At 45.2% G+C, this 71,879-nt stretch overlaps 2 protein-coding genes across 2 annotated transcripts in view; one reads left to right on the forward strand and one right to left on the reverse strand.

The window, feature by feature from the left end:
* The first annotated feature begins 16,575 nt into the window (after window positions 1-16,575).
* LOC136648504 (cytochrome P450 4A4-like) lies at window positions 16,576-40,345 on the forward strand. The gene is made up of 13 exons (XM_066624620.1): window positions 16,576-16,658; window positions 17,286-17,520; window positions 20,303-20,444; window positions 21,872-21,916; window positions 23,473-23,600; window positions 24,396-24,526; window positions 25,884-26,038; window positions 28,533-28,639; window positions 30,576-30,766; window positions 31,310-31,443; window positions 36,692-36,756; window positions 38,157-38,239; window positions 40,177-40,345. The coding sequence occupies exons 1-13, from the start codon at window positions 16,576-16,578 to the stop codon at window positions 40,343-40,345; spliced, it is 1,668 nt and encodes a 555-aa protein (XP_066480717.1).
* A 9,967-nt stretch (window positions 40,346-50,312) lies between these two features.
* The window catches only part of LOC136649664 (cytochrome P450 4B1-like), a 28,347-nt gene continuing 6,780 nt past the window's right edge, over window positions 50,313-71,879 (reverse strand). The window contains exons 2-11 of the mRNA XM_066626450.1: window positions 69,989-70,033; window positions 68,113-68,240; window positions 64,472-64,602; window positions 62,174-62,325; window positions 60,146-60,252; window positions 56,543-56,733; window positions 55,403-55,536; window positions 52,048-52,112; window positions 51,102-51,184; window positions 50,313-50,664 (exon numbers count right to left, since the gene is read on the reverse strand). Coding sequence (XP_066482547.1) covers window positions 50,496-50,664; window positions 51,102-51,184; window positions 52,048-52,112; window positions 55,403-55,536; window positions 56,543-56,733; window positions 60,146-60,252; window positions 62,174-62,325; window positions 64,472-64,602; window positions 68,113-68,240; window positions 69,989-70,033 — 1,205 coding nt within the window. The 3' untranslated portion in view covers window positions 50,313-50,495. The remainder of the gene's footprint in view (window positions 50,665-51,101; window positions 51,185-52,047; window positions 52,113-55,402; window positions 55,537-56,542; window positions 56,734-60,145; window positions 60,253-62,173; window positions 62,326-64,471; window positions 64,603-68,112; window positions 68,241-69,988; window positions 70,034-71,879) is intronic.

Consider the following 71,879-nt stretch of genomic DNA (forward strand, 5'->3'; position numbering starts at 1 on the left):
CAACATATTGTACTTCCCTTCTTGGGCCTGATTTCCCAGCATGGGGCTGCTTGGATTTGTGCCAGCTATTTTGCTAGCGCAAGCCTGAGTAGTCCCACTGCAGGTGTTGCGGCTTACCCTGGGGGAAGGGAACAATGTCCCTTTCCCTTGGAGAGACCTCCAGCAGCCTCCTTTCCCTCATAGGTTGTAGTAGAGGATGATTTGGCATTGCTGCAGTGCTCTGCAAAGTGCTCTGCAAAGATAGGATTGGGCTGTTAGGATCGGGCTATTAGTCTACTATCTCCCACCACCATACAGCATGCAGCCACACCAATTGAGTGCGTGCTGCATGCTACATGGGGGGGGGGGGGGAACCAGAATACCAAGGGGTAAATGAAAAACTTTTTTACTTACCCCTTGGTACAGCTTTTGGTAGCCTATGATTCTCCTCAGAATGATGCCAGCTACGTAGCTGGTGAAAGTCCAAAGAGAGGAAAGGGGAAAAGGGGGCTAAAAAAGCAGGGATAAGATGCTGCTGCTGGGATTCTCCCTCTCCAGCCGCTGAACCACTCTCAGCAGGTCACAAGGCCTTAGTAAGTAAAATATTTTTACTTGCCTCCTGCTGGCTGACTTACTGTACCCCCCACCATTGGGTGCAGCACGTGCTCCATCAGCCCAGCTGCGTTGGCACCAATTGTGAAGGACATGATTGGACAGTCAGCCTTCTTACTCTGTTGTGCTTAAGTCTAAGAAAATATAAATGAAATGATCACATGCACTTTCCCAGTTTACTGTTGCCGTGGCTCGCCTCCCTTGTGTTGATTTCAGATTGTGAGTGTTAGGTATGCAAGTTATACAGGATCGAAATCCTGCATAACTGATTGGCCCAGACTTCTGGCTGGCCAATCGGGTGATGGATTGAAATCCTACCATCTGATTGGCCCTCTAGTTAATGTTTCAACTGCACCAATCATGGGGAGTCTGGGCGGAGCTAAAGGGTATAAAAGCCAGGGGTGTTTGCCTTGTGTTAGATTCATTCAGATTCATTGCCAGGTCCTGTTCTGAAGATGGAATAAACGTACTGAGCTGTTATCTCTATGTCTTCCTTTATTCACATGGACCCACTATATAACAGTGAGTGCTACATGTTTTCAGATTGTGAGCATCTTGAGATATTATTTTTCATTCTATGTAAAGAGTACAACATGCATACAGATGGCACTATATTGTATTAATAGCTACTACTACTACCACAATTTGGCACACCATTGTAAATCAGGTACTTGTCATTTCAGATAAATCAGGTACTTGTCATCACTTGTCATCAGCCTCTCACCTCATCTGTCCTTTTTACAAGGGTTGATGGAGAGCCACCCATAGCATAGGAGGACAGTGAGACCCCTGCTCTGCTTTTGGATTCCAGAAACCGAGGAAACACAAGAGAAAAAACACCCAAATTATTATTTTCAAGTAAGGGGGGCTACACAAACTGCAAAACACACACGACCAGGAGATTAAACACAGCATAGGGAAATTCACCCGCCCGATGCACCACAGACACTCGCCTATAAGTCGACCTCACAGATAAGTCAAGGTCAGGTTTTGAGCCCAAAATCATGGAATTTTCTATGACCCTCGGATAAGTGGGGGGTTAAACTTAGGGAGGTGTCAGACTATGGTTTTGTCTGATTTTTACCTGAGGCCAGATCCTGAAAAATAACGTACCAGTAATTGTTACCTAAGAACTATACAGTCTCCAATTTATTAAAAACACAGTAAGTATTAAAAACACAGTATACATACATAGTATATATAGTATGTATACCTAGTATAGCAAAAAACTGTTTTAATATAGTCTCTAATTTATTAAACTATGATCTATCTCACTCCCATGTGTTTTTATCACAGAAGAATATCTGTAATGATGTGGCCTTTCTGTCAAAAAGTTTGGAGACACCTGATCTATGACTTAGATCATAGTTTTTACTTTAGATGGCCCCCTTGCCCCCTCAGTCTGCCTGCATGACTGCGCAGATAAGACGAGGGGGGGGGCGATTCTCCCATCATTTCCGGGCGCAAATTTATCGCCTTATAGGTGAGTATCTACGGTGGTTCATGAAAGCCCATGCTACATTTCTTGGCCTTAAATGTATCACAAGTGGCTGTGTTTTTACTGCTGTATACAAATACTTCCCTAGTTACAGGAGGTAGAAACAGCTAACAATGTCCCTAAGCCCAGAAAGTGGCAGCAGCTCCCAACCTCTTCTCTCACTGAATAAGTATGAGTTCTTATTTAAGAATAGTGAGTTCTTTATATATCCAATAAACACTTTGAACATAAGAACAGCCCCACTGGATCAGGCCATAGGCCCATCTAGTCCAGCTTCCTGTATCTCACAGCGGCCCACCAAATGCCCCAGGGAGCACACCAGATAACAAGAGACCTGCATCCTGGTGCCCTCCCTTGCATCTGGCATTCTGACATAGCCCATTTCTAAAATCAGGAGGTTGTGCATGCACATCATGGCTTGTACCCCGTAATGGATTTTTCCTCCAGAAACTTGTCCAATCCCCCTTTAAAGGCGTCCAGGCCAGTCGCCATCACCACATCCTGTGGCAAGGAGTTCCACAGACCAACCACATGCTGAGTAAAGAAATATTTTCTTTTGTCTGTTCTAACTGTCCCAACACTCAATTTTAGCGGATGCCCCCTGGTTCTGTTGTTATGTGAGAGTGTAAAGAGCATCTCCCTATCCACTCTGTCCATCCCCTGCATAATTTTGTATGTCTCAATCATGTCCCCCCTCAGGCGCCTCTTTTCTAGGCTGAAGAGGCCCAAACGCTGTAGCCTTTCCTCGTAAGGAAGGTGCCCCAGTCACCTTTGATAAAGCCACCTTTGATAAACACCTTTGATAAACACCTTTGATTTTGTTTATTGATTAATAACTTTGATTAAGCTTGCAACAAAACACCGTACAAGATAACAATATTAAGACAAGCAGTAAAGCTTAAAGCATGTGGTGGACAAATGGATTCTCAGTTGATTGATCTATCACAAGCAAAAATGACCCCTCAGTATGATGCTTGGATTTTTTTTTTGTTCTATACTTCTTCTAGCAATTAGAAGGATATCTAAGATTAAATTGACACAAATTAATAGATATAAAACAGTAAAATAATCTCTGTTAATAGTGTCTGACAAAATGAGCATGTTCCACAGCACCATCCTGTACATGTTGACTCAGAAGTAATTTTACTGTGTTTAGTCAGATGTACTCCCAAGAAAGCATGCCAGGAGTTGCAGCCTCAGAGAGCTAGTGTAAGACAGTGGCTAAGAGATGGGCAGCTCAAGCCTATTCAGCGCTGGCACAGCAGGGCCGCATAGTCCACACTGCATCCAGTGCTGAAATTTAGCATTCTGGAAGCCTCCTCAGGGTAAGGCCTTGGTTCTCAAACTCCTGGGGAGTTTGAGACCTGAGGTAAGTGTGTGCAGGGGAGGGGCTAAGGCAGTGACACTACCACTAAGATTGTGCAGCTGCCAGGAATGGGGGGGGGGGGTTTGGACTTACCTGTAGTCAGTGCTGGAGTCCTGGGGGTCAGGTAGCCCTGAGGATGAACACTAGAAGTGCTCTTTTTTATTTTTAGATGTTTGGAGGCATGGGGCACCCTGCAGAGGGTTCATCTGATCCCCCCCCCCAACCCTCCAGGACTCTGGCACTGGTTGCAGGTAAATCCAAAAACCCCCACCCATCCTGGGGATTGCGTTGCTGTCTTAGCCCTCCCCTTAAGGGCACAGACGCAGGGCTTCTCGAGCTGGGGCTTTGTGATGCCCCAGTTTAAGAACCTCTGGGGTAAAGGAACATTTTTTTCCTTTACCCCTTGTTGAGTCCCAGCCTGCCCAAGGGGGATCTGTGCCAGCAAAATCGCTGGAGCAAGTCTGAAAAGCCCTGTGTAGGGCTTTAAGACCCAGGCTGGGTGTTAGGATATGTGGAGGCCTCCTGTGCCAACCCTCCTTGACCTGAACCACCCCTCCCTGCCTCTCCCCGTCCCTGTACCGCTTGGTGCTGAACAAGCGCTGGCAGCCATTGATGTGGATTTGGTGCTGGCAGGATGGCACAGGCCTTCTTGCTGAAACAGCCAACTTGCATGTTATTGCAAATGTGCTTCATGGCATCCAGGGCACTGTTGTCTTTGATGGCTCCACATCAGACCCCTTTGACATCCGAAGCGGCGTGAAGCAGGGCTGTGTTCTTGCACCAACCTTGTTTGGAATTTTCTTCGCTGTTCTGCTGAAGTATGCCTTTGGAACTGCAACAGAAGGCATCTATCTCTGGACCAAATCAGATGGAAAGCTCTTCAACCTCTCCAGACTGAGAGCAAAGTCCAAAGTCCAGCTGAAATGTCTACGTGACTTCCTCTTTGCCGACGATGCAGCTGTCACTACCCACTCTGCCAAAGATCTCCAGCAGCTCATGGATTGTTTTAGCAAGGCCTGCCAAGATTTTGGACTGACGATCAGCCTGAAGAAAACACAGGTCATAGTTCAGGATGTGGACTCACCTCCCTGCATTACAATCTCTGCGCATGAACTGGAGGTTGTCCATGACTTTGTGTACCTTGGCTCAACGATCGCCGACACTCTTTCTCTCGATACCGAGCTAAACAAACGCATCGGTAAAGCAGCTACCATGTTTTCCAGACTCACAAAGAGAGTCTGGTCCAACAAGAAGCTGACGGAACATACCAAGATCTAGGTCTACAGAGCTTGCGTCCTGAGTACACTTCTGTACTGCAGCGAGTCATGGACTCTTCGCTCACAACAGGAGAGGAAACTGAACGCTTTCCACATGCGCTGCCTCCGACGCATCCTCGGCATCACCTGGCAGGACAAAGTTCCAAACAACACAGTCCTGGAATGTGCTGGAATCCCTAGCATGTATGCACTGCTGAAACAGAGACGCCTGCGTTGGCTCAGTCATGTTGTGAGAATGGATGATGGCCGGATCACAAAGGATCTCCTCTATGGAGAACTCGTGCAAGGAAAGCGCCCTACAGGTAGACCACAGCTGCGATACAAGGACATCTGCAAGAGGGATCTGAAGGCCTTAGGAGTGGACCTCAACAAGTGGGAAACCTCTGGCCTCTGGCATAGCGGTGCCAATGGGCCGTGTGGTGCATCCTGCAGTTGGGGGTCACTCATAGAGGCCTCCTTAAAGTAAGGGAATGTTTGTTCCTTTACCTCAGAGCTGCATTGCCCTTATGTCAGTACTGGAAAGCACTGACATAAGGGGTTAGGATTGCACCCTAAATCTCATGAATGTAAGCACTGTAGTAAAGCCATTGGGACATGACTTAAACCCCTGGGAGAGCAAGGAGAATCAGATGGGAGAAGGCATTCCTTGAAATATTCAGGGTGCAGACCATGCAGGAGAGGGGCAGGAAGAAGGCAGTGGATCTACAGGAGGTTTGCAATAGATTCAGACTCAGGACAGTTTAACACTGGCAATCAAAAAAATTATTTGGGAGATTTGCTTATCTTTCCTGTTGATAACTAATTTATTTCTTGTGCTTTATTGCACTGGCACAACTTCAGTCAAAAAAGTAAGCAGTAATTGCTCAAGTGTATCTGTGAGCAATGACTCCTGAACAGCACAAAGCAATTATTCTTGTTTACACTGGCGCTTGGTTATTCAAATTGCAGAATGGTTTGTTCTCAGAAGCTAAGCAGGGTCAGGCCTGGTTAGTACTTGGATGGGAGACTGCCTGGGAATACTGGGTGCAGTGAGCTTCTACCATAGTCTTTCAAGACTGAAGGTTGCCAACCAGTCTTTAAATACAGACACTGACTAAACTTTCAGCAGTATGTAACTCTAGGTTGTGAAATGAAGTGCAAGCATTCTAGGAAAGAAAGAGTGGTGTTCGCAGAAGTATGCTGATCATGGACTTTGGGTAGAATAAATGCACGTGGTTAATCCCTTAGATCACATGTCCCAGGCAGTGCCTTGCATTTAACAGGCAGGCAGGGCAGGCTTTAAGCCAATTGGACCAATTGCTCCCAATATGGCCTCGCACTGAAGGGGGCCCCACAAATTTGAGCCAACTGGAGGTCTCCTTGGATTAAGAAGACCTTTGTCCTCTTACCCCGAGTAAAGCCCCAGCCTGTTCAATGGGCTTCTCAGAGTTGTGCAAGCTACTTAAGAACATAAGAACATAAGAACAGCCCCACTGGATCAGGCCATAGGCCCATCTAGTCCAGCTTCCTGTATCTCACAGCGGCCCACCAAATGCCCCGGGGAGCACACCAGATAACAAGAGACCTCATCCTGGTGCCCTCCCTTGCATCTGGCATTCTGACATAACCCATTTCTAAAATCAGGAGGTTGCGCATACACATCATGGCTTGTACCCCGTAATGGATTTTTCCTCCAGAAACTTGTCCAATCCCCTTTTAAAGGCGTCTAGGCTAGACGCTATCACCACATCCTGTGGCAAGGAGTTCCACAGACCGACCACACGCTGAGTAAAGAAATATTTTCTTTTGTCTGTCCTAACCCGCCCAACACTCAATTTTAGTGGATGTCCCCTGGTTCTGGTATTATGTGAGAGTGTAAAGAGCATCTCCCTATCCACTCTGTCCATTCCCTGCATAATTTTGTATGTCTCAATCATGTCCCCCCTCAGGCGTCTCTTTTCTAGGCTGAAGAGTCCCAAACGCCTTAGCCTTTCCTCATAAGGAAGGTGCCCCAGCCCCGTAATCATCTTAGTCGCTCTCTTTTGCACCTTTTCCATTTCCACTATGTCTTTTTTGAGATGCGGCGACCAGAACTTGAGATGCTCGGGGGTGGGATAGTATTCCTCTGCCAGTCCCACCTCCTCCTGGGCCTGTTCCACCTGCTGTTTCACCTTCCCCTGGTCTCCCTCACCCCAAAACAGCCTCCACACCCTCCCCATGCACCTGTGCAACTTGGTGCTTACCGACTGTGGTGTTGACAGGGTGGCACAAGCCTCCCCCATCAGCGCCGCTTACTCCCTGTACTTTACTCAGCACCAGCACTGCAGGCAACGTTGGATTGAGCTGTTAGCTATAGCACACTAACACATTGCAGTTTAATAATGTTAAGTGATTTTTAGAAATCCAAAAAGATAATTTTTTCCCAACAATGCTGTTCACTTACATTTTGTATGTTTTTCTAAACAAAAGGTAAAATTAATGTTTTCACAAAATATGGTCATCAAAACAAATGGCTTTGTAATTATTTCCTTTTCAGAGGTAAACTACACATTTCGTTTGTTCACTTGTAAGCTTACATCATCCATTCTCATGACACTGAGAATGGATGATGGCCGGATCACAAAGGATCTCCTCTATGGAGAACTCGTGCAAGGAAAGCGCCCTACAGGTAGACCACAGCTGCAATACAAGGACATCTGCAAGAGGGATCTGAAGGCCTTACGGATGGACCTCAACAAGTGGGAAACCCTGGCCTCTGAGCGGCCTGCTTGGAGGCAGGCTGTGCAGCATGGCCTTTCCCAGTTTGAAGAGACACTTGGCCAACAGTCTGAGGGTAAGAGGCAAAGAAGGAAGGCCCATAGCCAAGGAGACAGACCAGGGACAGACTGCACTTGCTCCCAGTGTGGAAGGGATTGTCACTCCCGAATTGGCCTTTTCAGCCACAGTAGACACTATGCCAGAACCACCATTCAGAACGCGATACCAGAGTCTTTCGAGACTGAAGGTTGCCAACATGAAGCTTACATGTATGCAATTTTATAACAAAATGTTCTTAGATTCATTTGGTCCATTAACACTTTTTAAGCACAAATTTTGATTGCTTTCCATTCTAACATAGAGCGATAAGGTTTATAATAGCTTTTGTGTATACCTCTAAGATTCTACAGACCTTGGCTGTGAACTTGAGTCTCTGCAAAAATGTTTCTTAATGGGCCCCGCAGCTACTAAGGCCAGCCCTGAAGTTAGGGCCAAATTATTCCTGCTAGTGGTGTTTTTATGTCTGTTTTGGTCTTTGACAACATGTGTACAGATTTTCAAACGGATTTGCGCGTGTGTTACTATTATAGCTGCTCGCATATTCTAATCTTTTAAACTGTTGATCCCTTAATTATTTTGAGTCTTATTGGCAAGTTCTCATGTTTATCTATATCGTATCTATATCGTATCGTATATCTATATCGTATGACTGAGCTGCCCATTAAGTAACAAACATTCTTCAACAACTCCTACTGTGGAAAGCTATGTAAATATCTTTCCCACGCTGCTTTAGCAACGCTCCAGGCTTCTCAAAATTCACCGCAGGAAAAAAAGGGGAATGGCCAAGTTAAGTCACTATTCCCAACCTGCTATGCTTCTCTTGTTCCTACTCACCTCTAGAACCTCACCCCTTTCTCTCCTGTTGTTATTAGCTCTGCTGTTCTTTCCTTATAGGTGATGGCTTATGCCTAGTCTAATCAATCCCCCCCATGTTTGAAGTCAGGTGTCAGAGTATGTGATGTAGACAAGTTACGTCAGTCTGGGCCACCATTAGAAGAGGCAGCTCCAAGCCTACAGTGGGACAAGAGATCAATGTTTTCACCTAGAACTCAACAGGCCAAGGGCTTTGGGACATGAGCACAAGAGAACTGGTTGTGCTTGTTATTATTTTTGTTGGAAGCTTCTGTATGGCCTCATCCATTTCAGACTTTGGGCTGAGACTTGCAAGCCAACACTTCTAGCACCGTGTTGCAAACATGAAGTGGTCCCAGCTCCATTACTAAAAGGCACTTGTCCTGTCCAGTCCTGATCTAGATGCTAGCAGTCTAAATCTGGTGCAGTTTGTCAGCAAAATTAATCTGGACACCTTTGAGAAGATCTCTAGTGCTGTTCCTGCAAGAAACCAGTAAGTCAAGATCCACCAACCTCCATCATCACTGAACCTAGAATAAGCTCTATATAAAGCTATTTAGCAAGTTATTGTTACTAGAAAGCAGTGCCCTGAATGGAATGCTGGGAGGTGAGAGTTTTAAATTAGATACAGCAAGACTTGGTCAGAAACCTTTCCCTCCACCTCCATTCTTTTTCAGGGCAGAAGGGGTTGGAGTGCTATGGATGTGGAAGATTAGGAGCCCAATCTTATGCATGTCTACTCAGAAGTAACTCCCATTATAGTCAATGGGGCTTGCTCCCAGGTAAGTGTGGATAGGATTGCAGCGTACATCATCATCCTTATTTTATTTTGCAGTGTGGTAATATTGTGGTAAAATTATTAGGTGGTTCATTAGGGACTGGGCTGGCAGTATTGACAAACAGACTTTGGCGATGAAATAATTAGACAGACAGGATTAAGGGACTTGATTGGGGAATGTAGAAACTTGGACTGCCTGCAAAAGAAAAGAAAGAGAGAAGGGTGGATCAAAATCTGTCTGATTTAACCCTGCAGGTTCAATAACTTGTTCTCTAGCATTGGAACAGGAAAAGGAATAGCCCTGGTTAGCTACAGATACACACACATTCCCTGAGGTTTAGCTTCTTTCATCTTTGATATTTTAATAGTGGAGGAGTAAAATAGTAATCAAAGTAAATTTTATAATGCAGCTTTACTTAACAGAAAACAGTGTGGATTTTCTTCAGCAGAGGGATTGAGCTAATACTTGTTGGGCAAGAAAAAGCGGCAACTCTGCTGTTCACTGTATTTAATAGTGACCTGTAACATATGGATTGCAAAATAGGTGCAGTTGTAATCTGCTTCAGTTATGGTATCATCTGTCAGCTTCCATTTTGCAATAAATAGAAGGTGATTTTCTTAAAAGTTAGCTGGTAGCAACAACAACAAACAATACAATCCTACCCTGGGCTGGCCCAGAGTGTGCAATGTGGCTGACCCACCCTCGGCAGCATGCTAGGGGCCAGCTGGGGACCAGGCAGTGGGCAGATAGGCAAGTAAAGAACTATTATTTACGGTACCTACTCTTCTGCTCCCTGGTCCTCAATGTACCTGTTTGGATCTATGTCAGACCTTTAGCTGATGTAAATCTGAGTAGGTCTAAGGGGATGTGTTGAGTGTGGGCTGGGGGCATAGGATGTCACCACCACTGCCACTGAGATCCACCCTGTCCTGCCCTAACATGCTCTCAGCCTGGTCCAATCCATGCCCCCTTTGCCACCTTGCTACACCAATGTAGCAATGCCACCTTGCTACACCAATCTGGGTGGTTCTGGCATATATCCTCGGCTCTTCCTGCGCAATGAGGGGAGAATGGGCCAAATAATCTATGGATTTGATGAGTAGATAGGGGATTTAACTTTTATGTTTTTCTCATTTTTCTTTTTGTGTTAAAAATGTACTTTTTAATAAGTGTAGATTGTTAAAGATTTAATAACTAACTTTTTGTATGATTTTGTAGCAGAACAAAGAAATGTAGTTTGAGATCTCTGCACTTGCCACACAACTTGTAATATCTTTACTTCTTAATTTTTTGTATTTGTTTTTAATAAAACAAAAAAAGTAAAAAGAAACACAAAAACAAACTGGAATTTTGAGCTGAAATTCTTTGCTTGATGTTGTTTGTTTAAATAAAATCAGGCAATATTTTCTGGCGTGGGGATTGCATAATGAATCCACCTAAAATCATAATCATAAAAACAAATGAAGACACCACAATGTAAAAATTATATTCTTGTGAAAAATATTGAAGCTTTAAACTCATCCATATTTCTTGCTTTAATTTTTATTAATCAGTGTTGTTTGAACACATATACCCAACCTTTCTAAAGGAGACAGACTTTTGGCTATGTATTCAGATTGAGAACTTTACATTCTTATATTTATGAACCTTACAGATTAGTGATATTTTCAATTATGGTTCACAGTTGTGTACTACTTGAGACCTAAAGCCCACCACTATAGCCTATCTGTGATCCTGATGGAGGGAGGTGAGATCTGGGCCAGATCTATGTTTCTCTTATAGTTCATATGTAGTATGCCATGCTTTGTGACGGGGCATCCTACAGACTTGAATACTCTTTCCCATTCCCCATCCTTCCCCCCACTAGTTAAAACTGATTACAGTACAACTGCCCTTTCACAAAGCATGCTGTCCCTAGTTAATATTTAAAACAGAAGTTGAAATTTGGCCTAGAGATTGATGATTTCAATTCTGATTTAAAGGCCAACTCGGGTCAAAGGTAATGGCAGCTAAGATAGTGCAGGTGTAATGCTGCACCATAGTGAATGTTGAGGAAGTGACAGGGGAAGCTGCATGAGCTTAAAGAGAAGCCCACAACACTTCATAAGTCATACCATGAACTGGCAATGGAGCAAAGCTGCATCTGGACTGTGGGGTGTGTTGGGTTGGCTGAGAGTGTGCTTGAGCCTGCTAGGTTAGAGAAGTGTTGTGCAAGACATTTGTGTGCCAACTGTGGAATGGGGAAGGGGAGTGGTTGGTTATGCCACATTGCCTAGGTGGTGTTACCATGATGATGAGGGGGGTGAGCGAACTCATTCTGTGGTGCAATTTATGTGCCTCTGTACAAGAGAAGATCAAACTCAGGGTTGTTTTCCTTTGCAATACTGGGGGTCAGACTGACTTCTGTTGGGAGTCTCCTTCCCTAACAGAGATAAATTTGGTGAATCTTCACCAATGGCCCTCTGCTTCAGTGTCCTCTGTCCTACAAATCTTTATCATATCCCAGATATCCCATATCCCAGATATCATATCACAGATATCCCATATCCCAGATATGGGAGAACTGGATGGAGTTAATCGCTAGTAAAGCTGAATAGTGGAGGTGTGTATGCAGACATTTTCATGCTGAAGTCCTGTTCATTCTGGGGTTTCTATTGTGGCCCCCCTGCAATTGGTATGCAGAGGCATTCTGCCATTTAATTTGGAGGTAGCATATACAAGGGTCGCCCAGAAAGTAATGCACCACATTTTTTTTCTTCAACAATTATTTGCTGAACACAATGAAACTTACACACAAGAAAGAATGATGTTTCTTCTACACTCCCTATTTTTCCATGTAATCTCCATCCAGTTCTATGGCCTTCCTCCAGCGAGACACAAGGGCATGTATGCCCTGTCGGTAACACTCCTTGTTCTGGTCACGAAGCCATTTCTGCACTGTGCGAATCACCTCTTCGTCATCCTCAAAATGTCTTCCGCGAATGGCATCCTTTAATGGCCCAAACAAGTGGAAGTCTGAGGGAGCTAGGTCAGGGCTGTAGGGTGGATGGGGTAACACAGTCTAACCCTGTTTAGTGATGTGTTCCGAAGTCCTCAAACTTGTGTGAGGCCGAGCGTTATCATGTTGAATCAAACATTCACCTGGGTTGTTATGGCACTAAAGTTGCTGGAAGCGCTTCTTGAGTTTGGTTAATGTCTTCACATAAGCTTCAGAATTAATGGTGCTGCCTCTTGGCATCACGTCAATGAGTATGACGCCCTCACAGTCCCAAAACACAGTGATCATGACCTTACTGGCAGAAGCAGTTGCTTTGAATTTTTCCTTCTGTGGAGATTGAGGATGACGCCATTCCATCGACTGTCGTTTTGTTTCGGGCTCAAAATGGTGAACCCAGGTTTCATCACCTGTCACAATCCTGGACAAGAACGCTTCCCCCTCATCTTCAAAACATTTCAGCAACTCAGAAGAAATGTTTTTTCTGAGAGATTTGTGGTCCACCGTAAGACAGTGCGGAACCCATAGTGCACACACTTTTAAGTAATCAAGAGCACGGATGATTGCATCCACACTTCCTTTGCTGATTGACAGCTTCAGCGCCAACTGCCTAATCGTTATGCGTCGGTCCTCGTGAATGAGCACATCAGCAAGCTGCATCTTGTCAGGTGTGACAGCCGTGGATGGCCGCCCCGAACGCTGCAAATCTTGGATCTCTGCCGAACCGCCTTCTAATGGCCTCACCCTCTGTGCCCAGCGACTAACTGTACTTCTGTCGACTGCAGATTCTCCATAAACTGTACACAAACGTTTGTGAATGTTCCCAACAGTTTCTTTCCCTGCAGTGAGAAATTCAATGACGACACGCTGCTTGTAACGTACATCACTTACAGACACCATTTCAAAACACTGCTGCAGCTACACTATCTGTCTGAAGAAACCAAAAATTTGTGTGCGCACTCCTGAAAATTCAAATAATGTATATCTAAAGTTTCGCATTCGTACCATTACTGTAGGCTGAGAAAAAAAAATGTGGTGCATTACTTTCTGGGCGACCCTCGTAGCCAGTGTGACTAGTGCCAAGAGCCCATTGAATAGAATTGTTCAACTGTCAATTGGATAGCCGTATCCACATGTCTCTGCACACACTCAATGAACTCCAGAACAGCAGTTCTCAAATGTTTAGCACCGGGGCCCACTTTTTAGATTGAGAATCTTTTGGGACCCACTGGAAGTGATTCATGATGGGAAGTTACATCATCAAGCAGGAAAATTTTTAACAATCCTAGGCTGCAATCCTACCCACACTTACCTAGGAATAAGTCCCATTTACTATAATTGTTAAAAGCATATACATAGTAGCCTGTTAAAAGTATAGATCTGTAACATTTTCCCACGTATACCACGGTAGCTTTAAGTCTAATATATTAAAAATAAAATATTGATATGAATGGGGACCCAACTGAAATTGGCTCACAACCCACCTACTGGGTTCCTACCCACAGTTTGAGAAACACTGCTCTAGAAAGTTGGTGATGCAGGATGTACCTTTTCAGAAGCTATGCCAATTCCCTTTCAGCAGGGCTTGTTCTAACATAAGAACATAAGAACAGTCCCGCTGGATCAGGGCATAGGCCCATCTAGTCCAGCTTCCTGTATCTCACATTGGCCCACCAAATGCCCCAGGGAGCACACAAGACAACAAGAGACCTGCATCCTGGTGCCCTCCCTTGCATCTGACATAGCCCATTTCTAAAGTCAGGAGGCTGCACATACGCATCATGTCTTGTAACCCGTAATGAATTTTTCCTCCAGAAATTTGTCCAATCCGCTTTTAAAGGCAACTAGGCCAGATGCCATCACCACATCCTGTGGCAAAGAGTTCCACAGACCAACCACACGCTGAGTAAAGAGATATTTTCTTTTGCCTGTCCTAAGTCTCCCAACACTCAGTTTTAGTGGATGTCCCCTGGTTCTGTTGTTATGTGAGAGTGCAAAGAACGTCTCTGTCCATTCTATCCCTCCCATGCAGCAGTGATCCTTCTAGATCAGTGGTTCCCAATTTTAGGAGCCTGTAAACCACTAAGGCAAAAATTGGGATTGACATGGACCACATGCAATCCCACCCCCCTGAACACACACACAAAATTAACTTTGGTAGTCCATGGGGGAGCGTTCGCTTAGTGAGATGCTGGAAGTGCCATCTGTGACTGTGGGTGGTCTGTTCGCCACCTTCTCTGGTGGTCGCTGGAGAAGCATCTCCTGAGCAAGTGCTCCCCCATGAATCACCAGAAAGGGCAGATAACATACTGCTCACAGCTATGGACACCACTTTGGTGCCAGCTGCCGGTGGTGCCAGAACATGGTTTGAGAACTATTATTCTAGATGCTTAATAATTGTATGCTTTCCACTAGTTTAACTGGAAAAGGCGTTGTATTGCCAGAACGTCAGGGTTATTTTTGGATTCAGAAGCAATGGAACAGACCAGTGGGAGACAGAAATTGGAGTTGTTTTAGTTTTGCACAAGCAACAAACCCTCAGGAGAGCAGAATGAAATACAGTGCTCTTATGTCCCTCAAATTAGAAGTGGTGCCTCTTCCTTTGGATGTGTTCCTCCTGTGGGCAAGTTTGCAGGGCACATCTGCAGTCATCCCAGGCTGACATCAGATTCATGATTAATGACCCAGTCCTATTGGGCCATGACTCTAGGAGAACACATATTCTGCTAGAGGTGACTGCTGCAAAAGTGCTTAAAGTGCTTTCTGGCGACGCATTTAGTGCACTGCTGAGACATCAGCAAGAAGGCCAGAGACTTCCTGCATGCATTGGTTCTCCCATCACCTGTTGGAGCAGTTAAGCTGGTGGGAGGGTCTGGGGGGGACGGTGGAAGGTGAGCAGGGAGGGGTGAGGGGAACATTTCAGCAGGCAGCGAGGCTGCATGAGGGGGTGGAGCCAATGGCAAAGGCATGCACTAGATCCTATCCCCTCCAGCAGCAGCCTCTTTGCCCCTTTTCTCTACTTGGACTTGTGCTAGCTAAATTTATTTATTTATTTATACAGGTATTTATATACTGCCTTTCTTTGGTCATCAGATTTCTCCTCAGACTTTAATCCGAGGCAGTTTACATAGGCAGGTTTTTCTAAACCCCCGTAGGGATTTTTACAATTGAATAGTTCTAGTCTTTCATAGAACTCCTCTTTCCAATTGGATTCCTTCCCGGTCTGACCTCTCTCTGGCCCTTCGCCTCCCACACTCCACTTAACGGCAACTCCTCTCTGCCACCTAGGGTCAGCTCATCAGTATATCAGCGTGTTGTCAGTTCTCCGGTATTTCCGGTTGTTTCGAACTGGCAGCCTCAGATCTTCAGGCATCCAAGGCGGCAGCTCTACCAACTGAGCCAGACCTCCTGCCCCTAAATCACTATTGCAGGTCAGACGAGATCCATTGCTTAGTGGGCAGCTTTTGCAGGGATAGGGGATTTAAATCCCCTTTCCCTTCCATCCAAAGCCCCCCAACCCACTGGATACAGAGTGCCCATTTTTGGCATGGCAGGGCAGAGGTTAGGATTGGGCTGTAATGGTGTTTCCAAGCCCCCTTTTACAACTTCAAAGGGAAAAAGTATATGATGCAGCTTCCCTGAGATGTGGCCTTATCCAGACATGTGACCTTGGCTTGGTGCCCAGAACTTCTCCACATATCAGAATGCAACAGAGGCATACTTACTAACAGGTGCAAAAGCTCACTGAATGTGACTCAGCAATTTTAGAAAGATTAGTCACTCATGACAGAATAGCCTGACCATCAGGAAGGTCTTGTGAAGACCACTAACTTCTCAAAATACATAGATGTGCCAATACACTCCACCCCTTTGCCCGCACAGTTTCTCGCCTTGTGTTTGGCCATATCTCACTCTAATTCACTTCATCAAGGTCTATAATATACTAATAATACATATTAATAACAGAAATATACCCCCCCCCCCCAAATTTAATTGCTAGAAGATACTTTGCCAAATTGGTCCTTGGCCAGATACTATCCAGTTCCCCCAATAACAACTGTGCAAGACAAGTATTAACATAGCAGTTGTTCACACAGAGCCTAGGTAGGATTGTGATCACCTGTGGATGTAGACCGCAGCAGACATCCATTCCTGTGCATGCCATCTCATGGGAACCAGCATTGGCAGTGTAATTCACAAATCATTAAGAACCCAGATGGGATGCAAAGAATCCAATAAACACTTGAAACAACAAACAACAAGAAGGAATTAGTGAGATATACAGCAACATCAGTGCAGAATTATAGAAGGTTCATTATCAGATTAAGCACTTTTTCAAGTATATACCAGACAGGATCAGCTCACACCATCCTAGCCTATTGGTAAAGGCATCTACCACCCCCCTTCATTCTGGGTTGGCAATGAGGGACACCAAAGTTCTGCAGGCGGGGCAGGCAGAATGGCTGTCAGATACACTCTGTGAATCCCTGGATCTCATGCTCAGGTAAGGAAAAGTTGACAGGCTGCACTTTCCTGTGGGATGAGCTCAGTTTTGCTATTAAAATGGCCAGATTTTCTGTCCACATTTGCAACCATTGGCCTTTCTCTGCCATGGCCTCCATGCTGCCAAACTCCTTGTCCCTGGAAGTGCATTTGGACCCTTCCCTGTATTTCCACAAGTGGAAGACCTGGCTTTTTTTTTTTGTCAGACCTTCAAAGACCTTGTACAATTTTATTTTTGAAAAGTTTTGGTGGTTCTCTCTCTGATTGATCTGTTGCTGTATTTAGTGTACTTTTGTTGTTTTGGTTGACTTAGCATATTTGTAGGCCTCTCTGAGTCCCCATTAAGAAGGGCAGGAGAGTCATTTTTGAAATGAAGAAATCCTGCCTGACCAATGTGGGCTGTAGTGCTTAAATAACTAGACATCTGAACTCTTAAAATGCAGTGTGGTTAGTCTGGATTAACTAGTTGTACTACATGAACTTTGTCCCTTTGTCCCAGAGCAGAAATTTCTCTCTTATGCAAATTTCCTGACGGTCAGAAAGGAAGCAGCAGCTGGGCCTTAGCTACCTAAGAATAGGGTTTGTGTGGGATTGTCTATTGATGATTAAACCTCTTATTCACCAAAAGAAAAAGAGAAGCACAGAAGCTGTTAGAACAGGACAGAACCTGCAGCACAATGTATCTCATGCTGGAGAAAATTGTGACCCTTGATCTCAATCCTTTACGTCTCTCTTTGGGGTTCTTCCTCCTCTGCGTGCTCCTGAAAGCTGTCCAGTTATATTGGAAGAAAAGGGAACTTTTGAGAACCTTCAAGAGTTTCCCCAGCCCTCCCCACCACTGGTTTCATGGCCACAACAAGGAGGTGAGTAATGTGGCTTTGGGATAGGCCAAGTGGGAGGAAACAGTTTCATTCCAATAGCAACAAGCCACTATTAATATGGTCAGGAATTTGGGCAGGTGCAACTTTTTCTCACCCCTGTATGTTGAGCTGCAGCTGCCCCAAATCCTATTTTCTACACCACTCTTAGAGATGCTGCATCTGAACATCATTCTTGTCACATGCCTTTGAGAGCAATATCCTGGAGAGCTTTCATGGTGCCCTTGCCCAAACTGGGTTAAAGAGCAGAAAGAGAATTGTGAATGCAAGTGTGTGTAAACATTATAATAGAGAGAATTACAGGGTAAGTGTGTGAATATCAGCCAGTTTGTATCAGCCAATGTATTTCACTAGATTTAGTGTGGCTTACTGAAAAAGAAAAAAACATTTACCTTGTGCAGTGGTTTTCAGACTGGGGTGTCGCGACGCCCCAGCCTGAGGGCCCTGGCCTGTTTCCCTTTAAGGGGCGGGGCAGCCAGTGATTTAAACTTCCGGTTTAGCGGAGTGGGGTGCGATGGCTCCACTTTCACTTTCCCTGACCTGGGGAGCCCTGCAGGCGCTCGTGCAGGGCTCCCCACACAGAGGGATGGCTGCTGCAGGGACTGGTGAGTGCACCCCAGTCCCTGCAGCCCCCTGAGCGACGCGATCCTGAGGATTGTATCGCTGCCTTCCCCCTGGCCCCGCTGCCTCCCCCCGCCCCCGCAAAGACTTACTGCGGGTTTCAAACTCCCTGAGAGTTTGAAAACCTCAGACCTTGTGTCATCTGTTCCTCTGTGCTTCTGTTTCTGAAAGCTCATGTTCTGTGGAGCTGTGCACACATTGGGCTGGCTCCATAGATAGGGGTTGCTTGGCTTTCTCATAGTACTGCAAAACACTGTCACAAGCGTGTTGTGGAAACTGGGAACTGAGCAGTAAGCAGGCCAGCAAGAAACACCATGTTAACTCAGCAAGGTGAACATGGAGAAGGGCACCGGGTTGTGGATTTGGGGTGCCCTCTGAGTCTGCCTCCAGCCTGCCACAGATGCAGTCTGCATTGATCTGCTTTCCCTCTGCTCAAATGAACTGGAAAGTGGATCATCTGCTGGCATGGTTTTTTCAAACACAGAAATGCAGGACTTCCACTTTGATTTATAGGAACTTTACAAATGAAGGAGTTTCTTCATTCATTCTGTCCTTTTAAATCTGACTGGACACTCCACACTTTTTTGGGGCTTTTTTTGTGTAGAGGTAGCAATGGTGCACCTGGAGTGGCATCAGGAGGCATTCTGGGTTATGCTGCCTCAGTAGTACTCCTGGTCGGGTTGTGATTGTGAACTGGTTGTATACCTAATACACTTTTATGACTCTGTGCTGTCATCTCAACTGGGAATGAACAGCCAAATCCTATAATTTCTACTCAGAAGTAAGTCTCATTGAGTTCAATGGAACTTACTCGCATATAAATGCGTGTAGCAGTGGTTCTGACACATTTAGCACCAGGACTCACTTTTTAGAATGAAAATCTGTCAGGACCCACCAGTAGTGATGTCATGACGGGAAGTGACATCATCAGGCAGGAAAATTTTTAACAATTCTAGGCTGCAATCCTACCCACACTTACCCAGGAGTAAGTCCCATTTACTGTCATTGTTAAAAGAATATACATAGTAGCCTGTTAAAAGTACAAATCTGTAACATTTCCCCAAATGCAGTCACATACCATGGTAGCATCAAGTCTAATATATTTCAAAAATACTGAAATGAATGGGAACCCACCTGAAATTGGCTCATGATCCTCCCGTCCTACAGTTTGAGAAACACTGGTGTATAGGATTGCAGCCTCATAACTACGATGGTGGCACAAAGTTTCTGCCATTGCTGGGCCTTTTGCATCAGCAAGTCGCAAGATCCACTGATGCAGAAGTTCCATAGTACTGGGCTGTAACAATACTGATTTAAAACTCTCAATACAGCAGAAACAAAAAATAATGTCAGAATCATGTCAAGAAAGCGGCTAAGTTAAAACACTGAAATTAAGAGGGGAAGGCTAGTGGGGAAAAAATGTTTTCAGCTGATGCTGGAACTGAATTAATGTTGGTGTAAACCTTGTCACTCCCGAATCGGCCTTTTCAGCCACACTAGACGCTGTTCCAGAACCACCATTCAGAGCACAATACCATAGTCTTTCAAGACTGAAGGTTGCCAACAGTAAACCTTGTCTCTTCTGGGAGGGAATTCCCCTCCCTTTCAAGGAGCCCTGAAAGGCTACACATGAGAAGTTTCAAGGGGAAAGGGTAGCCCTTTCTCGTGTCACCTCCAGATATACATCTGTCTAAAAGAGCCTCAGGAAATGGCCAGTAGGTCAATGGCCTCAGGAAAATTAGGTCAAGCTGCCTGGAGAAAAATGAGAGAAGAACCTGTGCCTTTTTACAATCAAAGGCATTGGTGCCCTGGGCCCCTTAATGGTGCTTCTACTTTTCTTAATGAGAAAGAAAACTGATCCAGAATAGGCAAATGATGCTACTGCAAATGATTGTCATGTCACATGCAATGGAGTCCGCCGTACTCACAAATATATATATTTTTTGGATTACGAAGATGTCCTACTTTGAAAGTAAATCTTATTTCTATACCACGTGGACAAAACTGTATTTGCAGAAAAAGTCAAGGCCATGTACATTTTTATGTTGCGCCCCTGCTCCCCTAAACAAAATCCCTCTACAATATTTCTGTACTACACACCTTCCAACAGATACGTTATCAATCGGGTTGTCCTTTGTCATTTCAGATCTCTCGAGGAAAAGAATTTGACACATCACTGGAATGGGCAGAGAAATACCCCTATGCCTACCCCAGATGGTTTGGTGGGTTTATGGCTATCTTGGTAGCAAACCATCCTGATTATGCTAAAGCTCTGTTCAATCGAGGAGGTAAGTGTCTTACTTATTGTTTCAGGGAGATCAACTTTCTGTAGAATGGCTACTTTCACAGAGCTGTTTCTAAATCCCTTGTCATGGTTTCCATTCTGTTTTACCTTGCAAATCTCTTTCATGCCCCCCCCCCCCTTTTCCAGGCTTTTGTTGAAGACTGTTATAAACAATAAGAAAACTACTACTAGACAACTGTTTAGAGAAATCTTAATGTGAACTTACACAGCGTAGCTACATTGGTGTGGGCCACAATCCTATACACATTTACCTGGGAGTAAGTCCCATTGAACTCTATGAGATTTATTTCTGAACAGGCATGCATAAGATTGTTGGGCATTATTGTGGCAAGAGAAGAGCTTGTTCAGCAATGACATCCCGCAGGAACAAACTTCCTTGGTTGGTTCTAGTAATTCCTCAGGCGTACTCATTAAATTCAGGAAGATATGGACAATTTTCTTCATTAGAATATTATAGTAATGGGCCACCCATTTCTATTATATTTCAGGTTGTGTTTAGTTAATGCAATTGCATTAACCTTTCTCCCACTATTGTCCAAAAAATCCATATGTATTTTTATAGGCAATTAGATTTTTTTTTTTGCTTTTTCTGCATTGTCATTTGAAAAGATTAGCTGAAATGATGGGCAGCCCAATGCTAAACTGTGTTGGTGCAGCAGGGCCATCTGTAACCAGTGCAGCTTTGGAGCAGACTGGAGGATATTTCTCCCCCTTACCCTATGCAGTGGCCCAGCCTGCCCAATGGGGCTACTCAGATTTGTGCCAGCTGTTTTGAAGATGCAAGAGCAAGCAACCTCATGTAAGTTGTTCAGGCCCAGGAAGGGGGTTAGGATATGATGGAAGCCTGATATGCATGCCATGATATCATCTAGCTGCCTTTGTATCCTGAAGTCCTTGAACTGCTGTTATTTTTATAGTTCTGGGTTCGCTGTCATAGGACAACATAGTTCCAATATCCCCTTTGATTTTTCTTTGGGTCTTGCATGCCAGAGAGCAAAGGACAGAGTCATTAACTGCAGGGTCATCAAAGCGTCAACACTTGCGCTGGTGCAAAACATTACAAAATGTGACTTCAAGGCCAAAGAGTTTGTTGCTCATATCTCAGCCTGGATTTTGGAAGCTGGCCTGACAGTTACAGCACTATGCAGAATGTTAGAAGGTGAATTGTTTGCTTTGCTCTCTTTTTTACTACCTTAATAGTAACTAAAGTCCAAAACAGATTTGTCAAGGCCAGCCTTAAGCCATTTCTGTCCAACGTTGCATATATGCAACAAGGATAAAATGTGTACATCTGTGGGCTGGGCAGAAATGGGTTAAAATAATAAACAAAAGCTTGGAATGTTCACTTCAACCCTAGCATGGACTCTAACACTGGGGTTTTGTTTTAAAAATATCAATTGCATTTTTCAGACCCCAAGAATATGCTCACCTATAGATTCTTCATCCCTTGGATTGGTAAGTATAGCTATTATTTATCCACTGTTTTGCACATGCGAGAGCTGGATTAGAAACATTGCAACCCCACTATCTGATCCTCAGTCATCTAAAAATTTTGGTTATCTCAGTTCAATTTTTTTTGTCCCCCTAAAATTCCCCCACATCAATAAAGAGCTAAGGCAAAGAGCACTCCCATTTTATCCCAGTTTTGAGGTATCCCCACAGACTATTTAGTTAAACAATGTGATGCCATTTCTGTATTCAAAACAATACAGTACTGTCATGCACACTCCTTTTGCAAGCTTTCCAAGGAGGTATCTCCACCTTCGCTTTTGCTTTCTTTGGAGATGAGATTACTGGAGATATATAACGATGGTGAATGTCATGATTCCTATCTGCATTGGATCTGTTATCTCACATCAGATTGCCAATTACAGGCCAACACTGCAGCCCAAGGGTGCTTCAGTTATCTCATAAGAAGAGTCCTGCTGAGTCAAGCAAAAGGCCCATCTAGTCCAGTGATCTGACAGAGTCAAACCACCTATCTCCAAGAATTATATGGGCTGCCGCATTCTGCACAAATTGCAGTTTCTGAACCATCTTCAAGGGCAGCCCCACATAGAGCGTGTTACAATAATCTGACCTCCATGTCACCATGGCATGGATTACCGTAGCCAGGTCTATTCACCAGCAAATAGATTACAGATCTACAGCAATATTGCCCTTAAATGTTTTGATCCCAAGATTGACTGTAGACCAATAATTTATACCAGGCCTTAGGAGCTGCAAGGTTCAATTGGAAATTTTTTTTGTTGGGCCCCAGATTCACAGCGAAAGTCTGTAGAATCTAAGAGATATAGATCAATCATAGAGACCAAAAATTTATTTATTTATTTTTCACATGCTATGGTAGAATAGAATGCAATCAAAATATGCTCTTAAAATATGCTCTTAAAGCCAGGGGGCTTGCACTGTATCCAGCGCAGGATAGTGGCCATAAGCAGCTCAGTCAGAGGTAAGAGGAAACATTTCCCCTTACCTCCAGGTAAGGGCTGCTGGCCCCTTTGGATCTCCGTGGACTTACACCACCTCTGGAGGTGGCACAAGTCAGAGGAGAGCAGAGCGGCTTGAATGCCTCCCTCTTGCCTCTCTCATGCCTACCTTTTTCTCTTGCATCTGCCTGGCTGGGCCTATACAGGACTCAGTGAGGAAGCCGCCACGGAGGCTGAATTCAGCCTCCATGTGTTGGTGCATCTCCTTGCGCAGATGTGGCTTTCTCCTGGGCTGGTGCAAGGGACTTGCACTGGCCCAAACCCAGGTCAGGATTGTACCCTTTATGGATCAATATTCATGCTGTTCTATAATTAATTAACATATGTAATTCAAGTTCAGTAAAAAAGAGTTTTAAAAAACTCTTTTTGGTTCTGAGAGTTTTTAAAAGCAAAGGTCAGTTTGAACTACGCTGTCCGAAGTGACCCCCAACTGTGTGATTTTGGTTACGTCTAAGCATGTCCCAGTCACATTTTGTGTGTGGTATTCTAACAAAATCATTTTTTTGCTAATTCTGTCTACAGGAAAAGGACTGCTGCTGTTACACGGACCAAAGTGGTTTCAGCACCGCCGACTGCTAACTCCAGGATTTCACTATGACATTTTGAAACCTTATGTAGCTCTGATTGCAGAGTCAACCAAAGAAATGCTGGTAGGAATATGTTGATGTTGTTGTTGCAATTGTTCTGTCTCCCACTGTGGAAAACATAGTTAGACCCAAGGGTGAATAAGGAGGCATTGTAAAATAAGATGGACCCTCCTTATTCACGGGCTCATCATCAGAGGATTTGAGCCAGTCCCTTGCTGGCCCAGGAGAGGTGCAGACATTCCTCAGGAGAAAGCTGTGTCAGCACACAGAGGTGCACCAACACACAGAGACTGAATCCAGCCTCTGTGGCGGCTTCCCCACTGAGTCTTGTGGGGCCGATGCAAGAGGAAAAGGTAGGCGTGGGGAAGGCCGGAGAGAGGCATTCCTAGGTGGGGGGAGGATGGGTGGTGGGCAAATGGGCGGGGAGCAGGAGGCGGAGCTGGGATCCAGCAGTTATGCCAAATTCCAACCCCCGGTCCTAGGGAGAATGGAGCGGCTTCAAGTTGCTCGGCTCTCCTCTGAGTTGTGCTACCTCAAGAGGAGGTGGCGCTAGTTCGAGGAGACCCATAGGGGCCAGCAGCCCTTACCTGGAGGTAAGGGAAAATGTTTCCCCTTACCTCTGGCTGAGCTGCTTATGGCCACTATCCTGTGCTGGATACAGTGCAAGCCTCCTGGCTTGCCTGTTCCAGTGCAGGATAGGATTGCACCCTAAGGTGATTATCAGCATATAAACTTGTGTGTGTTTTGTCTTTGTTCACCAGACTTGTGTCAACCATTTGACATAACAGTGCTATTGTGTCCGACATGTTTATTGTTTTTATCTTTGCTAACTGTCCTTATCTTTGTTTTCTCTTCCAGTGTAAATGGGAGAGACTGATTGCCAAGGATTCTTCCAAATCGTTGGAGATGTTTGAACATGTCAGCTTGATGACTCTAGACAGCCTCATGAAATGTGCCTTCAGTTACCAGAGAAACAGCAAAGCTCACACGTATCTATATTGCCCAAATTTACACAGGCTGCAATCCTATCACGGCCTTGCATAGCTGAAACTAGTGTTCTGGTAGCACAAGGCACTTTACAGCAGTGCAAAAGCTAGGCCACTGTTGTGCACCGCCAGGCCACTGCCACAACTGGCAAGCCTCCAAGAAGCTCCACAGGTGCCAGTGATGGGGGTGGGCTGTGAGTGGCGATGAGGGGTAACAGGGTATGTAAGGGGATGAACCGCGGGCGTTTTAGGGGGTGGCAGGGGTAGATAAGGTGGCATTAACTTGTGCCTGGATCCTATCCCCAAACCTTCTCCCTAGAATGCCCCTGGCTCTCCTGAGACTTAAAAAGTAAAATTGCTGACATAGGTAATCAGGGAGCCTACTGGGGGTAAAAAAATTACTTCCTGCAGACTGTCGGATCAACCCCCCCCCCCCAACAGCATGCCATGCCACCTCCACTGACATGGCTGCATGCTATAACACGGTGGGGGATAAGATTGGGCAGTTAAATACTCTTAGAATCATAGAATGCTAGAGTGGGAAGGGACATTGGAAGTCCTTTATGGCCCAGTGCTATCTCTCACCAGTTTATGTAATGCAGCAGCACCTATGGAGTACATGCTGCATTCTGTGGTGAAGGGGTGACCAGACAGTTCAGGAGAGGTAAATAAAAACTTTTTCTACTTACCTCCCTGTAGGCTGCCTAGCAGTCAATGGGTCTGCTAAGAAACCAGCTATTCACATTAGCTCCTCAGACTACTCTAGCTCCTCGGACATATGCAACTTCGCTGTTGTTAAGTCCGAGGAGTCCCAGGAAGTGGATTTGGTCCAGGGAAGGGGAATTGAATCTTGGTGTGTGTTACTGCCACCAAGATCCTCCTCCTTGTCCTGCCCCCCCCCCGGTCAATCTGCTCCCTACCCTGAATTGCCCCCAAACAGCTCCTGCCACCAGCTTCCCAGTTTTAAAAATTACACAGGCCAACACATATTTTGCTTCCTTAAATGTTACACCAATTCCTGGGTATATTTGGAGTGCCGATTCCAAAAATGGCATCCGTTCTGCCCTATCATGTCTGGTTTTGGAGACACGGCATAGCCTCTTTAGTGAATGGTTCAAGCAGCTTCTTCATGAGGAAGCCTACACCATGGTTTCCTCATGAGAGGGCTGCTTGAACCATTCACTAATGAGGCTATACTATATCTCCAAAACTAGACATGATAGGGCAGAATGGATGCCATTTTTGGAATCGGCTCCCCAAATTCATATCAAAATGCCATAAAGTTTGGGAAAAACTTTTCTGACCATCAATTTTGTAGTCCTGTGTTATTAATAATCACCCTACTTGCTGTTTCCTTTAGAGAGTCAAATTATTATATCAAATCTGTCTATGACCTGACCTATATGGTGATTCAGAGAGTCCGCAGTGCCTTTTATTGGAATGATCTTGTCTATTGGTGCAGCCCAGATGGACGGCGTTTCATGAAAGCCTGCCAAATGGCACATCAACAGACAGGTAAGGCCCCATATTTGTGACCTTAAGACTGAAATTCTATACACCAATGATTTACAACCTTTTTCAACTCATGGCAAACTGACAAGGCACTGAAATTGTCAAGGCACAACACCAGTTTTTTTTTAAAAATCACATTAAATTATTACAATGCAATTAAAGGCATCCAGGCCAGATGCCGTCACCACATACTGCAGCAAGGAGTTCCACAGACCGACCACATGCTGAGTAAAGAAATATTTTCTTTTGTCTGTCCTAACTCTCCCAACACTCAATTTTAGTGGATGTCCCCTGGTTCTGGTGTTATGTGAGAGTGTAAACAGCATCTCTCTATCCACTTTATCCTTCCCATGCATAATTTTGTATGTCTCAATCATATCCCCCCTCAAGCGTCTCTTTTCTAGGCTGAAGAAGCCCAAATGCCGCAGCCTTTCCTCATAAGGAAGGTGCTCCAGCCCAGTAATCATCTTAGTCACTCTCTTTTGCACTTTTCCATTTCCACTATGTCTTTTTTGAGATGTGGTGACCTGAACTGGACGCAATACTTCAGGTGTGGCCTTACCATAGATTTGTACAACGGCATTATAATATTAGCCGTTTTGTTCTCAATACCTTTTCTAATGATCCCAAGCATAGAATTGGCCTTCTTCACTGCCGCCGCACATTGGGTCGGCACTTTCATTGACCTGTCCACCACTACCCCAAGATCTCTCTCCTGATCTGTCACAGACAGCTCAGAACCCATCAGCCTATATGTGAAGTTTTGATTTTTTGCCCCAATGTGCATGACCTTACACTTACTGACATTGAAGCGCATCTGCCATTTTGTTGCCCATTCTGCCAGTCTGGAGAGATCCTTCTGGAGCTCCTCACAATCACTTCTGGTTTTCACCACTCGGAAAAGTTTGGTGTCGTCTGCAAACTTAGCCACCTCATTGCTCACCCCTGTCTCCATGTCATTTATGAAGAGGTTGAAAAGCACCGGTCCCAGGACAGATCCTTGGGGCACACCGCTTTTCACCTCTCTCCATTGTGAAAATTGCCCATTGACACCCACTCTCTGTTTCCTGGCCTTCAACAAGTTCTCAATCCATGAGAGGACCTGTCCTCTAATTCCCTGACTGTGGAATGGCTGCTTCTTCTGCCTCACCCCTGCTGTCTGTCAACACTGACCCTGCGGCATACTCAAGTCCCATTCTTGTGCTGTGGCACACTGGTCGAAAACCACTGCTAAGCATGTGAGAATAAGCCCCCCTGAACACACTGTATCCATTTATACAGGCAGGCCCCTGTATCCATGGTTCTCGTAGTTATCTGTGTTTCAGTTATCCATGGTTTTGGTCATCCATGGAAGGAGATTCCACCCCTTCAGTCTTAAACTGAAGACATGACATGCAGGCAATCAACCTACTTCTAAAGGAAGACTAAAAACATAACTTTGATAGTCTTTCTGCAGCATGCAGGCAATAGTCTGTGGATACAAGCAACTGGGCCATAAGAATCTGTGATCTGATCGCAGCTGTTGCTTAGCTATGAAATAAATCTGGAGCCTTGGGGGGAAAAAAGATCCTTGAATTATATTGGATAATGCTGCTGTTCAGTGGTTCTTAAACCATAAATCAGGACCAGTAGGTCACAACCAGTAGGTTGTAACCAGATTTTGGGTGGGTCACGAAACTGACAAACTGCTAGGTGACAAGGAAAATGTATTGAGCCCTATGGAAACAGAAATGGAGCAGCACATGCATGTTTACTTAGAAGTAGGTGACTGTGTCTCAGTTCACATTGAAAGGCAGGCTGAGAGGAATGCAACACCACAAGAATGGTCCCGATCCAATGAACGCTGGCCCTAACAAACTCTTGAGTAGTAAGTCCCCTCTTCCAAGTTGACAAGGAAAATGCATTGAGCCCTATGGAAAGTAAAACTGAGCCACACACAATCATTTACTTGCGAGTAGGGGAATGTGAATCAGCTTTTATCAAAGGCCAGGCAAAGGGGAATCCAAGGCCACCAGAATAGTCCTGATCTGCTGAATGTGGAGCACAACAAGCACTCCAGAAGCCCTTCTAACTGTGGTAGAAAGGATAAAAACAGAGGCTTGAGTGGCTGATAAGACTTTTTTTTTTTTTAAGTCTTGTGAAGGTAGGTGGGTCCTGACAGAGACATTTTCAACCACTGTGCCTTGGCCCACCGGTGTGCCATGGATGGTCTGTAGGTGTGCCATGAAAGTTGGAGGGAGGGTCATTTGTTAGTAGGGCCACTGGGAGATGCAAGCCCCTACTATCAATGGGTGTGCCTTGACAATTTTAGCGCCTTGTCAGTATGCTGTGAGATGAAAAAGGTTGAAATTGCTGTGATAGAGAATCATTTTAAAAAGTGGGTCCTGGTGCTCAAAAATTTGGGAACCACTATGCTGTTTCATATGATTTTAGGGGAAACATTGCCTTTACAGAAATCTAGCATATCAATGTTTAAATTCCCTACCATATGTCATAGAAAAGGTCATAGAAGAAAGAAAGAAATCCTACCAGGAGGAGGGAGAACTTGAAAAGATCCAGAAGAAACGGTACTTGGATTTTCTAGATATTCTTCTATGTGCCAAGGTAAGAAATCTCAACCCAACCACAATACTGGCGATGAGATAATATTGTCTAAATCTTGAAAAATGGGGGAAAGGACACAGGAAATTACAAACTTTCCAGCGTGACTTCAATACCAGGAAAGATATTAGAACACATCTTGATATCAATGTAATGATTACTAGAAGCCAACATGGATTAGTCAAAAATAAATTTTGTCAATCTATTAATGTTGTTATATCTTTTTTTGAGTTACTACCTTAGTGGATGGTAGAAATGCCATGGATGTAGTTTATCTTGATTTCAGTAAAGCATCTGACAAAGTCACTCTTGATAGTTTGATAAGCAAGCTAGCAAATTAGGGGCTACACCATACAAACATTAGATAGCGTCTCAATTGGTTGGACAACTATACACAAATGGCTCTCATCAATGGCTCCTCATCAGCCTGGAGAAAAATCTCTGTTGAAGTAGTCCAAGGCTCTGTCTTGGGCCTGTTTTTCTTCAATATCATTACCAAAATATTAGGAAATGGGAAGAGGAATCCTTATCAAATTGCAGATGTCACTAGACTGGGAGGAATAGCAAATATTGCACAAGACAATAGTAACAATCAAGTGGATAGAATGGAATACTGGGTAGAAACTAACAAAATGAAGTTCAACATAGACAGGCGCACCAATCCGATTGGGCTGCCCCACTGGCAAAACGTAGTGTTCTGCCAGTGTGGAAGCACACATTGGCAATGCTGACAGGAAGGCCAGAGCCTTCCTGTGTGCATCATCACCGCTCTGGCCACCCACTGGAGCAGATAAGCCAGCACAAGGGGTTCTGGTGAAACTGGGTGGGGAGGAGAAGGAACAGGGTGGGAAGGCTGCAGGAGGGGGCTGGAACCAGCTGCAACGACAGCAATGGATTCTGTCCTCTGTATCTTCAGCCTCCCCTCCCCGTTTCTCTCCTAGGACCTGCACCAGCAAAAGGAGACCCATTGGGGGGCAGGAGGCTTACAGAGAAGAAAGAGGATTTAAATCCTTTTTGGCATGGCTGCGCTGGTGTTGCAGAGGGAGAGGATAGGACTGGGCCAAATGAAAGATTCTGCACTTAGGCAAAACAATACAAGGCATAAATATAGAATGGAAGATACCTGGCTGAGCACTACTACATGTGAAAGGATATTGCAAATGATCAACACCTGAACATGAACCAGCAGAGTAATGTGGTTGCAAAGAGGACGAATGTAGTTTTAGGTTGCATTAATCATAGTTTCCTAAATAATGAGAAGTGGTGTTTCCATATTACTCAGCACTGGTCTGACTTTATTTAGTTGTCCAGAAGGATGAAGCTAAACTAGAGCACTTTCCGAGAATGGCTTCAAAGATGATCAGGGATCTGGAAAGCATGTCCTAGGACAGCTGTTTTCAACCACTGTGCCATGGCACACTGGTGTACCGCGAATGGTCTGCAAGTGTGCCAAGGGAATTTGGAGAAAGATAATTTATTAGTCAGCCTTTTGGGGATTTGAGCCCCTCTCCAGCAGTGCGATGTGCCTTTTCAATTGTCAAAACACTGATGGTGTGCCGTGACAGTTTTAGCACCTTGTCAGTGTGCCATGAGATGAAAAAGGTTGGAAATCACTGTCCTAAAAGGAGAAATTGAAGGAACTTGGTATGAGTTCAGTGGAGTCATGGATTCCTTTAACAACTGGAGCTGCTTTACTTTGCCTTCACTACTTTTTCCTTGGAAAGAGCAGAACCAATCACCTTGCATCCTTCTCAAGAGAAACAATTACTGAATAATTCCCCATGTTTTTCCCTTGGTCAGTGCTACCTTTGATCTCTTTTGTTTAATAATGATCATCCATAAATGGCTTTTTAATTGTTTTCATGCCTTTAATCATATAAATTCTTTTATCTCTAACAAGATGTGATTCCTCTAATAGTTCATTTTCTTGTTTCATCAGGATAAAAATGGGGTTGGATTATCTGATGAAGATCTCCGTGCAGAGGTAGACACTTTCATGTTTGAAGGTCATGATACCACTGCCAGTGGGATCTCCTGGATCTTCTACTCCATGGCCCAGAATCCAGAACACCAACAAAGGTGCAGGGAAGAGATACAGGAGGTTTTAGGGGATCGAGACACAATTCAATGGTGAGAACAACAAGCTAACATCTCTACATTAACAGTTAATGCAACTCATTTGAAGGGAAAGCATATCTACTTTACAGCTCTAGAATTAGAAACTGAGTTGAATGGAGCAATCACACAGATTCCTCATTATTCCCTTCTGCTACTTTCCCCCATACAAAGACTTGAAGTGATCCCTGGCTGAATTTTTGACACAATTAGGTTGCCAAATCCTAAACAGCCACTTGCAAGATTTGGCAATCATTGAGTTTTCCCTGCTACCCCTTATTATCACCCTGTTCCTCCTGGAATTCTGTTGGCCTTCACTTTTCTGTTGTTTCACTCTTGATCAGAGTAAGCCCACCACTTCAAGGGGCAATTTTCATTGGGAAAATAGCTCACAGGAAAACAGGTACCCCCCCCCCCCCAGTTAAACCAGCAGGTAAGGAAAGTGTCATCTGGTGAACTGCTTCGGGAGTCCGGAGATCTTGGCCCAGCCCTGATGGTGGTTATTATCACTCTTAGAAAAGGAATGGATTTGAAATGGTTTCCTTTGATTTTTTTCAGGGATGACTTGGGGAAGATTCCTTACACCACCATGTGCATTAAGGAGAGTCTCCGAATTTACCCACCAGTTCCTTCAGTGGGCCGACAACTTAGCAAGCCCATAACCTTTTGTGATGGACGGACCTTGCCTACAGGTTAGTTGAGACCAGCCATTTTCTTTGGTCCAAGTAATTTGGCTTGATTACTGTGAATAAAATATTTTAGGCATAAATTAAAATATTTTTCACAGAAGATAGGAATTTTATCTCATTATGATCAATGAGAATCAAAAGCAATTTATCTTGGGCTGTCCTCTATCCTCTTTCTAAAAGAATTCTAACTTGGCCCAGAATATAAAGTTGGCTCAAATTCTAGTGCCATTGTTAATGGAAGATTTCACAGCTTTTCTGTGTTACTCTGCTCCTTAGCTCCAACCAGGTACCAGACTTTTTGAAAAACTCCATGGCAGGGGTGTCCAAACTTTTTAGAAGAAGGGCTACATCATCTCTCTGACGTGTGCCAGAGGCCGGGGAAAAAAAGAATGAATTTACATTTAAAATTTTAATAAACAAATAGAGATGGAATATGAATGACTGAAGGTCTTGCAATAGCTCAAGGCCTATAAAAGGCCTTGCACAAAGCAAGGCCGGCCTTTCCTTCACTGCCGCTGCTGCATCACAGACAACAAGCAATGGAGGGAGCTCTCAGCCCACAGCTCACATGAGAGGTCAAACAGTTGCCCTTACGCTGAGAGCAGTTGTGTCAGGCCAATGTGAGCCCCAGTAGGACATTTCAGGCCCTACTTTTCAGGTCTTCCAGCATTTAGTCAAAAACTGTTTTGTTTTGTGTTGGAGTAGTTTTGTCCCTTGGCTGCTGTTCTGTTACGTTGGTGCTTATTTGTGATTTTTGCTGCTTGGTTGTTGGGTTTACATATACTGTACTGACTTTTCACTTTATTGGTCATTTTATTGTAATTTTTAATACTTCATGCAGCATGCTGCTTTAAAAACCTTTGGGGCAGAAGAGAACCCCCCAACATACAAATGATGAGATCTTTTCCCAACCACTAGTTACCCCAATGCGAGGTCTTCCTTCCTTTTTCGTGTGATACAGTCGCTTTGTTTGCAGTTTCACTCTGCTGCACACCAGGGAGTGGTCAGTGTCGCAGGCAGCACCATGATAACTGCGTGTGATCTTGATGCTGGGAAGGCTGGAGCGTCTGGTGAGGATCAGGTCGAGCTGGTGCCAGTGCTTTGATCTTGGATGTCTCCAAGAGACTCTATGTTGGGGCTTTGTGTTGAAGAATGTGTTGCTGACACAGAGACCGTGATGACAGCAAAACTCTAGCAGGCGTTGGCCATTTTCGTTCATCCTCCCAGTGCCAAACTGACCTAAGCAAGTGGGCCATGAACTGTTATCAGCACCAACTCTAGCATTGAAATCGCCGAGGATGAACAATGGCTCTTTTACAGGGATTTTCTTGACAGTGGTGGCCAGGTCATCATAGAATTTGTCTTTGGCTTCTGCTGGAGACGACAGAGTCGGTGCATAAGCACTGATGAGAGTGATAGGTCCTGCTGATGACTGGAGCTGCAGGGACAAAATTCTTTCACTTCCCACAGTAGGTGGGATGATGGATTTCAGCAGGGTATTTCTGACCACAAAGCCAACGCCATGTTCCCTGGTTTCGTTTGGTGGTTTTCCCTGCCAGAAAAATGAGAAATTTCTCTCCTTGACAGATCCGGAATCTGGCAGCCTAGTCTCTTGAAGGGCGACGATGTCCATCTGCAGTCTGCTCAGCTCCATGTCGATGACAGCTGTTTTGCGTGCGTCGTCTATTTCTTGCAGGTCATCAGAGAAGCCAGGTGTCATTGTCCTAACGTTCCAGGTGCCCAGCTTTAGGGCAGTGGTTTTCTGTTTTCTGTTGCATGGTGCAGAGTTGTCGATCCGCTTGTCGGTTTTCACCCTAAACCCCATGCACCCCATGAGGTTAACGGGCCGTGGCGAGGTTAACGGACCGTGGCCGACACGAAAAAGGAAGGAAGACCTCGCATTGATACCAGCAAGACCCGGGATCAGAGAAAAGTGGAGGAATTTGCACAAGCGCTTGAGGAATCTCTTCCAGGCCCGGCCGACGCAAACGCATCCAACAGATGGGAACATTTCAAGAATACCGTTTACAACACCGCCTTGTCCATATTCGGCAAGAAGACCAACAAGGCGGCAGACTGGTTTGTAGCCCACTCTGAGGAGTTGACACCAGTCATTGAGGAAAAGAGGAGAGCTCAAGCAGCATACAAGGCCTGTCCCAGTGAGCGCAACCTGCAGGTCCTCCGAACTGCTCGCAGCAAAGTCCAACAGACTGCCAGGAGATGTGCTAACGACTACTGGCTCCAGCTCTGTTCCGAGATACAGATAGCAGCTGACACGGGCAACATCAAGGGGATGTATGATGGTATCAAGCAGGCCCTAGGTCCAACACAGAAGAAAATTGCCCCTCTGAAGTCTGCAACAGGCGAGGTCATCCAGGATCGGGCGCAGCAGATGGAACGCTGGGTGCAGCACTACTCTGAGCTATATTCCAGAGAAAATGTAGTCACCGAAGAAGCACTGAACAACATTGAGTGCCTGCCTGTGCTGGAAGAGCTTGACAGTGAACCAACCCTAGAAGAACTTCACGTGGCCCTGGACTCCCTTGCCTTTGGCAAGGCACCTGGAAAAGACAGCATCCCTGCTGAAGTCCTAAAATGCTGCAAAGAGATCATCGTCACTGAGCTGCATGAAATCCTCTGTCTCTGCTGGAGAGAAGGTGGAGTACCTCAAGACATGAGGGATGCAAACATCATCACGCTGTACAAGAACAAAGGTGACAGGGGTGACTGCAACAACTACCGCGGCATCTCTCTCCTTAGCGTTGTAGGAAAGCTGTTTGCCCGAGTTGTACTAAAGAGGCTCCAGGTACTTGCAGAGAGCGTCTATCCAGAATCGCAGTGTGGATTCCGAGCCAACAGGTCCACCACTGATATGGTATTCTCCCTTAGACAACTGCATGAGAAATGCAGGGAACAACGACAGCCACTCTTTATAGCCTTCATAGATCTCACAAAGGCTTTCGACCTGGTCAGCAGAGACGGCCTCTTCAAGATTCTCCCCAAGATTGGATGTCCACCCAGGCTCCTCAGCATCATCAGATCTTTCCACAAGGACATGAAGGGCACTGTTGTCTTCGATGGCTCCACATCAGACCCTTTTGACATCCGAAGCGGAGTGAAGCAGGGCTGTGTTCTTGCACCAACCTTGTTTGGAATTTTCTTCGCTGTCCTGCTGAAGCAGGCCTTTGGAACTGCAACAGAAGGCATCTATCTCCGGACCAGATCAGACGGAAAGCTCTTCAACCTCTCCAGACTGAGAGCAAAATCCAAAGTCCAGCTGAAATGTCTGCGCGACTTCCTCTTTGCTGATGATGCAGCTGTCACTACCCACTCTGCCAAAGATCTCCAGCAGCTCATGGATCGTTTTAGCAAGGCCTGCCAAGATTTTGGACTGACAATCAGCCTGAAGAAAACACAGGTCATGGTTCAGGATGTGGACTCACCTCCCTGCATTACAATCTCTGAGCATGAACTGGAGGTTGTCCATGACTTTGTGTACCTTGGCTCAACGATCTCCGACACACATTCTCTCGATACCGAGCTAAACAAGCGCATCGGTAAAGCAGCTACCACGTTTTCCAGACTCACAAAGAGAGTCTGGTCCAACAAGAAGCTGACGGAACATACCAAGATCCAGGTCTACAGAGCTTGCGTCCTGAGTACACTTCTGTACTGCAGCGAGTCATGGACTCTTCGCTCACAACAGGAGAGGAAACTGAGCGCTTTCCACATGCGCTGCCTCCGACGCATCCTCGGCATCACCTGGCAGGACAAAGTTCCAAACAACACAGTCCTGGAACGTGCTGGAATCCCTAGCATGTATTCACTGCTGAAACAGAGACGCCTGCGTTGGCTTGGTCATGTCGTGAGAATGGATGATGGCCGGATCCCAAAGGATCTCCTCTATGGAGAACTCGTGCAAGGAAAGCGCCCTACAGGTAGACCACAGCTGCGATACAAGGACATCTGCAAGAGGGATCTGAAGGCCTTAGGGATGGACCTCAACAAGTGGGAAACCCTGGCCTCTGAGCGGCCCGCTTGGAGGCAGGCTGTGCAGCATGGCCTTTCCCAGTTTGAAGAGACACTTTGCCAACAGTCTGAGGCTAAGAGGCAAAGAAGGAAGGCCCATAGCCAGGGAGACAGACCAGGGACAGACTGCACTTGCTCCCGGTGTGGAAGGGATTGTCACTCCCGGATTGGCCTTTTCAGCCACACTAGACGCTGTGCCAGAACCACCTTTCAGAGCGCGATACCATAGTCTTTCGAGACTGAAGGTTGCCAATACAAAAAAATAGTTACCCCAAAGGTGACTGTGACATGGGCAAAACAAATAGATCTCTATATCAATCGTCTTGTGCATAAACAGCTGACTGCATGGGCAAACTCCACACAACAATACTTTAATCAGCCATCATTTCAAAGCTTCTTTGTGTTCTTCGTGTTCAAGACAAATGAAAAATTGTTGTGTAATCCTGGAGAACTGAAAATAAGACTCTGGTATTCAGTTCTTTCATGAAAGTTCACTGAAGTGGCTTCTTCTGAGGTTTTAAATCATCTCCACCTTAAACAATGTGCACCTCAATCACATACCATTTTCTCCTAAGTGATTGTTTGTGTACACACTTCAGGTGAGGCTAGATGTTTAACCTGCAGCTTAAACAACGTGCACCTCAGTCGCATACCTTTTTCTCCTTAGTGATTGTTTGTGTAAGCACTCCAGGTAATGCTTGGTGAGGAATGTGCTGTAACAAGACTGAACAAATTATCTGCACTTACAGATGTCTGAGCAAGGAAATGTAATTGTAACATTAGCATAACATGATTTATGGAAGTGCATTGCCATCTGCATTGCTATCATTATCTCACCTGTGCTGGGAGTACAGAGGGTTATTAGGTTCACTGAGGATTTGAAATCTTCTGAAATGCTCATTGTATTGGTATTGCTTTGGTATCGCTTCTGCTCAGTTGCACCCCTTTCTCTCCTTGGACTTACACCAGCTGGTGCAGGTCCAAGGAGACCCAGTCGCAATAATAGGAAATATTTTCACTTGCTTCTCCCAAGCCTTCCACCTCCACCACCTGTTTTGTTGTGGTTGCATGTGGGGAAACCCTAAGATTAGGTTGTTAGTTAAAGGGATTTATTCTGGTGTGCACAGAATCACACCAAAAGTTGATATATTTGCTCTGCAACAGATCCCAGGTAATCACTGTCTTTAGATAATATCTACCTTCTTGTCACTTTATTTTGTAGGTTCCTTGATAGCCATTAATATTTATAACATCCACCGAAACCCAAGTATTTGGCAAGACCCAGAGGTAATTTGAGGTTGGGTGAAGACAGGTTCCAGCTTTCACAACTAGTTCCCGAGTCTGAAAATATACCCTAGCGAGTAGATTGTGGCTGATCTGCATATTTTCATTATATTTGAACAAAGTGTATCTGCAGTTGGGTAATTATAAAATCATAGCTCCAGGTTGTACTGCACTTCAGATCGAGGGACGTTTGCCACTGGATATCCATTGCTAGATGAAAACACCATGGAGAGCACCTACTTCCATGCTTTGCCTACTGGTGTTGCTTCCCAGAAGCATCTGTTTGGTCACTGTGGAAAGCAGTGTGTTGATACTGCTTTGGTCTGATTCAGCAGGCTTTCGTGGTGGTGGTTCTTGACCCTTTCCCTCATGCCATTTCTGCTAAAATTCGCTCTTCCAATCTAATTTTTGCTCCACAAGATGAAAAGATGCAGGCACTTGTAACTTTTCCTTTGTGAAGCAAAGTAACTTTGTAGAACGGTTTGTTTCATTGCATTCTGCATCAATTGATATATAACTGTGGTTTTCAAACTCTCCAGGACTTTGGAAAGTGCAGTAAGTCCTTGCGGGGGTGGGGGGGAGGCAGCAGGGGCGGGGGGAAGGCAGCGACGCAATCCCCAGGATCACGCCGCTCAGGGATGCTGCAGGGACTGGGATGCACTCACCAGCCCCTGCAGCATCATCCTGCAGGTGTGGGGAGCCCTGCACGAGCACCTGCAGGGCTCCCCAGCTGGTTTGAAGTGAAAGTAGAGTGATCACGCTCCACTTCCACAAAACCGATCTGAATACCACTGATATATAACATGATGGTATTATGCAGGTCTACAAAACTGAGGGTCAGAAAAGTTTTGCCCAAACTTTATGGTGGTTTGATATGAATTTGGGGTGCCGATTCAAAAAATGGCATCCGTTTTGCCCTATTACATCTAGTTTTGGAGGAAGCCATGGTATAGGCTTCCTCATGAGGAAGCTGCTTGAACCATTCACTAAAGAGGCAATGCATGTCTCCAAAACTAGACATGATCGGGCAAAACAGATGCCATTTTTTGAATTGGCACCCCAAATATACCCAAGAATTGGTGTAATGTTTAAAGAAGCAAAATGTGTGTTGGCCTGTGTTATTAGAAAATACCAAGATTTTAAAAATTTGGCCAGTAATGGTTTCACCCCCCCCCCGTGTATGTCACCTGGTGCAGGCTGCATTCCCCGCACCCCTCTAGCAATGCTACTGCTAAGAGTTGCATATAGTCTGGCCATTTATATTGCTTAGGACTCCATCAACATTAATTAACACACACACACACACACACACACACACAAATTAACAGCGATGTAGTCTTTTGCTGAGATTCTGGCTGCAAAACCACAGTTGATACAGAAATCCTTATGTTCTCTTACTTGAGGTGTTTGATCCTACAAGATTCTCACCAGAAAACTCCTCTCACCGGCATTCCCATGCCTTTGTGCCTTTTGCAGCGGGATCAAGGTGAGTACATATTTAATTGATTTTGATCACAGTTCAACCTTTTGCTTGCCAAAGCGCCCAGAAGCCTGAAGTTGAGCAACAGACCAATAACAAGTTGGAGATGGAGAAGGAGTGGGAGTAGGGCAATCCGGCTGATGGCCATGATAAATAATAACAAAGAAAACATGTATCTCACAGGATCAACAAGATAATTAATCCACCCAATCGCTAGACCATAAGTGCATTTTCACATGCAAGCCTAATCTGGAAGAGGTTGGTTGGAGCTGCATTTTGTCCATTTTGTTTGCTGATATCATCTATGTGTTCTGAGACCACTTACTTAGGACAGATCTATTTCATCACTACACCACTTTCAAATGTCATTTATTGCCATCTAGGCAGCCATTCTCCACCTTTTCTTTTTGGCTACTACAATCTCTTAGGAGCTCTTCTCAGGTTCCAAGGTCCCCCATCAAATAAGGATACAACACAAACAGATAAACATAAAACTCCCTTGTTCACATTTTTCAGTCTGTGGCCCCCCTTGAAATGCACCAGGGTTCTTCAGGGGGGCCATATGGCTCCCATTGAGAATGGCTGACCTAGGGCATACTTGCATGAGACTACAGAGGAATCACATGTATTTACCGAGCACATATCAAACCAACAAGTGTGAATGAAAGCAGGGCCATCAAGGGTCCTGCAGTCTATGACTCAGTGTAGTTCAGGGCGAGGGTCAGCTTCTTTACTGTGTCAAAGATATAGACACACCAACTGGAGAAGTGTCTGGCAACAGTTCCAGTGTCAAGGTGGAGGAAGGGGACTCTAAGTGTCAATGGACTGATCCAGGCAGTAGTTCCAATGGTTAGTACACTAATGCCCTTCCTGGTCCCCTTTCTTCCCCGTTTGGACATGCAGCTGAATGTAAAAATGCCTTGGTAGATGGTACCCACTGCCCACTAGCCCAGATAAAAAAAATCCTCCCAGGAAAATACTGAATCTAGGGGATACAAGAAAGGCAAATAAAGAAGAAATAGCTTGGCAGAAAAGTATAGTGTTTCCAAAGGTGCAATGATCATTCATGCCAGCAGATGGAGTTGCTACACGCATCACTTGTGCTAAACTGTAAAGGTTGCAACTTACACTAGAGACTTCATACACTTGCTGGAATGACTGTAAACAAGCTGTAATGATGTAATCGGTCTGCTTGTTTCTGGGAGGATTCCCAATTTGAGAGTTGCCTCTCTCCTCCCAAGAGGGGACGTGGTGGGAACATGAGCCAATGAGCAAGCTCATTCCTGGCTCAAATGGGAGAGAAATACAGATATTCATCACATCTAGGCTGGAGACTTTAGTGGTCTGATTAAGGGTCAAAATTAATGTTACATTAGACACAGGCTTAATGATGACATGCTTGTCATTTAAAAACAAAATTGCATCAGGAAAGGTCCTCAAACCACAGTCTGAAAGAAGAAGAGCTTTAAGCCTACCCAGCTTGGTTTCCCCCACTGGTTTTTGTTTGCCATGTGGGAGAAAAGCTCCCATTCAATCAAATGGGAGATCCCCCTAGAAATAGCAACCATGAAAGGAAGGAGACCCAGAGAAAGCCCTCTCCTATCATGCAGTGGACTTCCCCCACAAGGGACCAATCACCTGCTACTTATACAACAAAAAGAAACAAGACTGCCTGCATGAAGCATGCACTTAACATGATGTGTAGTTTGACCCTAAATGAGAATCGATGCAGGCTCACCTCAGCCATGAACTCTCCTTAGCAAGCAATAGTCCCTTGGTCTCAACCATCTCTCTACAGTGCAGGGATAATCTCCATCCTTGGAAGAGTGTACATTCAGCATGTACTACTTGAGGGCATTTGGAGCTAATGCTCTTTCCGTAACTTACAGCATGTCAATCATGATTTTAAAGAGCTGCTCTCTCTCTCTCTCTCTCTCATAAAGGAACTGCATTGGACAGCAGTTTGCCATGAATGAGATGAAAGTGGCTGTTGCCCAAACCCTGCTCCAGTTTGAAATCTTGCCTGATCCAACAAAGCCTCCTGTTCCAGTCCCCCAGATTGTCTTGAGGTCTCAGAATGGAATACACCTGTTGCTAAAGAAACTCAATTGACAGCAAAGAGCCAATTGCAGAATTTTGTGTTTGGCATCTGTTCCCAGGGTCAAACTAAATGACACAATGGAGATCTAAGATTAAGGATTCAATCCTGTCCAATTTTCCAGTGCCCATGCAGCTGTGCCAATGGGGTGTGCACTGCATCCTGTGGTGAGAAGGCAGTCACAGAGACATCCTTAAGGTATGGGAATGCTTGTTCCCTTACCTCAGGGCTGCATTGCGGCTGCACCAGTGCTGGAAAGTTATAGGATTGGGCCCTAGATCCCTTACCTTTTTAGATATTTGTAAAAGGTAGCCATTGGGGGGGAGGCAAATTAGCATTTAACTCATTCCCCATGCTGTTTTCCAATGAAACCCCTTCCCCGCAATGATTTTCTCCGTTAATGAAAACTTACACATACAGTATATGATATACCTATAACTTTTCCCTAACCTATAACTTTTCTAAGAGGTTATTCTTATCAGGAAAATGGCAGGGAGAAATTGTTAACCTCTTCACCTCCAAAATCATGGTTCCAATACAAACTGAGTCCTCAGAGGTTGCATTCTACACAAATTTAAAGAAACAGATGATTTGATTATTGCAGAAAATCTGGGTCAGGTTTGTGTGATCCCTCATTCTTAGAAGACTACTTGGCAATCAGCGCATTAGCAATGCCATTGAAATACTGCATTGATCATGCAGGGAGAAGGCAAAGAGAGAAGACTTGCATATGTGGCATGTACCTTGGGGGCTGGAAAGAGCATTGTAGACTGTTGGCTCCTTGCTTTTTTTTTCTTTTCTTATGTTTATGGTCCCAGGACCATAACCAGCTTTCACCCTTGGGTTGGGCTGTCACATTTCCAGGTACATTTTCTAATAAATGGAAAATAAAAATAGAAATGAAATGAAGAATCTCACTGATTTCCTCATAACCAACAAAAATTCCTATAACCACTAAGGTGTCTAGTTTGTGCATTTTTGAAGAAATTCATCCTGAACTGAAAGAAATCATGAGTTAGCAGAGCTGGAGAAGTCCAGTGGGTGGAGTATGAAGTACTTCTGCTGAATAATCTCATAAACTTTATTGGTAAAACAGGGACCATGGGAGGTAAAGCAGCAAGGATGATGCATAAGTGGAGAAATATTTGGTACTAAAACAGTTTAATTTTTTTTTAGGGATGTTGGTGTTATTCAAAAATAAAAATTGGTGTAAGTGGTGTTATGTGTTTTTATTCCAAATTGTTTTAATCAAATTTAAAGCATTTTAGCAGGTATAATCACTGTCACATAGGTGGTATACTGGTGTGCAATGCTTAACAACCTTTCAGTTAATGATGGACTACACATATGATGGTGTTCAAAGCGCAACAAAGAGGCTCTTAATGAGGCAGTCAGGTCTCCCATAGCCTGCAGCAGAGTGTCTGTTTATACAACAAAGAGGCTCTTAATACAAAGAAGAGGCAATCCATCTCCAGTAGTCTTTGCAGCCAGCTAGTGTCTGGGAGTGTTTGTTTACACAACAAAGGCACTAGATTGGGCTGAATGTTTGCTTAAAGACCTCATCACATAACAACCAGGATAAGAGAATGTATCCCCATCATTAAGTGACGCACACCTGTATATGTGTTTTATTTTGTTTTTACCATTTTAGATCACCCCTATGGGCTGGAGAGTTCACTATAGAACTTTCTCCATAATGCTAATGGAGCTGTTTGCTCAGTACTGTTTCTGTGTGTCCAAGTAGTTCAAGCATTGTGAAATCTGAACTCCCCCACTGAGCTTGTGACTGCTCAGCATCCTGTAGGGACATGTTTGCAAAGCATTCAGCTGATTATAAACAATTGGATGGACTCCAAGTCAGTTGCAGAACTATCACATGAGGCAGTTGGGACTTCAGCTCACTACAGTTAGTTGAGTGCATTTTATTTGCTGTACCCTGAAAAGCTAGGCAAAGTTCTTGAAACTTTTTGTCCAGTGTTTTGTGCTGTGCACCCTCTTCCATTCTGGCTCTTGCTAGCTCATATAAATGCCTCTCTGACAGACCATTATAAGATCTTAACTGAAAAACTTTTTGGATTCATCAGAACTGGAGCATTTCAAGTTAGCCTCCAATATTCCATTTAGTACTACAATGGTTTTTAAAATTGTGTGTTGTTTTTTTTTAAATATTTCACTTTTCTGCAAAAGAATCATGATATCTAAGAAAAAAAACACCTGTTGCTACAAAACAATATTACAACAGCAAATCAGGCATTAACAGTCAGCAGATGAAAAGGCTTATCCTTATCATAACAGCGGAAACCATTCATATCATGTTTTGAATTTGTGTTGATAGAACACAAAAAAAGAATGACTTAATTCTGATGGCATCTCTGGGTTCTTTGGATACAACTGGGAATCTAGATTTAGGCCACATTTTTGGACAGAAACCGCCCTAGCCAGAAAGGTTTAGGACTGCAATCCTATAACACATTCCTAGATATAATGCTAATTGAATAGAATGGGACTGTCTTCTGATTAGACATGCATAGGCTTGCACTGTGACGGCTCAATCCAGAGCTGCCCGGAGCGCAAGGCTGCAGCAGAACTGAGAATGGCTGCCGCGACATCCAGTGAGCTCCGGGCAGCTGCTGGCAGCTCCTTGGGAGAAGGGGACTTTCATCCCCTTCCCCTAGATAAGCTGAGTAGCCCCACAATGGGGCTACTTAATTCATGGCCAACGGAAAGGTCAGTGGTGAATCAACAGCCTCCGTGTCAGGTGGTGAGCCCAACATGAAGGCTCTGGATTTGGAGGAGCAAAGCTCCATCAGTTCCGCCTCCCTCCCTCCCCACTCCCTCTCCCAGGAATGCCTCCTCCCTGCTCTCTCCCCACCTCCCTGCCTCCCCCCTCCCCAGAACGCCTACTCCCTGCCTCCCCCCATACCCCCACCGACCTCTCCACTGCTCAGCAGTACACGTGACTGCTGAGCTGCCAAACTCCGATGCTCACCCGCCGCTAGCCCAGCACTGGGCTACCACCCAGTGTGCTTTGGCAGCACACGACAGTTACGACAGGGTGCGTCGGCGGTGAGCCAGTGTGCAGAGCTCCGGATTTGGCTCTGAGACCTTCATCAGTAGACAAAGGCGGAAGTGTGTCCCTATTGAACCCTGCATGAAGTGGTGGGGACACAATGAAGATCTTGAATGATAATAACACACATGATAATTTTATTAATTAGGGTTTTTGACCAGAGGGTTGCCCCATTCTTCAGGGTTTCTGTGGAGGCTATATGCATTCAGTCCAAGCAAAGCTACTGAACAGAATAATTAGAATTGAAGAGAATCAGAATTCTGAAACAGACTGGAAGAATGCAGAAGAATTCGCACAAAAGAATTGTTATTAAGTAGCAGCATAAAAATAGAGACTACCATGAGCTCATACTCCCATGGGTGTTGGGAGTACTACAAGATCCCGTGGTAACATTGGTGACATATTAGACTACTATTTTAATGGCAGTTTTTCCATTGACTAGGTTTTTGTTTTACAGCCTCCTGATACACAATCCCTCCCCCCCCCACCCCAAATCCCTTCTTCAGCTCATCTGCACAGCCTCTAAGGAAGGACATTTCACACCATCACTGATGTAGACCTTCACTTTAGGAAACTTTATACCAGAAAGATGGTTCTATAATTTTATTTACTTTATTTATGGCATTTATACCCTGCCTTTCTTGCCAAGGGGACCCAAGACGGCTTTAAAAAGTGCAGGTACAGAAAAAGGTTTATATGAAAGTACAGCGATACAGAGCAAAACCGTGAAGGTAGTGCCAGACCATGTGGTTCTTTTACTAGTTTAATAATGTTGTTATTTATTAGTATTAGTATTTATTAGTTTAAGGAGGATTTCCTAAGTAGAGATATAATTGGTAAGTATTTTAATCCTCAGAGTAACAGCATTTCTTGGTGCCGAACAGTTGCAGCTACGCCCGTGGCTATAAACCAAGTTATTGACACACACCCATGCCAGATGCCTTGCCACCCTCCACCCACAGACTCCTTTATCTTTGAAGTGTTATTATAACCTGTAGACTTTCTCTGCTTAATGTGATTTATGGCAGGAGAGAGAGAGCAAGCAATAAAGAGCAAAGGAAGCCTCTTTGCCCAATTGCCAACTTATATAACCTACTTGCGAACTGTTTTTGTTATTTTTTGTTTGAGTTTTTGCCATGGTTTATGGCAGGTGGGTATGGAAGAAAACAACAATGGTCAGCAGTTTGATTTCTGTCCCCTTTTCCTGTCTTTTGTTCAAAAAGAGTAACTGAGGGCCCAATCCTATCAAATTTTCTAGCACTGGTGTAGCTGCAATGCAAACCCAAGGTAAGGGAACAAATGTTCCTATACCTTAAGGAAGACTCTGTGACTGCCTCCCCACCACAGAATGGTGGGCATGCCCCATTGGCATGGCTGCACCGGCACAGGAAAATTGGATAGGATTGGACCCTAAGACTGCACCATTTACAGCCCAATCCTAATTAAATTTCTTCACGCCAGGCTCCGCTGCATCCATTAGGGGGATTTTTGGCTGCTGGAGGTCTCCTCAAGATAAGGAGACATCTGTCTCCCTGCTCCGGGGTAAACCCCAGAAGTTGCAATGGGTCAACTTGGACCTGCACCAGTCTGAGTTGATCTGTGTCAGTGGATCAGGCCCAGGAAGGGAGATAGGATGCAACATGCACAGGCACCACCAATCCCACTCCCTCATGGACCCAATCCACCCACCACTGCCCTGTCACAATTCTCCCCCTCCCAGGCCCATCTGCCCACCACTGCCACCATCTCCAACTTCCCCCACCATGTTCCACCCTCTCCCTGCCTTCCCCCCCTTCTCCTGCCCCTGCACCTCACTTACCAACTCCAGTACGCTCAACATGCTGGTGCCAGAGGGAAGGCTCTGGCCTTTCCACTGGAGTGTGCAGCTTTCAGCTCTTTACAGTGCTTTTGAGATAGAACAAAGGCCTGGTGCACCAGCAGAGTGTGTACTTCACAGGCACACTTCTTGAATAGGATTGGGACCTTAGTCACGCAATTGGTCACAATAATTTAATACAACATTGCAACAATCAAAATGCTGTTTCTGACCACGGCCAACTCAAGAACTCCTGGCAGATAAGGCAGCATGCAAAATGTTGTCAGGCCCCTAACTGCTGATGTGCCAGTCTTTGCTTTTCCCATGCCCAGGACTGGAAAAGGAGATACAGCAGGAGGGGAATTGTGGAAGAGGAGTGGGCTACAGCATCACCTTTCTGCTCTGCCCCCTCTTCCTTTTTCAATTCAGTGACAGGGAGGAGGATCCGGTTCGGGACTCCTCATCCCTATGGGATGAGGATGGGGAGGTTAGAGAACAACAAGACAAAGGCAGGGTAGGAGAAGAAATTGGGAAAGGTAGGGAGATGGGATGTGATAGACGGTTTGGCACAATGAGAGGATGCGGGGACAAAGGAGCGAATAAGCAGCCCATCCTGGGGCATTCCGTGTATAAATGCTTTTATGCGAATGCCCGAAGTCTACGAGCAAAGGTGGGAGAACTGGAATATCTGGTGACAAGGGAAAATATTGACATAGTGGGCATAACGGAAACCTGGTGGAATGCGGAGAATCAGTGGGATACCGCAATCCCGGGCTATAAACTCTACAGGAGGGACAGGCAGGGGCGTGTTGGAGGTGGGGTGGCCCTTTATGTTAAGGAAGGGATAGAATCCAGCAAAGTAGAGATTGAAGGTGGGTCCGACTCCACCGTAGAATCTCTGTGGGTTAAATTACCAGGCTTGTGCAGCGATGTAATACTGGGGGTGTGCTATCGTCCTCCAGACCAGAAATCTGATGGGGACCTTGAAATGAGGAAACAGATCAGGGAGGTGACAAGGAAGGACAGGGTTGTAATCATGGGGGACTTCAATTATCCTCATATTGACTGGGTCAATTTGTGTTCTGATCACGATAAGGAAACAGGATTTCTTGACGTGCTAAATGACTGTGGCTTAGATCAGCTAGTCACGGAGCCCACCAGAGGACAGGTGACTCTGGATTTAATTTTGTGCGGTACGCAGGACCTGGTTAGAGATGTAAATGTTACTGAGCCATTGGGGAACAGTGATCATGCTGCGATCCGTTTTGATGTGCACGTTGGGGGAAGAATACCAGGCAAATCTCTAACAAAAACCCTTGACTTCCGACTGGCGGACTTCCCTCAAATGAGGAGGCTGGTTAGAAGGAGGTTGAAAGGGAGGGTAAAAAGAGTCCAGTCTCTCCAGAGTGCATGGAGGCTGCTTAAAACAACAGTAATAGAGGCCTAGCAGAGGTGGATACCGCAAAGAAAGAAGGGTTCCACTAAATCCAGGAGAGTGCCCGCATGGCTAACCAGCCAAGTTAGAGAGGCTGTGAAGGGCAAGGAAGCTTCCTTCCGTAAATGGAAGTCTTGCCCTAATGAAGAGAATAAAAAGGAACATAAACTGTGGCAAAAGAAATGTAAGAAGGTGATAGGGGAGGCCAAGCGAGACTATGAGGAACGCATGGCCGGCAACATTAAGGGGAATAATAAAAGCTTCTTCAAATATGTTAGAAGCAGGAAACCCGCCAGAGAAGCGGTTGGCCCTCTGGATGGTGAGGGAGGGAAAGGGGAGATAAAAGGAGACTTAGAGATGGCAGAGAAATTAAATGAGTTCTTTGCATCTGTCTTCACGGCAGAAGACCTCGGGCAGATACCGCTGCCCGAACGGCCCCTCCTGACCGAGGAGTTAAGTCAGATAGAGGTTAAAAGAGAAGATGTTTCAGACCTCATTGATAAATTAAAGATCAATAAGTCACCGGGCCCTGATGGCATACACCCAAGGGTTATTAAGGAATTGAAGAATGAAGTTGCAGATCTCTTGACTAAGGTATGCAACTTGTCCCTCAAAACAGCCACGGTACCAGAAGATTGGAGGATAGCAAATGTCACGCCTATTTTTAAAAAGGGAAAGAGGGGGGACCCGGGAAACTATAGGCCGGTCAGCCTAACATCTATACCGGGTAAGATGGTGGAATGCCTCATCAAAGATAGGATCTCAAAACACATAGACGAACAGGCCTTGCTGAGGGAGAGTCAGCATGGCTTCTGTAAGGGTAAGTCTTGCCTCACCAACCTTATAGAATTCTTTGAAAAGGTCAACAGGCATGTGGATGCGGGAGAACCCGTGGACATTATATATCTGGACTTTCAGAAGGCGTTTGACACGGTCCCTCACCAAAGGCTACTGAAAAAACTCCACAGTCAGGGAATTAGAGGACAGGTCCTCTTGTGGATTGAGAACTGGTTGGAGGCCAGGAAGCAGAGAGTGGGTGTCAATGGGCAATTTTCACAATGGAGAGAGGTGAAAAGTGGTGTGCCCCAAGGATCTGTCCTGGGACCGGTGCTTTTCAACCTCTTCATAAATGACCTGGAGACAGGGTTGAGCAGTGAAGTGGCTAAGTTTGCAGACGACACCAAACTTTTCCGAGTGGTAAAGACCAGAAGTGATTGTGAGGAGCTCCAGAAGGATCTCTCCAGACTGGCAGAATGGGCAGCAAAATGGCAGATGCGCTTCAATGTCAGTAAGTGTAAAGTCATGCACATTGGGGCAAAAAATCAAAACTTTAGATATAGGCTGATGGGTTCTGAGCTGTCTGTGACAGATCAGGAGAGAGATCTTGGGGTGGTGGTGGACAGGTCGATGAAAGTGTCGACCCAATGTGCGGCAGCAGTGAAGAAGGCCAATTCTATGCTTGGGATCATTAGGAAGGGTATTGAGAACAAAACGGTTGGTATTATAATGCCGTTGTACAAATCTATGGTAAGGCCATACCTGGAGTATTGTGTCCAGTTCTGGTCGCCGCATCTCAAAAAAGACATAGTGGAAATGGAAAAGGTGCAAAAGAGAGCGACTAAGATGATTACGGGGCTGGGGCACCTTCCTTATGAGGAAAGGCTACGGCGTTTGGGCCTCTTCAGCCTAGAAAAGAGACGCTTGAGGGGGGACATGATTGAGACATACAAAATTATGCAGGGGATGGACAGAGTGGATAGGGAGATGCTCTTTACACTCTCACATAATACCAGAACCAGGGGACATCCACTAAAATTGAGTGTTGGGCGGGTTAGGACAGACAAAAGAAAATATTTCTTTACTCAGCGCGTGGTCGGTCTGTGGAATTCCTTGCCACAGGATGTGGTGCTGGCGTCTAGCCTAGACGCCTTTAAAAGGGGATTGGATGAGTTTCTGGAGGAAAAATCCATTATGGGGTACAAGCCATGATGTGTATGCGCAATCTCCTGATTTTAGGAATGGGTTAAGTCAGAATGCCAGATGTAGGGGAGAGCACCAGGATGAGGTCTCTTGTTATCAGGTGTGCTCCCTGGGGCATTTGGTGGGCCGCTGTGAGATACAGGAAGCTGGACTAGATGGGCCTATGGCCTGATCCAGTGGGGCTGTTCTTATGTTCTTATGTTCTTAGGAGGACCATTGGAACTGAGTGGGTGGCTGGAGGTTAGCACTGTCTTTTTAAATAAAACTCTTGATTGTGTTTGATATTCATTTTATAAGAGCCAGTAGTTCTCCCAGCCACCTCTGTAAGTCTGTTTGCTATGGCAGTAAAGCACACCCCACCACTGGAACACCTTACTGGGGGGAGGGGAAGAATAGGATTGGGCCATTCGTTTTGTGTCTGCCTTTACAGCCCTTCTTGAATAACTTGGAACCAGGGCCATCTCACCCATGAGGCAAGGTGGCTTACCTCAGATGGGTACATGTGGTACCCTGTATCTATTGCCCACCTCTGGGGCCACCTCGCCTTGTCTCCAGTTGCCTCTACATTCTGCACATCCTTTGTTCTGGCTCTACCCTGTGTTTTGAAGTAGAGCAGGGAGTGGGATGGGGAAAGGAAGCTGGGAGAACCACCGATCCACTTGCATCCTTGTTCTGGGCCTGTTTGGCTGCTCTATGTCCAAGAAAAAGGATGGAAGAAGCAGGTAAGCTGGACAATGAACCAGTTCACATTCCCTGATTAGGAAGAGGACTGTTACTGCTCCCTTTGGTCTCCTCCTCTGAAGCAGGAGGGAGCAGGTGGGCAAGAGGGACATTTCTGTCACCTTCCCTTCTCCTCCACTTCTAAACTACAGTAAACTATAGGGTGGGCAGTCCTGGGGGCAGGCGAGCAGGGAATGGGAGGTGGTGCTAGGATCCGGCTGTTATGCCTGATCCAGCCCTGGGCTGCTCGGATTTGCACTACCTCTGAAGGTGGTGCAGAACTGAGTAGCCCCATTGAGGCTGCAGTGGTTCTCCCTGGGGTAAGGGGAAGCTATTCCTCTTGCCCCAGGCTAAGCCACTAAGTGCCTGAAACTTGCGCTGGATACAGCGCAGGCTCTCTGACCTGCCTGTTTCCAGAATAAGTTAGGATTGCTCTGTAATTGTCTCAAGCCCTGAGACTATTCAAAAATCAGATATTGTAGTTGCTAATTACCCTGAAAAGAGCTGAGCTCCTGCAGTTTGCAAGCATGTGTAAATATAGGGAGATAAATGTGTGCTTTTTTCTGGTTATTACTTACAAATAAATAAAATATTATTTCTTTCTAGATCTCCTTTTTAACGGCTGATAAACCTGGTGAGTCACAATAGAGTGTCATTTTAAAAAGTGGGTCCTGGTGCTAAAAAGTTTGGGAACCACCGGCTTAGCTGTTATCAAGCTGAATGAAGTGTACTTTCTAAGAGCTACAATATCTTTAACCAGTTTATGTACAATTGGAATGCCAATGGTTCTATTCCACAATTATCAGGTTGTGAAACAGTCAATAAAAAGGACAAATATACACTGGACGCTACTAATATTTATGATGTCTACCAATTTTTATTGCCAAGAACTGGGAAAAATGAAGCATTACCACTATGGCAATATTGAGCATTTTTATTATTATACCACTATTCATGTCTATGTACAAAGAATAAGAAGACAAGTCACCGCCCTAAAGAGCTTATAGGGTAGATGGCAGCTCAAGAGATACAACAAGTGAGGGGGGAGTAAATGATGAGAAGTAGAGAAAAATATGCTGTTGTTTCTGTTTCATGTACTTAAGTTTAACTGCATTAGGGAAGGTGGGCTAAGTCAGTGTGCTATCAGGGGAGAGTCTTCAGATTCACATGTATCCCATTAATGGAACGGGTGACAATCTGCGGATAGGGAATGGGGGGTTTGGAAGCGTCAGGAAATAGCTCAAACCGCAGAAGTGTCAAGGCCAGAGCAACTTTCAACTCATTCATGGCAAACTGTTGCCCAATGCAGTTCCTGCATAGAAAAGAAGAAAGGACAATATTACATTGTGAAGAGAGAGAAAAAGAGCACTTCATGGATTTAAGCAGAGAAACCGTTAATCCACTGAGGCAGGGGCTCAAAGAGGCCTGGGCAAGCCTACGCCCTGGCTTAAATTGTGCGGCAGTGGTACACCCCTTCACCAATGACTGCGCAGCACATCACGCAAGGGGGGGAACCGGGCAAGTTATCCTCCCATGCATGGCTGGAGGCTTTATCTTGGAAAGTGGGTCAGGGATGGGGCTCACACCTGAAAGTGTTTGGATACATAATTTTGGTTCAGATCTATCTATAAGTTTATATGCCTTGAATGCAGTCTTGTCTTTCAGAGGAAATAATGGCAGAGACTCCTTCACTGAAGAAATGTAATTTTTAAAAGAAGCATGAAGTGTTAACATTTTAAGCGTCTTTACCTTGGTCCAGCTGCAAAAGGAAGGAAAGCGTATGGGTGGCGACCACTTGAATTCTCTGGCAAGAACCTTAGAGGATTGAAAACCTGGAGCAGAAAATAAATGTCATGTCAGTCTGAACCAGTGTTGCAAGTTATTTTGGTAGGAAGGGCTGTAAGGAGGAGTATTTTTTCAGGAAAATCGGTATGCTTAGCAGTGTTTTCCTCTGACACAGTAAGCAAGTCATACTATATATTATAAAGGAAGGTGGCAGGCAGCCAATGTAACCTGGAGAAAAGCTAGTTCTAAGCCACAAACATGATGATCAGTTAAACCCTACACTGCAAACAGAAAAAAGGAAAGCAACACCCAACAACTCCCAGGATAGGATAAAATTAATTCAACCGTTCCCCTGGAGGCTGGGGATAAGAATAGGCCCTCGGTTTGGCTGTACTTGTCGTAAGAGGCGACTAAACAGCCACCGGGTAGATGGGACTCGTCAGCCTGGGAAGGCAGCTCATCGGAGAGAAGGAAAACTCTGATCCCAAACCTCTACTGCCTTGTGGCTACATCCAGTTATGGAAAAGGCTTCAGGAGTCAACCTCGAGGCAAAATCCGGAGCCGGAGTCCCTGAGGCAGTTCATGGCTGAATACAGTCGCGTTCTGGCAACTCCTGCGATGCCACTGGAACCAACCGTATTGGCCTCTGCCTTTCCATTGGACCATTTCAGCGACGTGGAGAGGGGGGATTTGCTGCATGGGTAACAGCCTATCCTCCATACCTACTTTACCCAGGCTTCGCGTACTGGAGAGGACACTGTTCCAGAACCACCATTCAGAGCGTGACACCATAGTCTTCCGAGACTGAAGGATGCCAACATGGAATTCAACTGAGATCAACATTTAGTTATTGCAGCTCCACTGAAAAGAGCACTGCGTCCTTCAGACTCTGTTGTTTTGTTATTATTACCTCAGGATTTTCCCAAACTTCGGGATTTCTGTGAAGACCATAAATATTCATTATAATAAAAAATCCTGTGATGAAAAGGAGAAAGAGTAATTGGTTGAGAGCAACGTTCGCTCTAATGTTTTTTCCCCCCGACCATAAGGAGCATGTAACAAGCTGAGCAGTATAGGATGAACTGTAATCTTAAAATGGCCAGTGGCCAGTCTGGCCACTAGGCAATGTTAGGTATTGGTGATGAATAAAAATGAAGGTGGGCAGGATTGCAACTAGTCTTTACATCACCAGGTGTGACAGCTCATTGTGTCACCCCCATGACAGATTTCTTCCTGTACCAGACAATACAGAATAAATTACAATATTTTATGTACAGCCTAAATGCAATAGTATCACTAGAATGAGTGTAACCCCTATTTTTGTGTGTGCAAAGTTTATTTATTTATTACAGATATAGGGCCCAATCCTATCCAATTTTCCAGTGCTGGTGCAGCTGTGCCAATGGGGCATGCACTGCATCTTGTGGAGGGGCAGTAGTCACAGAGGCCTCCTTAAGATATGGAAATTTTTGTTCCCTTACTTTGGGGCTGCATTGTGGCTGCACCGGTGCTGGAAAATTGGATAGGATTGGGCCCATAGGTGAGGAAAATGGGTTAGGGCTGGGACTACACAGGTTACACATGAGGGTATTGGCCATAGATTACAACATGCATTGTTCCAAAAAAAGAAATCAACAATGACTGAAAAGAAAAATACTCATCAATACAAAAGTTATCATATTTGTCATGATATTAATTAATGATTTAGCTAAACAGTCAATATCGTTTAACTAAAGTTATCTATCCAGTCATAAAAAGGCTTCCAATATCTTCTTACTCTACCTAAATCTTTCTCTTTCATTCTTTCTGTTAAAACCTCAATTTTTGCTATTTCATAAATTTTATCTATTAAATTTTCTCTAGTAGGAACATCTGTAGATTTCCACTTTTGTGCATACAATATTCTTGCCGCTGTACTGATATATACAATAAGGTGTTTCTTATATTCGTCTTTAATTTCTGATGTCACATTTAGGAGGAATATTTCCGGTTTGAATAGTAATACACAATTCAATATCACTTGTAACAATTTATGTATCATTTTCCAATATTTCTTTGCTAGTGTCACCCCTATTAACAGGACAGAACAAGGAGAACAGAATGGACAGAATCGTAAGGAGAAAGGGGAAGATCAAGGCTGGTAATGGAACGGTATTGTCGGCAGTGCGCCACCAATATCCTATTCCCCTTCCCAGTCTTGATCTACCTTCTCAGACCCACAGGCAATAGGGTAGCCCACTGGGGGTAAGCAAAAAAAAATTTTATCTCATGCAGGCTGTCTTATTGCTCCCCACCCCAACACAGCATGAAGTGTAGCCTCCATTGGTGAGGTTCCATGCTATAATATGGAATGGGTTGGGTTGGCCAATGCATTTCAAGCACGTGCTCTTCATCAGAGAGCTAAAAAAAACACAACTGAAGAACAAACATCATAGCCCGACCACCAAAAATATTCCTGAGCTCAGGCTCACTGATAAGTTTTTAAATAAGTGTATTGCAAAATTGCAAATAAAATTATTTTGCAAAGAATTTATTATAAGAGACTTGCATGAGTCTAGAATTGTAGACTCATTGTAAAAATATATTATAAAAATATATAGTACTGGGTTTTCAAATCTTGAGATCATTGTTTATAGCTTGTGAACTTCATGGTTTTTGCCTTTTAGTTTTACAGCTTCTCTATTTAACAGCCCAATTCTATTGGGCCCGCAGCAGTATAAAGGCATGTGCAGCAGCATACATTCCTTTACAATGCTGCAAACAGCAAACAATTTGCTGGAATTATGCTGCAAAAGGTAATGGTGGACACCACTGCAAATGGACACCACTGCAAATGGCAATGGTGGCCCTGGCATGCTGTCACCAGAGTGTGACAGGAAAACTGTTGTGGGAGGCAGGTAATAGACAGGGAATGAAATGGGGCAGGTAGGGGGAGGATTCGATGAGTTTCTGAGCAGGAAGGAGGAGGCAGGAGGCTGAAAGGAGGAGAGATTGGGAAGTAGTGGCCTGTACCATATCCAAACCCTGTTCCTTCTCCCCTTCCTTCTCCCTTACTCTTCTCAGCAAAATAAGTTGGTGAAGATCTGAGGAAACCCATTTGAGCAATAAAGGCTTGTCCCAGGGGATGAATATATATATTAGGCTCTACTATTACTACTACAGTAAACACAAAACATACAAACCAACAAAATACAAAATAAAAGGCAATGGAATTAATTTTGACTGATGTTTCTTGGTTTCTGAATAACTGCTAGAGAATTAGTATGCCCTTACAGTTTGGGGGAGAGGGTAGATACTATTGGGAGTTGGTGAATAACTAGCAAGAGGTAAGTGGCTACCTGCCTGACAAAATCCTGACAGTTTGAAGCTAACAATAAACGGATAGTGACATCATCTGAATTCCGTAAGCGCAAAGGTAAGTAAGGCTACAGGCTGGACTGCCAGAGATCTTCATATAAAGCATAATATAGAAGAATGTGAAGTAGGTTTTCAATAGCTCCCTTGTTGCATATGCACAGGCAGTTTAATACCATCCATAGAGCCATTAAAACGGGCTTTTAAAACATTAGATGGGAGGACATTACATCTTGCAATTGTAAAAGACCAATGTGCTTGGGGGTTCTCAATTAAATACAAGTACCTCAGCTTGCAAGAGAAAGTCAACAGTAGTAGAAGATATGGAGGTGAGCAAACCTTTGATGCCTCAGCAAATAATTCCTGCCTCTCAATATAGAATAATCTAGTCATTAGAACATTGAACGCTCTACTTAAGAGTCCAGCACCCAAGATATCAACAGAAAACCCCAGGGACTGGGTGTATAAACATTGCTATCCCTTTTTGTGTTAAAAAAACAAAAACAAAAACTAGTGGCTACATTATGCTAGTTTTGTTTGATTTACATACCAAGAGAAAATAATTTTTATTGATGTTTGCTGTTCTTTTTGTCTATTTTTTACTCCCCTGATGAAGAGGCAGATGCTCAAAATATGTTGGGAATGTGAGTTGATACCTTTGAAAAAAATTTTCTCCTGTATCCATTGGATTCTGTTGCTGCTTTTTGATTTTCTTAAAAACTCAGGTCTCTTGTAGAGACTTTTGCCCATTCATGTACAAGGTCCTGAGTGAAAGTCCTTGTCCATTTTTGTGGTCTAAGGAGATACTTGGAAAGGACAATCCGATTAGATAGAAAGACATAGAGTAAAAACAAAGTCCCAAGAGGAAGTGAAAAGTTGCATAAAGGCCTGGAGAAGGAAGAGATAAAGACCTTTAGGTAAACTGCGTCCATCTGCAAACGTCAAAGGTGCATTCAGATCTCGACCTACTTGAGGTACTGGAGGGTAAAGGCGAAGACTCTCTTTAATACACATAGTGCAGTAAGTCATCTTCCCCAGATCATCCCTGGAAGACACCACCAGATTGGAACTCAATCTCATAAACTATTATAAGCAATAAAGTTTTTGTTGCCAAACCGGAAATGACTTTTTTAAAAAAACTATTTTTAGCTGTTTGGAACCACGGGGAGCCCAGCAGAGGAGTTGCCAGGAGGCCAACACTGTCTCAGGTAGGTAAAAAAAAAGTTTTTACCTTGGGCAGCAGTACGATCACAGCGATTGTGTTGCTGCCTTCCCCCTCCCCTTAAAGGGGGCAGAGACAGGGCTTCCCTGGCTGGGCTGTCATGATGCCCCAGTTTGGGAACCTCTGGTGTAACCATTCCTGCTCAAAACCTCCAAGTGATTCATGCTCCCACTCAAGGTCAAACTGCACTTTATATTAAACACAATTTGGCCCTTTCTTGTTTTCACTAAGATAAGCTACTGGCCCTTGTTTCAACTAAGGTAACATGTACAAGTACCGGTTGGCAACCTTCAGTCTCAAAAGACTATGGTATAGGCCTACAGCACCTGGTATTCCCAGGCAGTCTCCCATCCAAGTACTAACCAGGCCTGACCCTGCTTAGCTTCCAAGATCAGACAAGATCAGGGTTGTGCAGGGTAAACAGTCCTCAGAATTTTTACAAGTACCAAGGGGTTCAGGATCAGGGCCATGGCATGAAGGGGAGATGTTTTAACCCTTTTGCCTGCTGCTATCCTCTGCCAGATCCCCACACAGCTGCTATTCTCCCAAAGAGGGAAGCTCTTTGGACACCATATATGTTTGGCTGTGAGCACCTTTCTTCTGCCTCACATGGTTGCAATTTTGTGCACAGTTAGACTGACTTCCATAGAATTTATGCAACCTACACCTTGTGGTGGAAGATTTCCTAACCTCATCTGCAGTTTCACCTTTTATCATGCCCTTAGTTCAGAAGTGATATTTTCTACCTTGTTTTTAGAAATCTTGGAAAAAATCAAGAATACAGCCTGGAAGGTAAATGCAAAAAAAGGGGAAGAGGAAGAATGTCTACCATTGAATATTCTTTTTCTCCTCAAGAAGCTCCTTTATCTCCTCTCTGCACCTCTGTTGATGTTCAGGGTTCTGGGCCATACAATACAGCAGCCAAGAAATCCCACTAGCTGTAGTATCATGACCCTCAAACATGAAAGTGTCCACCTCGGCACGCAGATCTACATCTGATAAGGGATTTCCTTGTTCATCCTAACAACACAAAGAACATAACCCTTAATGGTTTTTGTAAGACCAATGTATTGCTTGTTTAGGTTTAAGAGGAGGAATCTAATTCATCATTCCTTTAAAGCAGGACTGCACAATCACCCACCAAGCCACCACAACCCATTTGGTGAGCCACTGAGCTGCTGCTGGGGGCTGTATTCAGGTTGGTGGTTCACCACTGGTGCAGGCCTGCTCTGTGGGGAACTTCTTCAGCTGCCACTTTACTATCAGGGTCGGTTTTGCATGGACTGTCCCTGATGGGTGTGCTTACTATAATAATTCTGCAACAAGGGTTACAACATTGATGCAATCAGGCCAGGAGAAGATAATATAGGTTGAGCCTACTCATCCATGGATTTTGGATCCACAGATTTGGCTCAACACAGGTCCTCCGGACTCCCACTGAGCCAGTTTCAGACCAACCAGAAGTCTCTGGAGGCGATCATCAAAGGAATGATGATGCTGTGCACAGCATCCACAGGCCTCAAAATTGCCTCTGGAAGTCCTAGAAGGGCACTTCTGGATTTTGGCTGAAAAATGAAGTGCCCTTCTAGGACCTCTGGAGACCTATCTGAGGCCTGTGCACAGCCTCCACGGACCACAGAACAGCTCCGGTCACGTTTAGAGCTTGGTGGTGCCCAAAATTCGCATGACTTTTTTTAACGTGAAATTCGTTATCCACGTGTGGCCCAGGAACGAAACCCTCATGGGTAACAAGGGTCCACCTGTACAGTATAAGCATAAGAGTAATGGCAACACCAGATAAAGCAGAATCTGTATGCATGGGGTACAGTTCATGATCACACTGCAGGTCTTGCCTCCTTAGCACTCATGATGACAACTAGACATTGACTAGCAGTGTCTAGAGAGAAGAAGGCTGTTTTCCCTTGCTACTTACACTTCTGCAGAGAACTGTCATGGAACTGGGTAAGCTGCCTTTCCCTTTAAGAAGATCACAGGTTGATTGGCAAGCAGAAAGGAGTATGAGAGCTCTCAGGTATATTTAATTAGTTATATGGTGTATATGTTAGTTTGTGGGTTCATTAAATGCTAACCCAGCAATGTTGCATGATTGGTTGCTGCAGGGCCTCTGAGAGGAATTTGAACAGGGGAACAAAGTTTCTTCTGGGCCCCTTCCCAAAGGGGATGGGGAGGCGATGAAACAGAGAAGAGGTGGATGGTAACAAGAGTAGGCAGAACAGGGGCGGGGATGGGGCCAAACAGGGCACGGAGAGGATGATGACAGCCAGAAAAGTCTTTGGAGCCCAGTTCTACTGGGCTTCCCAATCCAGAGCCCAGATCTACCTGCCCATGCAGCATTGGCAGCTAGATACCTTATGAAAAAACCCAAATGCCCTCCTAAGTCTCTCTAAAATCTTTTAAATATAGCAAATCATTGCAGAAAATTGGCACCTTCTTAATTAGGCTCACACTAGAATGGAAAGTGTCCTGTCTGTACCACAACATACTTCTGCTGCACCTGTAGCCCCTCAGCTGTGTCCTTGAGCTCCTGGATACTCCTTCCTGGCAAGCGGATCTACACACCCAAGAGCTACTTAGCAGGCCAGTTTCCTCCCAGATTTGGCACTGTGTTAAGGAGTGTCATGTATGAATTCCTTGGCCCAGCACATATGGCTTTCAGTAGCAGCAGCAGCCATGTATCCAGCCTCCCACTCTGGCAGCGAGTCCTGGCGGATAGGAAAATATAAGAACCCAGGAAATTTCTGGGCTCCCATCTTTGGCTCCTGGGCCCCCATTCTGACCAAGGCCTGGGTGCAAATTACCCCCTTTACCCCCCTCTCCTAGGCCCTGGGTTGCTGTCCTATGAGTGGATGGGATTGGGATTATAAAAACCTGCGTGTGCTTACAAACAGGTGGCTAAAGGCCAAGCAAAAAAGCCAGAGCCCACTATGCTTGCAGCTATCATGCTAGAAGGCAGCATTATGGAGTTCCATGTTGCGTGATTGTTCTTCAATCTGGGTAATTTAGGGTGTAATCGAAAGGCCTAGTTGGGCCAGCACAAGTTCTGGGGTGGGCGGGCTCATGAGTGATCTGGGGGTGGAGCCAGGATCCTAATTTCACTCCCATGCAGCCCGGTCTAATGCTGAGCTGCTTGAATCTGCACCACCATTCAGGCTGCTGCCATGTTACTTGGGGTAAGGAGAATCTGGGGAATCGCATTGCTACCTTCCTCACAACAACTTACAGTCCCTTGTAGGATTTTGGGAAGCACTGCCATAGGCCATACACCATAAGTTTAAGAATTTAAAAACATAACAGAAATTTGCCTGTCTACAACACAATTTTTACAGAAACTTCTCAAAAGTTGTCTTGCAGCATCAGGGAAGCTTGAATATTTCATCAGCCATTTGTTTAGGAATCTCTCTTTCCATTTCATATTTTGGACAGTAAAAGAAGGTGTGAGATGGTGTGTCAAGTTCTGCCAAAGGACAATTACAATATTGTTCATTCAGGTATAACTTTAGAAAACAGCCCATCATCTGAGTTGAAGCACATTACAACATGCAATCGTATAAAATTGTCTCAGTTTAAGAACTACCAATATATTAAGATAGAGAAGCAAGTTGAATATGGTGGGATATTTAATTCCCAGATAGAGAGGGGGGCATTTTCAATTAGCATCCCTTTGAAGGTGGTCCCAATTTTCTTGAGCAGTTTTACAATAAGTGACTTTTGTCTTTTCATTTAAGCTTTCCATTTTCAAAAGGCTCAATTTACTTTGGCCTATAAGGTGTTCAGGAGTGCCTGTTTGGAGTACTGGCCAATGTGGTATGGGGTTTCCACTGAGTTCTAAAGTATTCCTGTCAGGCAACAGGAATTCCTGGTAGAAGACAGGATGACTAAGGGAACTAACAGCTAGATCAGGGGTGTCAAACTCGTTTCATACCTAGTTAGCATTCAGGGCTCCAGTAGAGGGCCAGAAGTGATATTAAGCAGAAAGTGACATCATTAAGCAGCTAATGGCCAGAAACCAGACCCTGTTCTCATATAGAAACTGATTAACTGCAAATGACAGAAGAGAAAGTATGCAAATCTTGATCAGATTTGGGAAAGCCCAATTTTCATGTGTGCTGCCATTTCAGCTGTAACACCTCAGCAGCTGAGAGCCTGAGGGCTGGATAAAAAGCTTCCAGGGGCTGCATTCGGCCCCTGGGCCTTATGTTTGACACACCTGAGCTAGATATTAGCAATCACAAACTCCTTTCTGTTTCCCACTTTGCCTTAGTTGACAAAGCTGAATGGGAGGAAAGCCTTGGTAAATTGTACAGTATTTGCTGCCACCATCCCAGATACCAAAAACTGTCCTTTGCAACAAAAGGTTGTCCTTCTGGTTCAATCTGAACTACAGCTACCAATGAATTACTACAGCATTCACCTTTGCACAAAGAAGAATATCCAGAAAGTCCAAACGCCTCTTCTTTAGGATCTTTTCAAGTTCTTGCTCATTCTTGTGGGACTCCTTTCTCTCTCTTATTACCTTATCTGCATTAGGTGTAAGCAATGAGATGTAAGCAAATATGATTATTTTGCCTTGAGCTTGTGGTGGTAATGCCACTGGGATAGCTGAGATTGTTTCATTGTTCAAGGAATTGAACAGTCTTCAGCTCAAATGTTGTGAGAGGAGAGAAAGCTGCCAATTTGGCCTCACACAGGAGAAGGCTTAGACTTGGAAAGAGGAGCCAGCATTAGGGGAGCTGAAGGATAGGGAGCTCAGTCAGTGCAAGATGACCAAAGAAATGGTGCTACCAAGTAAGCAACAGATTGAAAATGAGGAAACTGGAGGATGGTAGGTGGAGAAGAAGGTCTGCAGAAAAGGACAGGGCAGGAAATTCCACAAGAAATGACTATTCAGAAGTTTAAAAAAAGAATAATTTTAGGGCAGAGTTTCTCAGTGTTTATTCCCGCTGTACCACTTCACATGGTCTACCTATTGCAGGTACCTCTGGAAGTAACTGGTGATGACAACATCACCACTTACTTCTGGATTGAGAGGTCAGATGCGACGAGATAAACTCCAGCAAGAGGCTCAGGATGGATGGGAGGGTTTTTCAGAGTGTATGAAAACCATGCTTTTGGAGCTCTGCCCACCGAGCAAAACCTCCTACCAATGTTTGTCATGTCACTTTGCCCTTCTCGCTGCCAGGCAGCAGATGTCCAGGGGTCCCACAAGTACCACCAGACACCACTCAAGTACTACTGGTGGTACCTGTACCACTGGTTGAGAAACACTGCTTTAGGGTACATAAAATCCGGAGGGGCTACAAGATGCAGGAAAGGTGAGAGATGGGTGTCAGAAAGCCTGGTTTACAGACAAGGAAATTAAACGAAACGTGGAAAAAGCAGGCAGTAGCTTGAAAGCACAAAACAAGAGTGGTTGAGAGATGACATTGAAGAAAGAGGCCCCAATGAGAACGAAGAACTGACAGACACACAGCTGTGCAGAGGGGACGTGCACAGGAAGGTTGTGCACTACTGGCAGGCAAGGATGGGTTGGAGTGCTGAACACTCCATGAGTTACCAGACTGGGTGACTAATGATGCCACCGGTGGGAAGGTTGGGTGTTGTTGGTCACTGGTTTAGATGACTTTTAAAGTGGATTCTGAACATTCATGGTGGACTGCAGTCTATCAGTGGTTATTAACCATGATGGCTACATTTAACCTCCAGGTGCAGGGGCAGTACGTCACTAAGTACCATGTGCAGAGGAGCAATTGCAGGGGAGGGCACTGACGTTCATCCATTGCTTGTGGGGAAATATGCACTGCATTTATTTTCTGGCCATTATTACTATTCATTTCATGTCATGACTGTTACTATCTCTCAGCGTCACCTACCTCAAGGGTTGTTGGGAGAACAAAAAAGGGGAGGAACCGTGCACACCACCCTGAGCTCCTGACAGGTATAAAAATGGTATAAAAATGTGAAAAATATGAATCAATCAACCAACCAATCATGTCATATGGGAGGGTGTCAAAAATCTATGGGCCCCAGGTGTCAAATGATCTAGCTACATCACTGCCAGCAGGGGAACTGGAACAGTGTGTGGGGGGGGGGGGCAGAACTGTGGATAGGATGGGCAGAATGGAGCAGTGAGGAAGGTGTGGAGGAGATTGGATAGGACAAGGAGGTGGGTGGATTTGGAGTGATAGCACTGAGGACGCTCTGTAGAGCGGAAGAGAGCTCAGAGGAGTTGCAGGAGTGTGATCCCACCTGGGCTTGGGAGATCATGATCATGATCTGGCCTGCCTGCAAGCAGGCTGCTACAGCAAAGTGCTTTATGGCACTTTTGTGCTGGCAGACCATGTCGATGCATGGGACATTAACTGCCCTTCTCCTTCTTAAAATGTAGCACCCCAAACTGGATGCAGAACTGTATAAAAAATCTTACATCCATAAAACGCACCTGTGTGAATATGGGCTAGTCTGCAACCCTCGCGAAACTGGCGTCCTTGGGAGCTGCACCAGTAAATGAGATCACTGTGGTATAGAGGAGTCTTTAATCTCTGATAAAATTTTAAGGTGAGGTCCAGGACAGTATTAATGTAGGAATTCTCCCTGTGGGAAGAGAGAAGGTAGAAATATGTAAAACTCACAAAGCAGATATTATCACACTGGAGAAGACATGTACATATTTCCAAGGAAGCAAGTCGGTCAATAGGACCTACTTCCAAGTAAACATGTGCAAGATCAGGCTAAATGTTTTCCAAAATAGTGGCATATGTGTTATTATGTAGTAAGATCAGAAGGTGATTTGCAGGATAATAACAAAACACAAGATGAGATTTTTTATTTTTAACTCATGTGATATTTATTTTATTTATTTATTTTAGAGATTTATATCCTGCCTTTCTATCCAATGAAGGACACTCAAGGCGGCTCACAATTAAAAACATAGTAAAAACACAAAATATACATATACATATAAGACATGAAGAACAATAAAACACAGTAAAAACCTGGATCCCAAATTAAAATACATTCAAAAAGCGCCATGCCCCCTGGTGTCAGCATAAAAGGCCTCCCTAAATAGAAAGGTCTTAAGCCCCTGCCAAAAGGACTCTAAAGAGGGAGCTGTTCTCAATTCCAGGGGAAGGGAGTTCCACAGATGGGGAACCAACACCAAGAAGGCCCTTTTTCTTGCCGCCATCCCCCTCACCTCCACTAGTGGTGGCACGGCCCCTGTAATGGAAGATCAGAAGAACATCAGGTGGATGATGTGGTGTTGACAGTGATCCCATGTTTTGACAGCTGTTTGACAGCTCTGGGAAGGGCAGGGCTGGCTCCACAGCTGTAATCAATCAAGGCAATGGAGACCTGGTTGGACACCTGAGCTTCATTTGATCTTGATGAGACTTTGAATGGACATGGACTCATGGACTGAAGATATGGCTCACCTGAGCCTAATTTGGAGCTAATGAGGTAGCTCACAGCTGAGCTGCATTTGGATCATGAGACATCCAAGGATAAAAGGCAGCTTTGGAAGGAGACAGAACTACCCTGACCCAGTACCAAGAGTGGGATGCTGACCCAGCCGGAAGCTGGACCCTGACCCAGAGCGAGGAGCAGGACGCTGACCAGAGGGAGGACCCGGACCCAGGGCCAGAGCAGGATGCTGAGCTACCCAGGAGCAGGACGCTGACCCCGGGCCAGGAGCGGGATGCTGACCCGGCTGGAAGCCGGACCCTGACCCAGACCAAGAGGGGGCTACTTGACCCAGACCTACAGGAGAAGGGGACTGCCAGGACTCTGCTGGAGAGAACACTTCTGGAGAGGAGGGACTCTGCTTCAGAAGACTGGACTGTGCTTTGGAGATTGGATTGGACTTGGACTTGAGACTTTGGACCTTTAACCACTGAGTTAAGTGGAGTTTTGGGGAAGGAAAGCCTCTGGACAAGAGGACTTGCAGGGAGTGTCTGTGTTTATAGCAATAAATTTGGTTAGTTGCTATAGATAAGGAGTTCTGTATTCATTTCTTTGCACACCGCAGCTGTTGTTCTTGGAAAAGGAGGGTGTTAATTAGCCAAAAAGCGGGCATTAGAAGGGAGTTGAGATATTTGGACAGGACAAATTGGCAAGGTTGGCAGGAGTCGAAAATTGGGACAGAACAGCCCCCTCTGATGACCTGAGAGGACAGGTTGGATTGTATGGAAGGAGACGATCCCTCAAATGCCCTGGACCCGAGCCATATAGGGCTTTAAAAGTCAAAACTAGCACTTTGAATTCAGCCTGGAAACGAACTGGCAGCCAGTGTAGCCACCAAAGCAGTGGCCTGACTGAGCCTGACTGAGACCCAGAAACCACACGGGCCGCTGTGTTCTGTACTAGTTGCTGTTTCCGGACTGTCTTCAGAGGCAGCCCAACGTAGAGCTTGTTGCAGTAATCTAATCTGGATGTCACTAGGGCATGGGTCACCATGGCCTGGTCTGAGTGATTCCGGTATGGTTACAGTTGGCGAATCAGCCGAAGCTGAGCAAAGGCTTCCCTGGTCACTGCCACTACCTGGGAATCCAGGAGCAGCTGCAGATCCAGGATCACCCCCAAGCTGCAGACCTGCTCCTTCACATTGCCAGTCTCTACTCTGGAAACATGCAGATACAAATCTCAGGGTTGCTGATATTATGTGATTGATTTTTCATGCCAGTGCTACCATTTGGCACAGGCAAATCTCTTTGTGACTCTCCTTTGTCTGAGGTATACTGACCTGTCTGTCTGACAATTGCTGTGATAGCTGAAAGAGCATTTCATTATGCTATCAAGGGTCATCAAGCTGACAGGTTCAAACAGCTCCAAAGACGATGTGGTGCCTTTGGGGACCAGCTTTTCCCATTTATCCTAATATTGTAATCAAAAGACAGAAATGAGATCTCCAGAAAGAACTGTTGCTTCACCATCAGAGAAAGTGGACCATGTTCTGTGGGTATCCATGTACCTACTTTAAATTGATACATAATTCTTTATTTCCCTGGAGGCTGGGGATAAGAATAGGCCCTCAGTCTGGCTGTACTTGTCGTAAGAGGCGACTAAACAGCCACTGGGTAGATGGGACTCATCAGCCTGGGAAGGCAGCTCATCTGAGAGAAGGAAAACTCTGATCCCAAACCTCCACTGCCTTGTGGCTACATCCAGGTATGGAAAAGGCTTCAGGAGTCAACCTTGAGGCAAAATCCAGAGCCGGAGTCCCTGAGGCAGTTCATGGTTGAACACAGTCACGTTCTGGCAACTCCTGCGACGCCACTGGAACCAACCGTATTGGCCTCTGCCTTTCCATTGGACCATTTCAGCAGCTTGGAGAGGGGGGATTTGCTGCATGGGTAACAGTCTATCTTCCATATCTACCTTACCCAGGCTTTGCGCACTGGAGAGGACACAGTTCCGGAACCACTATTCAGAGCACGTTACCATAGTCTTCCGAGACTGAAGGATGCCAACTACTAATTCTTTATTCTGCTGATTGTAAATATGGCTAAACTTCAGACATATCAGCAGAATTAAAGCAAGATGTGAAAACGCAGCTCATAGTTTTGTATTCAGTTTGCAGCCCTGATGTTCAGATTATCAAATGCGTCTTCTAATGGAGATATTTTCTGTGTCATTTATTCTAATTTTCTGATATGTTTTGAAAACTGTTCCCCCACCCCTTAGTAGCTTCCTGTTTGAGAACCAGAAACTGGCTAGGGTCTGGGCTCTTTCCAGTCCTCTTTCCTGTGGGTGTCACCCACACTATGATTCATTATGCTAACGAGGTGGGGGCATTTGCAAAGAAAATGATAATTAAGCCTCTTGGGACACAAAAGGCATGAGAGGAGGAAGAGAGGAGGGAAGACTGCTGGTAGGATAAAGCATACTCCCTTCCACCCACTGGTGCTCCTCTGCAAATGACACCTACATTACCATTAACTGCAAATATGTGAAAAGGAATCCTATTTTCTTCCAAGACAATGTGCAACTCCACCCTGAAAGACTGAAAGAAAGTGCTGCTGGCTCAGTGTGGCCCATGAAGAAAAGAGTGTTAAGCTTTTCAGGAGTTAGTTAACCATGGGTTACATCACCGATCTATGAAAATGTGGAGCTCCCTGCTGCAGTTGTGGCCTGCCATGGCTTGAGATGATGAGGAGCAGCATGGCTCTACACTTGGATCATCCACTGATGATGTCATCACTGGGCACCAGTGAACAAAGACTGAGATGGTGAGCCCTGCATGGGACAGAACTGGGGCAAATGGTGAATCATAAGGTCTCAGAGGGAACAGTAACGTAGCTAGAGGGGGGTCACAGCACTAAGTTTTGCAGGTGCTTAAGCACACCATGCAAGTGGCCCCTCCCCTCTTTGGAGCCATTCCGGGCTGCTAGAGCACAATGGAGTCGTCTCCTCCGTTGTGTTCTACCCGTCTGTAAGGGCTCCAAAGGGGAGGGGGAGGGGCCGCTTGCCTGCAAAACACAGTACTGTGACCCCCCCCAGCTATGCTACTGAGAGGGAGATGGAAGGCAGAGACTGAGATGGACAGCAGAGTGTAGTGGCATACTGCAGATGACCAAGGAGTTAGTGGTCTCCACACTCCACATGCCACTTTTGATTCTAGAGCAGGGCTGTCAAACTCATTTCAGCTAGTGGGACCATTCTCATGGCACCTGCTGAGGGCTGGGAGTGATGCCATTAAGCAGGAAGTGATGTCATTAAGCAGATGCTGGCCAGAAATAAGCTGTTTTCAAACAGAAACTCATTTGCTACAAATTACAGAAGAGAAAATCCACAAATCTTAATCATATCCTCAAGCCCAATTATCATGTGAGCCGCCCTTTCAGCAGCACTGCTTCTTTCACTGCATCACCACAGCTAAGTAGTTGAGAGGTGGTCTGTGAAGTGACACCTCAGCAGAAGCAGCACTACTAAAAGGGGATCCCATGTGATAATGGGGTTCTCCCAGCACCTCGGCAGCCTCTACTTTTCTCACCCTCTTTTGTCTGTCCCTTGCCTTGTAGCATTCTTTGCCTTCTGAGACCTACTTCCATCTCTCCCCCCAGAGCCTCCACAGAAGCAATGCTGCTGAAAGGATGGCATTGGGAGAGCCCAGTAATCACAGGGGATGGATAAGAGCTTCTGGGGGACACATCCGGCCCATGGGCCTTATGTTTGACACCCTTGTTATAGGGTTAATGGTTTAACTGCCTACAGGGTTAAAAGCCTGATGTAGCCGCCTACACAGGCATGTTTCCATTGCTTGGTGGAAGCTTCTGAAGAACTGTCCCTTCACCCACTCCTGTGCTTCAATGCTTGCAGATGCTGGGTGTGAGGTAGAAAGGGAGGCAGAAAGTGACAGGAATAGGAGTGGCCCTTCTCACTTCACTTTATATGTTGTGGAAACAATTAGAAACCTCTCAGAAGAAGGTGCAATGTCAGGTAGATGATATTGCTGCCTCAAAGGAACAGCAGTTTCTGATGCAAAGGTTGTTGGGGAGTGCACAGTTGAGATTGGATGGAGGAAGGGGCTGACACTATGGCTGCTTGGTTTGCTGCATTAAAACATCAGAAGCAAGCAAAGTGAGCATGTTTGCCTAACCCTGAAAAGGAGGGAGTTTTTGTCATATCCTGGGGGTGGAATCTAGGAACCTGGGATGAACATGTGGGATTCTGAACATTCACCATTCAAAATGTGCACTAAGAAAAGCACCTAGCACCAAGAAAAGTTTGGTAATAGGTGTCCCAATACCATAAATATTTGAGGTATTTTATGGTGTACAGCTGTACCCAATGCAACAATGTCAATCCATCAAATTGATCTTCAGGTTTTACACACCAAGACTAACCATGCCATGAACAAAGACAGTATTACAATTTTTTTTAAAAAAAATTTGTAATGATAGTGGTAGAAGTAATCAGGAAAGCAGAGTCATCTCCAAAAGCACCCCATTCCTATGATGATGTCCCATCACCCTCACCCAGGCTAGGTGCTATCATAAAACATACAGTCACAGAGGCTTGATTAAGGTTTCAAAACAAATCATTTACTCATACATACATTGTCTGATTGTGATCAGAGTCGCTACTACTTTAGGAACAGAGAACCCTAGAAGCTGTTCCCTGAGTGAGTGTGTTGGGGAGGAGGAGAACATGGTCTGCCAGTGTGGAGACAGAACACATATCCTTCTCCTGTGGTGGTCTGGAGAGAAGAGAGAATGTGAGAAGGAGGGGAGGAAGGAAGTATTGTTAAGGACCACACCTCCTGCAAGAACCACTGAGAGAAGACAGGTAGATTATCTCAGGGGGTGAACAGCACACTGCCCTCCACAATCCTGCAGGTGGAGTTGCATCCAAATCCCAACAGGTAGCAACTGCAATTCTTACCAGCATCACTGTGACTGACTCAACCATGAGAGCCAGATAAGGCTGCAGAACCTCATAATGGAATCCTGGAGTCAGCAGCTTCCGGTGCTGTTGCCACTTGGGCCCATTCAGGACCAATAAACCCCTTCCTACCAGGAGGAATGGGAACATGAAAACACAATTGCTCATATTGGACACATGGCGATAGACACGCTTACTCATGCCACCAATACTGAGGGATCAGGAGTGGCCAGGCTGGATGAGCCCCCTAATGCTCATGGACGCTTGGCCGGTGCCCAATTTGGCCAGTCCCACCTATAACCATAGGGGTCTCTTCCTCCTCCTCCAAGGGGGTCAGGTCTGCCCCAAAGAGGTTGTGATGGGGCATGGATGCTCACAGGGATGGCACAGAGTGAGCATAAACCATGGAGTTTTTTTACTCTTGTTTTTAATAGTCCAAACATAAAAAAGGGATGTTACAACCCCAACAAAAAACAAGGCTGTACTCTTGATAGGTTTCCTCACCTTCACCTTTGACTCTCTCTTTGCCTGCCCTTGTAGCTGCTGTCTGTATGGGGGTCTGTGCCCCACCCCCAGAGAAAGAGTTGATGAGAATTTCACAGAGCCCAGCTCACTTCCCACTGTACACCCAGGGCAGAGTCCCCTGTTGCCAGGTGCACCCAATTGAAACGCAAAAAGATAAGCTCTGTGCCTAGCTACAAAACTACCTGAGCACTTCGTCACACCTTCCTGCAGAGGGCTCTGTACAGGGGAAGGGTTTCTGCATAGCCTCCTCTCTGCCTCTAGACCAGCGCTGAGTATCTGGCCAGTCTGTTTCTGAGGGCTGCCTTCCTCCAGGCTCCAGTTGGCCTCCTTTCTCCTGCCTGTCCCTGACTCTGCCCCCAATCCCTCTCTCCAGCTCTTTCCTGGCCTCATCCTCCATCTCCTGCTCTGCTCCCTCTCCCTCTCACTCCATTGAGGTCTTCCTCAGCCCTCATAATGCCTTTTAAAGGCACTTCCAGTTTTGCTAAAAACCGAAAGTAATTTTTTTTGCTTCTAACAGTCATTTTGACCCAACAGAGGCTACGGATGGACGCATGTGGTCTCTGCAGGGCTCAGAAGAGTCTTCAGAGGTGATGGGAGCACAGGGAAGGATTCTAGGACATGCAGGTAATTCAGGCCAACCTGCAGAAGGCTGTCTGAAGCCTTCTGAAGTGCGGGGAATCCGCACGCAACTACCCCGTGTTTAAAAAGGCTAGGAAGTGACTGGCAAAGAAGTCATCACCCATCACTTCCAGGAGACATGTGCTGCCTGTGCAGTGCTAAAATTTGGGAACCATTGTCCTATAGTGTCTTTGCATTCAGGATACTATCATATAATATAGACCCGTGGTTCCCAAAGTGGTGGGCTGCGGCCCACCAGGGGAACCTGAAGTAGGTGAGTGGCCCTGCTCTAATGGTGCTGCAGAGATTGCAGTGCTGCTGCTGCCACCAAGGGGCTTATTTCTAACCTTGGGGGCAGAGTGGGCCTCCTGCACATCCTGGAGATTGCAGCAACTACCCCCCCCCCCCCACTGCACAAAAACAGGAAGTAGCTGCTGATCAGAGATAAGGATTGTTTACAGAAGCCTTGGAGGACATCAGAGGGAGCTGAAAGCCTCAAGGACCCTGCAGGAGGCCAGCTCTGCCCGCAAGGTAAGAAAAAGTCAATTGGTAGCAGTGGAGCTGTGATCGCTGTGGTGCTGTTGCTGCCCCCGCCCCATCTCTCTCCCCGCCCACACAAACACTGATTATCAACTCCCCTATAGGGGTTTGGGAACCACTGATATAGACAGTAACAGTTTAACAATGACAGAATATATAGTGAGTTATATATTTAATGAAAGACAATACATACCAATCCATGGAATTAAGAAGTTGTATATTATAGAAGGTTTAGAATCTGAATGGAAAAATGAATTAAAAAAAAAAAGATACTGCATGAGATGATATAAAGTGTTTGCAAAGCATGTTTCTGTGATTAATTTTCTAAACTGTCCTCAGCTGCCTCCATGTAGGGAAGTATTATGTGGGGGACACCAACATTTGTCATGCCACCTCTACCTTCAGGAAGTCTTGGACCACCCTGAACTGGATCACTTGAGTTGTAGCAGATGGCACTTTTAGAGTTAAATTGCAGCTTCGTACAGGCAATTTTCAACAAGAAAAAAACCACAGAGATAATGGTGCTCCCTGCTCTTTGCACTGCAGTCACAGTCCAAATTATGGCCTCATGCAGATGATTACGCAAGTAAACTTCAGCCTGTACACTGAGGCATGATGGTTATACGGCCAAAGGAGACTGGAAAATTTCACTTCTCTCATCACATATACCAGTGATTTTCAACCTTTTTCATTTCATGGCACACTGGCAAGGCAATAAAGTTGTCAAGGCACACCATGGGTTTTTTGACACTTGACAAGGCACACTGTACTATCAGTAGGGGGCTCACATCTCCCAATGGTCCTACTGATAAGTGACCCTCTCCCAAATTCCCATGGCACACCCGAGAACCATTCGCAGCACACCAGTGTGCCACGGCACAGTGGTTGAAAATGGCTGACGTATACTGTATACTGTACATGCAGTTACTCAGTGTTTTGGGATACTAACTACAATCAATAAAGGGGTCAATTTTAAATACTAGTATAGGCACATGTCACCTGTGAACTTAATAATAAGAACATAAGAACAGCCCCACTGGATCAGGCCATAGCCCATCTAGTCCAGCTTCCTGTGTCTCACAGCGGCCCACAAAATGCCCCAAGGAGCACACCAGATAACAAGCGACCTGCATCCTGGTGCCCTCCCTTGCATTGGCATTCTGACATAGCCCATTTCTAAAATCAGGAGGTTGCACATACACATCATGGCTTGTAACCCATAATGGATTTTTCCTCCAGAAACTTGTCCAATCCCCTTTGAAAGGTATCCAGGCCAGATGCCATCACCACAACCTGCAGCAAGGAGTTCCACAGACCAACCACACGCTGGGGGACTTCAATTATCCTCATATTGACTGGGTCAATTTGTGTTCTGGTCACGATAAGGAAACCGGATTTCTTGACGTGCTAAATGACTGTGGCTTAGATCAGCTAGTCAAGGAGCCCACCAGAGGACAGGTGACTCTGGATTTAATTTTGTGCGGTACGCAGGACCTGGTTAGAGATGTAAACGTTACTGAGCCATTGGGGAACAGTGATCATGCTGCGATCCGTTTTGACGTGCACGTTGGGGGAAGAATACCAGGCAAATCTCTAACAAAAACCCTTGACTTCCGACGGGCGGACTTCCCTCAAATGAGGAGGCTGGTTAGAAGGAGGTTGAAAGGGAGGGTAAAAAGAGTCCAATCTCTCCAGAGTGCATGGAGGCTGCTTAAAACAACAGTAATAGAGGCCCAGCAGAGGTGTATACCGCAAAGAAAGAAGGGTTCCACTAAATCCAGGAGAGTGTCCGCATGGCTAACCAGCCAAGTTAGAGAGGCTGTGAAGGGCAAGGAAGCTTCCTTCCGTAAATGGAAGTCTTGCCCTAATGAAGAGAATAAAAAGGAACATAAACTGTGGCAAAAGAAATGTAAGAAGGTGATAGGGGAGGCCAAGCGAGACTATGAGGAACGCATGGCCAGCAACATTAAGGGGAATAATAAAAGCTTCTTCAAATATGTTAGAAGCAGGAAACCCGCCAGAGAAGCGGTTGGCCCTCTGGATGGTGAGGGAGGGAAAGGGGAGATAAAAGGAGACTTAGAGAT

This window comes from Tiliqua scincoides, chromosome 4 (assembly GCF_035046505.1).
Source record: "Tiliqua scincoides isolate rTilSci1 chromosome 4, rTilSci1.hap2, whole genome shotgun sequence".
Classification (NCBI taxonomy): Eukaryota; Metazoa; Chordata; class Lepidosauria; order Squamata; family Scincidae; genus Tiliqua; species Tiliqua scincoides.

What these genes read in the sequence shown, in the direction of transcription:
- LOC136648504 (XM_066624620.1), top strand. Translation starts at nt 16,576, where the DNA reads ATGAGGGACACCAAAGTTCTGCAGGCGGGGCAGGCAGAATGGCTGTCA. An exon ending in AGTCAACCAAAGAAATGCTG is followed by an intron (nt 23,601 to 24,395) that starts GTAGGAATATGT and finishes TTTCTCTTCCAG; the next exon opens with TGTAAATGGGAGAGACTGAT. An exon ending in CCTTTTGCAGCGGGATCAAG is followed by an intron (nt 38,240 to 40,176) that starts GTGAGTACATAT and finishes TCTCTCATAAAG; the next exon opens with GAACTGCATTGGACAGCAGT.